The 60948-nt window shown below is 43.1% G+C and overlaps 2 protein-coding genes across 2 annotated transcripts; both read right to left on the bottom strand.

The window, feature by feature from the left end:
* Nucleotides 1-833: 833 nt before the first annotated feature.
* On the bottom strand, nucleotides 834-13589 carry SELENOO (selenoprotein O). The gene is made up of 3 exons (XM_033957670.1): nucleotides 13408-13589; nucleotides 7100-7256; nucleotides 834-2741 (listed from the first exon to the last, which is right to left on the bottom strand). Exons 1-3 carry the CDS (start codon nucleotides 13578-13580, stop codon nucleotides 2556-2558), a joined length of 516 nt encoding a protein of 171 aa, XP_033813561.1. The 5' UTR covers nucleotides 13581-13589; the 3' UTR covers nucleotides 834-2555.
* A 6803-nt stretch (nucleotides 13590-20392) lies between these two features.
* Nucleotides 20393-49826, bottom strand: TRABD (TraB domain containing). Its single transcript, XM_033957541.1, has 4 exons — nucleotides 49752-49826; nucleotides 38100-38145; nucleotides 21724-21802; nucleotides 20393-20625 (listed from the first exon to the last, which is right to left on the bottom strand). Exons 2-4 carry the CDS (start codon nucleotides 38118-38120, stop codon nucleotides 20408-20410), a joined length of 318 nt encoding a protein of 105 aa, XP_033813432.1. The 5' UTR covers nucleotides 38121-38145; nucleotides 49752-49826; the 3' UTR covers nucleotides 20393-20407.
* Nucleotides 49827-60948: the final 11122 nt, after the last annotated feature.

Below are 60948 nucleotides of genomic sequence, written 5' to 3'. Positions count from 1 at the left end.
TCCAGAGAGGACTGCACACTGTTCTGCTCACTAGTGGACCTGACCAGTGGAGTTCTGCCTTGTGCATAAGCCTTAAGTAGAATAAATGGGAACAAGTCTAGCAATTGTAAAATTCTACTGCAACAAAGACTTGTGTGTGAAAAGACATTAAGGTGCTTCACTGACTCTCAGATGCCTGCTCGGGTGAATCATCAAAGATTTCTTTCCCGAAATGCAGGAGAAGGTATCATTCATCGAGTACAGTGTAAGCAAAACTATGAACCAAATACAGTGCTCAAAATAACTCGAAAACTCAATATTAATAAAAGTGCCAGTAAAACTCAAAATATCACACTTATCTTAATAGAGTGGATTCATTGCAGCATGATATTAACCCTAAGGGGACCCGTTTCACCAATTACAATCTACAATGAAAAAATCAAAGAAAAAAGTGTGTTAAATCTATAAACGAACTATAATAATAAACACCTAAAAATGTCTTATAGTAAAAATAACAAACTCTCCATTGGAAAACTTACTGTGCCGGTTAGCTCAGGAGACAAAATGGCGCTGGCATTATTATAGTTCGTTTATAGATTTAACACACTTTTTTCTTTGATTTTTTTCATTGTAGATTTCGACCCCTGATGAAGCCTTAATTAGTGAAATGGGTCCCCATAGGGTTAATATCATGCTGCAATGAATCCACTCTATTAAGATAAGTGTGATATTTTGAGTTTTACTGGCACTTTTATTAATATTGAGTTTTCAAGTTATTTTGAGCACTGTATTTGGTTCGTAGTTTTGCTTACACTGTACTCGATGAATGATACCTTCTCCTGCATTTTGGGAAAGAAATCTTTGATGATTCACCCGAGCAGGCATCTGAGAGTCAGTGAAGCACCTTAATGTCTTTTCACACACAAGTCTTTGTTGCAGTAGAATTGTGCATAAGCCTGCCAGAGGAGATGAATAAACTCCAGGGTAAAGGCCTGAGTGGGCAACTCTCTTTTCCCCTTAGCATGGAGTAAGCACCTTTTCTTGGGCTGCAAAGTATCTGCACCCTTATGGTGTGCAGGACCGCTGTCCCAGGGTGCCTGAAGGTATTTCTTCCCCCATTTGCCATTCTACAACTCCTCTTCAGTTTTCAAGAGCTAAGCCCAAAGCTCCTGCTCCTCCATCCCATGCCACCTGGCATGTGGTGCAAGAGTGCTCTTTAGCCACCCATCCAATGCAAATAAGGCATGAAATAGGGGTATTAGTTGTGGACTGCTATCATGGTATTGTATAAGTGATATATAATATTTTATTTCCTTTTGGATATTGTTATGTTTCTTTATTAAAGAATTTCTTATGATGTAAAATAAAGGTAAATAAAGAAAAAGAAAAAAAAAAAAGAAATAGGGGTATTAGGGTCCGAGGACTTCATCCCTCTCAGTTTTGAGGCAAAACAAGGGTGTTTTTTGTTTTTTAGAAAAGTTGGAAAACTAAGAAAAAAAATCAGGACATCCAAGAGGGCCACCAAACAGTGTTTTAGTGTAAAAAAAATAGCTTCCAAATTCTTCAGGGCTAACCAAAAATTTAATAAATATGATTTTAGAGGAGTGCACTACAGATCTAACTGTAGAAACTGTCAAAACACATTTCAAGACCTCACCCTCACTCCAATTTTCCCTATAAGCTGCCACAGCATGAACTCAAAGACCAGATAATGGGGAAATAGTGCTGCAGCCTGCTTCAGCTTCCTTAAAGTGTAGCTAGATCTAAAGAGGTTCTCTGCCTCATGCTGCCAGTCAGCTTCTACGCCGAGCTCTTCGGGCTGCCAGTCAGACATTAGTCAGCCTTATCCTCCCCCCTCCTCAGACCATGATGCAGAAAAAACAGGGGGGGGGAGGCAAAGTTGCAGCTGGCAGCCTGAGTGCCCACCACTATTGATAACTAACAGCATGTGGTAAAACTCCTGACCAAGTCAAGGAAGAAAATGCTGAGGGCCTGGAACCCAGAGCTCCACAAATCTTTAGCAGGCTGGCTTACAGGTCCTCGAGGGCTACACCAGCTAGCTGCAAACTAAGGTGTCTGCTCCTCTCTGAAAAGAAAGAAGAGTTTTTTGAACTGGGATCTCCGATACTGCACAAAAAAATAAATTGCAGACAAACCAAAAAACAATAAAGAAACAGAGCAGATCAGAAAGACACCTTTATGATCGTCTGCACAAGAAATAACTGAAATGAGCAGAAGAGACCGTGGAGGAAGAGGAGTTGAAAAGCTATAATTTGACATCTTCTGCAGTATGCTTGTGAGAACAGATGAATAACCTTATGGTTCAGCATACCATCCCCATTGCACTGGAATATAACTTTAACATCTGGATGCACAATTAGCTACATGATATCCATTAAACAAACAAAAAAAATGGTTCAAGTTGTATAGAAAAGGCAATGCTAGAAGTTTCTAAACTGAATTGTGTTTCAAGGGCAACCAGATGAACTGTGCTTGGAACTAAATAGCACTTTGCTTATGCCTTGCCAGATTTTCCAGTTTCAACAGAAAAATCATTAACAAGGCAGCTAAGATGATCATGTAACACAAAGCTCAGCTGCCCAAAGTGGAGGTTTACTGCTATAGGAAAGTGTAATTCTGTTTTCTGAATTACAGGCAGCACCCACAGCTGATACTTCATCTGTAGGACCATCTTTCTGTAACTCATGGAAGCTCTCTTCTTCCTGGTAAGGCTTTTCCAGAAACTTCAACACCCGATTTACCTAATTAAAAACATTCAGACAATCGTAAAGTTACAATGAGGAAATCATAATAGAAGATTAAGTTCTTACCTGGATAATATTTCTGTTAATACACATAGGAGTCTGTACTGTAGGTGAATATCCTCTGTCATGAACTGCAGAAGGATGTCAATTATATCTTTCAGCTCCTCCTCCTTCACCAATGGAGTATAGAGCCCTCTTCAGTTTGTACCAAAGCAATTGATATCCACTACAACAGAAAAAAGCAAGAGAGGCATGGGGAATTTCCCAGAAACAATATAACTGTTCCCAGAAACAATATAACTGTTCTGTTCTATAACTTAAGAAAAAGAACAATAGCTGTTAGCATGAGCTAATAACATAGGTGTACCAATGAACCACCCTGCTGTGTGCAATAAATGCAAACACGTGGATTTCAGGCAGAAAGCAGGTGCATTGAAAACTGACATGGTGGGCTGTACAATCTCCTAAGTATATTAACAGAAAGATTATTCCATTCCCTTCTGTTACATAAACATAGAAATCTCTACTGTGGGTGATGTACCAAAGCAGTGGCAGATGCCTAGGATGGGACAGAAGAGCCTGTCCGCAAAACCAAGGACCTAAAAGTGGTGTCCTCCCGAGCCGCCATGCCCACTCTAGAAATCTTGTAAAGGTATGGAGACTAGACCATGAACTGCCACATTTCTAGTCAAATGATTTTGAGAGAAATAGGTGGTTGTTTGCCACAGGCAACCTACACTGATGAAACTTCCATATGAATCCATCTGGCAATAGACGCCTTGGAAACTGGTCTGCATTGTCTTCACTGACTGGTTAAGAACAAACAGATGGTCAGAAAGACGAAAGTCATTTGTCCATTTTAAATAGTGGAGTAAAACTCTCCGTACATCCAGCCTCTACAATGTCTTATATCTTAACTGACTGAACCAGTAGACAGACCTTTTAGTTGACGTGAAATGCTGAGACAACCTTCGGTAGAAAGAAAGGTACTGTGTGTAGGCCAATTCCTGCCTCCATAATCCTGAGATATGGCTCTCTGCATGAGAGTGCCTGCATTTCTGAGACCATTCTTGCTGAGACTATTGCCACCAAAAACACTGCCTTCACCTTGAGATCCAGCATAGACACCTCTTGAAGGGACTCTTATGGGGGCTTACAAAGTCCTATCAGTACGATGTTAAGATTCCACGTTGGAATGGGCTGGCATAACGGAGGCCGCTATCTGCTTGACCCCCTTCAAAAATCTGCTCACATCCGAATGAGACGACAGTGAAACCTTTCCCAATTGAGCTCAGAAGCACGAGAGGCTTGCCTCCTGTGCTATGAGAGATGCTACTGCCAGGCTTTTCTCTAGTCTGGCCTGGGGAAATGCAAGAATTACCAGTATTGGAGCCTTGAAGGACTCCACCTTATCCTTGGTGCATCAGAGCTGAAAAGCCCTCAGGACTTAGCGGAGGCCACAACATTTGAAGGCTTTTAAACAACTGCTGAAATTCCGGAACCATAGGGTAAAGCTTAGCCACAGTATTAGCTACCCTTAGAGATCCTTTTTGATACTCCCATTGCTCAGTGACTAATAAAGTGATGTCTGGGTGTGCAGGAAAAAAAGATTGTTTGAGCATTTGTACCACTCATGACCATGCACTGAGAGGTTGTTGCGGTTCCAGCTCCAATTCCCTGAGCACATCCATAACATCGTAAAGCATGGTAGCTGACTTAAAAAGCTGCTGCACTGAGAGTTCATCTTCCTAGTCAAGCAGGACTGTTGTCTCCTGACCTCTGGTCCCTGAAAGGGAACCGAGTCCTCCATGCAAGAAACTGCGCCCTGGGACAGTAAAGGCATGTAGTCCGATCTCCAATTCTCCTAGTCCTGATTTACCTGGTTACTCAGGCTAGGCATCTGGTTCCTTAGCAGTGGAGGGGTTTCCTGGAGTAGAATCTCTTCATGGTTCAAGGCCAGCATGCTCGCAGGTAGCACAGAGCATCCTAGCCCTGTCAAATTGGCTTTCCATGGGATATTAACAAAATCAAGGGTAAATTCCTGAATAGGAGGTCCCATGGACTACTGCAGAACCTCAGACTGGCTTCTCTTGGGCTCCTCTGCTATGCACTTGTGCTTTGTGGACTCGCTATTCGGAGGCTCCAGGATGGATTTCTTTGCTATCACCCAGACCCCCTGCAGTTCCCAAGCTCTAGAGGACTCAGAGGAAGCTAAGCCTGAGGCTCCCATGCCTTCATCATGTGCCCCATGGTATACGGACATTCCTTGGCTGACCATCCAGCTCAAAATTGGCATGATATGGGAGTAGAACAGCAGATGGAGACTTTAGAAAAAAAAAAATTGTTTAAAATCTAAGATAGCCACTACCAGCGAATTTGAACTAAAAATAGCCCACTGGGGATCCCCTGAAGTTTAAAAAACTCATGGAAAGGGGTTTTGGAGGTGGTGGATCCTAACTCTAGCTCCAGAAACTCTAGCTTCCCAAAATCAAATGTTTTGATCCCTTAATTTTCCCCATAGGGAATAATGGGCTGTTCTCACTGTGCTGTGTTGGTGCCTGCCTTGTCTGCTTTCCTGCAGCCTGACTGATAGAAGATTTTCTGTCTCAAATCCTTTCTAGAATGAACCCAAAACTTGAGTCAGGCTGCCAGTCAGACTGGACTGTCGAACTTCAACCTCCACAGATCCTCACGCTGCAACAGGGGACTTAAAAACAGCCTGAAGCCAGGCCCTACAGCCTCTGTTCAAGTCTCTGATAAATCAGGGGAACAGTCCCCAAGCTTTCAAACTGCACCAAACAGATTGACTCAACAGATAGCACCTGGGGGTTGCCCTGTGAGCAGCAGACCATCCATGTGGAATTTGTGTCCTCTCCAAGGCAGAGCTGTCCCAAACTGGGACCTCTAGGCACCAAAGCCTCTCAAAATGGATAAAAAATTACCCGAAAATAATAAAAACTAAATAAAGTAGATTAGAACACACCTTCTCAGATCGCTTACAGAAGGAAAAACTAAGAGGGCACTATGTATATCTATTGGTGAAGGAGGAAGAACTGAAAGATGTGATTGACATCCTTCTGCCAAAACAAAAATGGGACTGTGGAATTGATCTTTATAAAAGTTTATTGGTACATAAAATCCAACAAGTAAAAACATCTAGGCAATGCAGATAAGATGAAAAACAGTCTGTAAATGATGTGGACCACATCATTTGGGGGTTTTTTTCCTGTGGAATTGGGTGGGTGTTTTTTTATTATTGTTGGTTTTTTACATCCTTCTACAACAGTTCATGACCAGAAGATATTCACCTACAGTACAGACTCTTATGTTTATGTAATAAAGACAGATTCATACTGTTAATTCATAACTGTTTACTTCATATCAAAGAAACACTCTTGGTATAAAACACTTTTGCCAGTGATACAACATTCAACATAGGCAATTTTGGCAACCTGCTTCTTGAGATGCACTCATCACAGGAGTTTTTCTGGTGTGTTCCCTTTCAAGAAAGGTATAGTCTAGAAAGGAATTTTTGATACATGGAGGGAGAAGGCGTGAACTCATTTCTACTATCTATTGAAAAGAGGTAGATAAAGAGCTCAAGGTAAATTTGATTTGTTAGTGGGGGATTTCCTGCCAGTGATGCAAATGGACATAGGGTGGAGGTGGGAGTAACTTGTGGAAGAGTTCTGGATATCTGAGTTGTCTGAAGGGGGTGATCATAAAAACATATGGATATCTCAGATGAAAGGAATTTGAGAAATGTATGTTGGTGGTGGAACAGGATTTAGGAAAGCAGCTCTCCTGAAAAGCGTGGATGTGGATATTTGAGGAAGCAGGTAAATTTTCTGTAAGTACTTTGATAAATGAGAATGCTTATAAAATAGATGAGTACAGAGCTTGCAGGAATGGGGCAGGGACAGGAAAAGAACTCCGACGGGACGAGAAAATGAGTTCCTGCGGGAATGGGGAAAAATTTGTCCCGTGTCATTCTCTAATGTGGAAGAACACCTAAACATAGGCAGGAATATTCAGACATACCCAGAAAGCTTTCCAGACTTTTCTGTACTCTGGAAGACCTATTTACAGCTGATTGCTGCATTATTCCATGGACAAGCAGAATATAATCATGCTGCCTTCCCCCTTCCAAAGACTATTAGTTCATTGATGCCCTAACTCCCAACAACCCTAGACATACTAACCACAGTCCCTCTATACTGCCACAAGTGGTGTTACTGTTGACCTACAGGGCCACTATTTTAAGATCTGATGGGAGAAATACTATTGATAATAAAATTAAAATTTACATAAAACTAACCTATATTATTTCTGTGCAGAAAAAATTCATACTGTACCTCTGTAAAATCTCCATTTTCAGCTGCTTCTATGGCATTTTGTGCAATATAATTTCTCAAGATATATTTTGGGTTATTAGAATCCATCATCTTCATACGAGCAGAATTAAATGCTTCAAGACTAACAACATTTTCTCTCTCTTTTTGTAGGCGGACACTGAAAGTACATAAGAAATTATATCCACTTTATTACAAATCTAGATAAAGTTCTTAGAAAAACATTTTTAAGGTATTTCCAGTTTAAATTTATTTGTGCCATGTGGGTACTGCACTACAGTTTGGAGTTACTAAGTTTTATTTTCACATGCTTTGTCAACAGGGAGGGGAAAAAAAAGGCTTGAATTAGATCTTAAATAACCAAAAAAAAAAAGATGGGAAGGTATAGTGAAGATTCTTACCTGTAGCAAGTATCCTTTGAGGACAGCAGGCATATATTCTCACACATGGGTGATGTCTTTATTTACAGAACCTGGTAATGGATACTGCCAAATGCCCTGTCACTTTAAATCTTTACCAAAAGGTGAAGGGGAAGAACCTAACTAACACCAGAATCTAATATAATAAAACCCTAAGCGCGCATGCGCACTCTTACCAGCGTGTTCCGTTTTCCGTGCGTTGTAGGTCCCCGCAGGTAGGAGTGCGCATGCGCGCTTAGCTGTGGCAGTGGCCGATTGACAGATGCAGCAAACACGCTGCGACTCCCCCCTCCCGCCCTCACTCACCCACCACCAGAGAAACATCGCTATGGCTGACCGCATTGGACCGCGAGGAGGTCATTGGGAGTGCTGGTGGCGGACAAGTGCACAGAATTGGCGCTTGGGGGCAAGTAAAATGGGAGATGGGCCTTATTTGTAATCTTATACCTGGTGGACACAAGACAAATTGGAAACCGCTGGCCTCCCTGATCTCCACCTCGCGCAAATCTAAATCCAGGAAAAACAGCAGTACCGGTAGAAGTTTATTTTTAAGATTAAAGGTGCTGCGGCGGCTCCTCTCACGAGCCGCACCTGCATCGGAGAAGGCTTCCGACGCAGGCAGCGATCGTGAGAGGAGCCGTGGCGGCAACTTTAAACTTAAAAATAAACTTCTACCGGTACTGCCGTTTTTCCTGTTGTGCCTTCTCGATCTCCTTGACCACAGTGAGTGCGATGGTAGGCCAGACTGCGGGAAGCAAAGGGGGAGGGAGTTGGGGGAAATGCTGCTGACAGGGACCTGTAGGGGAAGGTAAATATCGCTGCTGCTGCTCAGAGAAGTGGACGGAGAGGGAAATACTGCTGCTGTTGCTGCACAGGGAAGTGAGGTCGGGGGAGGGAAATGCTGCTGCACAGGGAAATGAAGGGGGAGGGAATGTTACATATGGAGCAGGGAGAGAGTCAGATAGAAATAAAGACAGACAGACAGCGGGAGGGAGGGAGACAGAAAGAAAGGAAGAAAGACACAGGGGCAGGAAGAGGGACAGAAAGACAGACAGAGAAAGGGGATCAGGGAGAGAGAAATACAGCAGGAGGTAGAGAGACAGAAAGAAAGACAGACAGACATCTATTCTAGCACCCGTTAATGTAAAGGGCTTAAAGACTAGTGATATAATAATAGTGAAGCATGTCCTCAGTGTGAGGTTACAAGCTTGAGGAACCACAAAGTTCAAAATGAACTAACCACAAAGTTCAAAATGAACTACAACCACCATGATTGAACATGCTTGAACGTGCGCTGGTAGGGCTAGTCTCAGTTAGGGTGCTGATCTTTGACCAGTGAGTGGACTGCTGGGCATGAGGGACCACTGGTCTGACCCAGCAGCGGCAATTCTTATGTTCTTATGCTGGGCTTTTTCCAAGGTGAGATAAACTCACAATTTAGACCCACACTATCATAAGAACATACTGTGTGTGAATAACAATAGTGAATGAACTTATATAATGTAATTACTATCAATCTAATTCACAAAATAACAATAGAATTCCTACCCCTCACCTCCAGCCAAAGAGTTAAAGTAAACAATGGTTTTCTGTCAGAGCCAGTGACATTGTTGAGGAGTAACAGGCAGAGATGTCCCATATCCCCGTTACTATTTGCCATAGCAATGGAACTTCTGGCTTGCTTGATTCTTGCAAATCCTGATATACAGGGCTTATGGGTACATGATGTGTCCTATAAGATATTATTCTTTGCAGATAATGTACTATTGTTTATCAGTGATCTGACAAAATCTTTAACTGAGTTGACGCAGGTCTTATCGGCATATGGCCAGGCATCAGGTTTCCTTAATTTGACTTTTGGGGGTGCAGTAGGTTCAGGAGTTACAATGCAAATTCCCTTTTCGCTAGGTGCATAGATCCATCAAATATCTGGGGTCCAGTTGACATCAGATCTTGCGCTTTTATTTAGTGCTAATTCACCAGCTCTGCAAAAGCAGCTGTTTCAGGAACTGGATTGATGGGAGGGAATGACAATTGGATGGATGGGGAGAATTGCAGCTGTAAAAGGAGAAATTAGATTCTTCCCTGCTAATTTACTTTCTTTTAGCCTCTCCAGACCAGTATAGGTTAACCTTACAAGCGGGTTATATCTCATTATGACCAGCAGGTGGAAACTGAGGCAAAACTTTGGAATAGTACATATCAGATGTCTCCCCCCTAATTACCTCAGTCTGCTGAATATCCAAGCAGAACTAAGAACTTGAAATAGAAAAAAACAGGACTCCGAACAGCAGTATCAACTAATAAAAAAAACAGGAACACTGTTGGAAAATGCAAAGGAACAAATGAAAATAGCAAAGGTCCCCACAGCTCGCCAGCCTTGCCACAGCTGCTGTTCTTAGATCTCCCTGGTCCTAGAAAAATACTAGAACCTGCCGAAAAAGTAAAATCTGCACGCAAGAACAAGACGACAATAGACAGGGTGGGGTCCTATGCTAGTCTCGAGAGGCTATAAGAAAGTAAATTAGTAGGTAAGAACCTAATTTCTCCTTCTTTAGCATCTAGCAAGACTGGCATAGGTTAATCTTACAAGCAGGACACACCAAAGCAATCCCCATCATGGATGGGACCCCTGAAGGGCCGACACCAGAACACACTCACCAAACACCGCATCCCGACGCACCTGAACGTCCACACAGTAGAGTCTGACAAAGGAATGCAAGGAAGATCAAATAGCAGCCTTACAAATATCCACTGGAGGCACCAACTAAGACTCAGCCTAAGAAGCGGCCTGACCCCGAGTGGAATGAGCCTTGAGAAAGGCCAGAACAGGCTTCTTCTGAAGAAGGTAAGCGGAAGCAATAGTCTCCTTGATCCAGTGTGCAATGGTAGCCTTGGAAGTGCCATCCCCCTTACAAGGACCTGCTAGGATAAAAAGATGATCTGATTTCCTAATCTCCAGGATCCTCTGTAAGTACGCACGAAGGACCCGACCAACATCCAGTTTGCGCAACTGTTTCTGCACCGAAGAACCCTCACGACTACACAGCACCGGAAGGACCATGAACTGATTGACATGAAAAGGAGAAACTACCTTTGGCAGAAAGGAAGGAACAGGCCTCAACACGACCCGCTTCCTAGAAAACTCCAGGAAGGGAGATCTACAAGAGAGAGCCTGGAGCTCCAAAACACATCTAGCAGAAATAATAGCCACCAAGAAGACCGCCTTAAGAGTAAGGTCCTTCAATGAGCAGCAACCCAAAAGCTCAAAAGGGAGGGGGGGGCGCATCAGCCCAGACATGACCAGATTCAAATCCCAAGAGGGAATAGACGGTCGCACGGGAGGCTTGAACAATTTGGCCGCCCGCAAGAAGCGAACAACATCAGAAATGGAAGTCAGACGCTGACCCTATAATAACCCATGAAAGGCTGACAAGGCCCCAAGCTGAACCTAGAAGAGAAGACCAAACCAGGCCCTGTCCAGGCCATCCTGCAAGAATTCTAAAATGTTAGGCAGGGAAGCGTGAAGAGACCACTCCCTGCGCCATACACCACTCCTCAAATACACATAAGCCCGAGCAGTAGAAATTCTCCGGAACCCCAAGAGAGTGGAGATAAATTTATCTGAATACCCCTTCTTATCTAGGCGTTCCCTTTCAAGAGCCAAGCCGTAAGACAAAAGGAACCCGGATCGAACACCTGAGTCAGAAGATTGGGCGGAAGAGGATCCGACACCAGATGCCGCACCAGATCCGCATACCACGGCCATCTGGGTCAATCCGAAGCCACCAGACCTGGATGACAAACAATGCGAAGTAGAACTCTTCCCACTAATGGCCAGGGAGGGAACACATACAACACCCCCTCCATTGGTCATGGTTGAACCAGAGCATCTAGACCATTGGTCTAACTGTCTGCGACGACTGAAGAAATTGGGTGTTTTGGTGTTGACACCCGTTGCCATCAGGTCCATGAGGGGCTGACCCCAGGACTGCACTATCAACTGAAAGGCCACGTGGCTTAGACACCAGTCTCTGGGATCTAACACATGACTGAAAGGTCACTTGGACAAACACAAAGTCAGAGATGTGAAGAAAGTACAAGAGGTTTATTACAGCATACCGGACTCTAGTGCAGTTAACAGCCTGCCTACTAGAGTGTTAGAATCAGGACATGCACAGACTTTTATGCCCTTTTCACTAAGCATACGCAAACTAATATATGCAAAAACTACAATTTTCATTTGTTATTTCTATAACTTTTCTACAATTATTATTGGTTCTAAGCCAGCACTTATGATAGGTTCAGGGATACAACTTATAGTCCTATAGGAAACTAGCTCATTTCTCTGCTTATCTAAATTTTACAGGTCTAAATGTTACATGTACAGAAGGGCAGGGTACATCATGGCTCAAACTCTTATCTATTTAGCTTACAATGTGGTAAGGTAGGGACATACATTTTAGGCAGATGATGTCAGTAGATTGTACACTGTTTTCAGCTATGTAGGCCAGAGCAATATTTTAAACAGTTAACCATTTCATGACCCTACATGACAACTGAGGAAGTCTGCTTGAACATTCTCCACTCTGGCTATGTGGGAGGCCGAGATGTAACTCTGCCCAGACCATGAGCAGAGCTGCCTCTTGCGTCACATGAGTGCTCTTGGTGCCGCCGTGGCATTGTCTGACAGAACCCTGACTGACTTGCTCGTCAGGAAGGAACAGAAGGCTAACAGCACCAGACGGATGGCTCTAGTCTCCAGAACATTGACCGACCAGGATGCCTCTTTCGTGCACCAGGTGCCCTAAGCTAAGTGACCTAGACTACTGAGCTCCCCAACCGAGGAGACTGGCATCCGTGAGAAGCACCGTCCACTGTGGCTGAGCTAGACTCGTGCTTTGAACAAGATGGAGGTCTGGAGCCACTAACGAAGACTGCAGTGAGCCAAGCCCTGCAGAGAAACAGGGTGATCCAGATTGTACCTCTGGGGCAACCACCTCCGAAGCAAAGCCCGAGCCCACCTCACCACGTCGAGGGAAGCCACCATCAACCCCAAGACTTGGAGGAAATCCTGCACCTGAGGACACCGGGACACCATAAGCAGGCGAATCTGAGATTGTAATTTGCTTATTTGGGCCTCTGGGAGGAAGACCTTCCCCAAGGAGGTATCGAACACAACCCCAAGATACTCCAGGCACTGCGAGGGGACCAACCGGCTCTTAGCAGGGTTGATAACCCATCCCAGTGATTGCAGGAACTCCACAACCCAAGCCGTGACCCGGGTGCTCTCCTGGAATGACTTTGCGTGAATCAACCAGTCGTCCAGGTAGGGATGCACCAGAATGCTCTCTATTCGCAAGGCTGCCGCAACAACCGTCATAACTTTGGGGAACATCCATGGAGCCATGGCCAGACCAAAAGGAAGCGCACAGAACTGATAGTGCTGACCTAAGATCGCAAAACGAAGGAAGCGCTGATGGGAGGCTCGGATTGGAACATGCAAGCAAGCCTCCGTCAGGTCGAGAGAGGTTAGATACTCCCCTGGCTGAACCGCCAAAATCACAGATCACAGTGTCTCCATGCGAAAAGATAGAACTCTGAGAGTCCTGTTGATCCCCTTCAAATCTACGATGGGCCGAAAATTCCCTTGTTTCTTGGGCACACTAAGGTAATTGAGGGGGCAGATGCAAGCGGGGAGGGGAGAGGGGATGCCGGATCGCTGGGGGGGGGATGCCGGATCGCTGGGGGGGGGGATGCCGCTCGTACAGCGAGGCAAGCTCGGTTTACGAGGCACCAAGTTTGCAAATGTTTTGCTCGTCTTGCAAAACACTCGCAAATCGGTGCACTCGTAAACTAAGGTATCACTGTATTTGTATTCTGTCATTTTACCTGTATTTTTGCAGCCACTCTTTCCAGCGTTCTTTGTTCCTTTTCAGTAAATCATTGGCTGTTAATTCCTGCAGCTTGGTATACTCTTCTGTATGGTCTAGCTCCTTTTTTATATGTTCTCTTGACCCAATCATTGCAAACAACTGTGGATTTGACTCAGCCAACATGAGCATCAAGGAAAGCTGCCTAAAAAGAAATATTGAATATAAGATCAGTAACTACATAATGGATTTAATATTTTCAAGTACTACACATGTTGAGATATAACTAGTTAAGACTTACAGTGCAGTGCCTTGGCCTCAAAATTGCCTTTAATCTTCTCAAACTGCAGATCTTCAACTGATTTTCATTTTTAAACTTAATTAACCACCAGAAGTATAAAATTGATGCTGGATAAAAGTCCAGATAGTGCCTCTTACTTAGCAAGCAAAATTGTTCCCATGCATTGGGGAATTTTCTGGTCATGTTTAATGTAACCCCTTAATGGATTCCCTTTAGGACAGGGATCTTAAAGTCTCTCCTTGAGGGTCGCAATCCAGTCGGGTTTTCAGGATTTCCCCAATGAATATGCATGAGATCTATGTGCATGCACTGCTTTCAATGCATATTCATTGGGGAAATCCTGAAAACCCAACTGGATTGCGGCCCTCAAGGAGGGACTTTGAGATCCTTGCGTAGGAAGTGCTCTTCAGATAAAAGATGACACTTATGCAGGGCTGATAGTGGACCTAGTTCTTACAAAACGAGGGAAGTCTAGATGGGTAGCCACCACAAGTCATTAACAGACAGTATGGCTTAATAAAACAGCAATGGCAGAAAAAAGTTGCACAAAGGTGAAGCCCTGAACTTCAGATGTATTGACTCTTAACATGGCGGTATACTTTATGGCAGCATTGGAAAATCCTTATGTGGCAGAACAGTGGGCTCAACTATAAAAGAACACAACACTATAGTGAAAGCTACAAATATTTATGCTAGCAAAGCGATAAAAGACTCCTGAGGGAATTCTGTGCAGCAGTTGTAAACAATTTTGCATACAATACTTCATAATCTGACAACAGAAGCAACCCTACATAAATTGAAAACTAAAGCCTGTACAGAAATAGATTTCCTTTCTATATGCTGGTAACACTACTGTTACTACTAGTACTATTAAATATTTCTAGAGCACTATCAGACGAACGCTGATAGTGCTCTAGAGTCACAAAGGAGATTGTAAGCTCATTCGAACAGGGACTATCTAATCAATCAAGACAGACAAACATGATCCATGGGTAAGGGTTATACAGTAGCTAGAAAGGATGTTTAAATTGCTGGCTAGGGTAATGAACAGAGGGAAGCTGGGAGTAGAGTTATAAGTTGAAGGCACTAGAAAGGATGTTTAAATTGCTGGCTAGGGTAATGAACAGAGGGCAGCTGGGAATAGAGTTATAAGTTGAAGGCAATCTCGAAAAGGTGGATTTTCAGCCTATTTTTGAACAAGGTAAGAGAAGAAGCGTGAAATGCACTGAGAATTGTTCTTTTTAGACCAAAGTTAGGTGGAGAAAGTGTCATGTATGGATGGCAGTAGACAGGTGACAGGTTCCAAAGAATGGTTCCAGAAATCCATCTCTGTTTCCTCTATTTTGGATTATCTCCTTCATTTGTCTGATTCTAGACTCAAATCCACATCTATTAGAGTATATCTTAGTGCTACTGCTACTTTTCATCAGCCGGTGGGAAAGAAAACCTCTCAATGCTCATCCTTTGATCTCCAGATTCATGAAAGGACTTTTCAATGTCAAACCACCTCTCAAGCCACCTCCATTTGGTTCTTGCTAACTTGATGAAGCCTCCGTTTGAACTAATGTCTACGGCTCATCTCAAGTACCTTACTTGGAAAGTTGTCTTTCTCATCCCTCTCACTTCTGCCAGAAGAGTGAGTGAACTTCAAGCATTAGTGGTAGATCCACCATTTACTGTGTTCTACCATGACAATGTTGTGCTTCACACTCAACCAAAGTTCTTATCTAAGGTGGTCACTGAATTTCATCCAAGTCAATAGATTGTGCTTCCAGTATTTTTTCCCAAGCCTCATTCTCATCCTGGGAAACGACTCTTTATACTCTTATACTCTGGACTGCAAACGAGCATTGGCTTACTATTTTCAAAGAACTAAATCACATAGATCATCTCCCCAGCTTTTTGTCTCTTTTGATCCTAACAAGTAGGGGCATCCTGTTTCTAAGAGAACGATTTCCAATTGGTTGCTGCTTGCATCTCATTCTGTTATGTTCAGGCTGGGCTGCAACTGGAAAGTCAGGTCACATCCCATAAAATTCAAGCTATGGCAGCTTCAGTAGTTTTTCTATGCTCTACTCCTTTTTTTTTTTCTAGTGCAATCTTGTTATAAAATCTTTATTCATTTCAAATCTTAAATCAAGTACAATAATGATAATTATCAATTGAACTTTCAAATACACTTGAAATCTTACAATTAATCTTCGTATTATAAAATATTATCCCCCTCCCTTATTCATTTATGAAAATGATTTATTTTATTAATAATCAAAAATTCCCTCCCCCCCATCCTCCCTTAATGTCTTAAAATTTTTATTCAGGGAAGAATATTTTTAATCTTTACAATAATCTATCAATGGCCTCCACACATCTTGAAATTTGCTATATTTCCCTTTTTGGACAGCTAGTGTCCTTTCCATTTTATATATATGGCATACAGAATTCCACCAAAAACAGTAGTTAAGTCTATTCCAATTTTTCCAATTATAAGTGATCTGTTGAATGGCAACCCCTGTTAAAATTAGCAATAATTTGTTATTATTAGATGAGATTTGTTTCTTTGCCCTCATTTCTATTCCAAATAAATCTGTGTCATATGATAATGCCACATGATTTTCTAATAGGGAATTAATTTGATTCCAAATTGATTTCCAAAATTCTAATATATATGGACAATAGAATAACAAATGGTCTAAAGTCCCTGCTTCAAGATGACAGTGTCAGCATTTATCAGATTTAGAGCTATCTAATTTTTTTAAACGAACAGGGGTCCAGAAAGCTCTATGTCTATGCTCTACTCCTGTTGATGAAATCTGTAAAGCTGCTACTTGGTCCTCGGTTCATACCTTCACATCACATTATTGTCTGGAATATTTTTCCAGACTGGATGGGCACTTCGGCTAATCAGTATTACAAAATTTATTTTCCTAAAAGGCCAACACTCCCACCATCCCATTCTGATTAGCTTGGAGGTCACCCACATGTGAGAATATGCTGCCTGCTTGTCCTAGGATAAAGCATAATTACTTACTGTAACAAGTATTATCCAGGGACAGCAGACAGATATTCTCACAACCCACCCACCTTTCTTGGTTGGCTTCTTAGCTGGCTTACTGAACTGAGGAGCCGCACGCCTACGTCGGATGGGAAGGCACTCGTGCATGCGCGGTGCGGTCAGTCACAAACTTTCTAAAGTTCTTAAAGTGACAATGCACTTGGGACCTTCCGTAGACGATGTCACCCACATGTCCCTGGATAATACCAAAGCAGCCTTCTTTTCCTTTTAATTACTTGCCTCACACAAAGGTTTGTTGCCCTTATAGTAACTCCTTTCAGTTTTGCCCACTGCATTTCTACTCTTTCTAGACATTCCCATCCAGGCAACAATTCCTTGACATAATCCTCTATCTGAACAAAGTTTTTTTTTTAAAGTCTAGAACCTTTACTTTTGAATGAGTCCTCTCTGTATCCATCTTAAGAAGAAGCCAGGACATTAAACTCCTCTCTATGAGAGGGAGAATGATGAGACAACATTCCTCGATGTTTCTGGTACCTATCCAATGAGGATGAGGAAGATGATCAATGGGAAGGTCTCTTACCCTGAGAAACATGGGAATGATGTGATGCTGATCGATGGTATATAGATCTGGAGTGTCTAGTCGATGAAGAACGCTGATGTATTGAAGAAGAATGTCTAGGTCTCAATGCAGAATGATGGTGGAGATTGTTTATGTGAAGCTGAAGATCAATGTTGTGATGGTAAGCATCACTGTCTACTGGGAGATCAATGTGGAGTAGACCGACGCTTCGATGGAGATCTCGATTCAGTACCTTATGGCCTCGAGATGCTATGCTTTGGCTGGGCCGGTACCAAGGGAGTAGATGTTAACAGCGGTGTTGCATGAAACTTAAACATGTCACCGATCTCTCTCCTGAAGAACTAATTAATTTGCTCTTTGAAGATCTGCACCGGTACCCTTGGCTCAAAAGCCAGTACCATCAGTGCAGTCAGGTGTCTAGGGGTGGGTGACCTTGGTGAGGATGCATGCCCTTAAGGAGACATCTGCAGAGATGGAGAGCAGTGATGACGCTTCTTAGCCTGGATTGAGGGACTCGATGCTGTAGAGGCCTGCAACATTGGCTGGAAAGAGGATGGCTTCTTAAGACAGCTTCCACGATGCTGGGATGTCATCTGATGCTGATGTCGATGCTGGTACTGCTGGTACCATTGGCTCCGTATGTCTACTGGTGTTCATAGCTGAACCAAAGAGTTTTTCTTGCTGGATGTGGTGGGCTTTTAGTGAACGCTTCTGCAAGGTGGAATAGCACAAGCAAGAGTCCACATAATGTTCAGGGCCCAAACCCTGCAAACGCCAGCTATGTGGGTCGGTTATGAATATAGGCCACTGGCACCGATGGCCTTTCTTAAATTCCATCAATAGTTTCAACATGTACAGAAATATAGCATTGGCAAAATTAAATTCAATGATTGCTTTTTGAAAGAGGAAAACCCAACACTGCAAAAACTGTCAAAAAACAACTCACAACGGGAAACAAAAGGCACTCACAAGGGCAAGTGCTTAAGTGAGAGAAATGAAAATAATAAAACTTTTTTTTTAAGTAAACAAACTGGCGAAAAACACAACTAAGAAGAGTGGGTTGAAGGCACGCAAATGAAGTCCAGAACACAACTTCTTTGCTCTGTGGAGAATGAAGAACTGAGGTACTGCAAACCTATATCGGGCAGGCAGGCACTCAGGCACTCGTGTATGCACAGTGTGGGCAGTTGCGAAGTTTCTTAACACTTAAAATGACAGTTCACTTTCAATGCTGTCCGTACCGGGCTCCGTGGAGGACATCACCCACATGTAAGAATATGCTGCCTGCTTGTCCTAGGATAATACTTGTGCAGGCTGGCTAACAGATATCACCAGTGATCAGCCTGTTGGCTGCAAACCTCAGTCTGCTTCTTCTCTATGCAGGGAGAGCTGATACCAAGTTGAAAGCTCCAAGCACTGAAAACACTGCATAAAAGTTGAAAACTACGAATAAAATATAGATAAAAAGGAGAGCAGAACAGAAACACTCCTTCTGGCTCGCGTTGCATAAGGGAAAAACTGCAGGTGGCAGTAGAAACTCCCGGTGAAGTAGAAGGATCACAGAAAAAAACCAGAGGGATTCTTCTGCATAGGCTTGAGGCAATGGGGAGATAACCTGCTTGTCCAGAATGACACACCTGTTCCACAAAACTTAAATTTCCTCTATTCAGCTTAATAACTACACTGTGTTGATTCGGTTTGCTGAGATTCTGGTAGATTTGTTGAACTGATTTATAGGACTGGATTTATAGGACTGCAGAAGGCAAGTGTATCCTCGCAACCAGCATAGAAAAGGTAAGAACCTAAAGGCCAGTTTGCCTCACTTCAGTTTGCTGGGTAAATTAGCGGGAGGACTTTACAAAAGAACAGGATAGTGAAGCATCTTGAATCTATCAATAAGATCCATCTATAGATCTCATCTAGAACTGTGCATACAAATGATAATGACATGGTGGAGACAGCACAAAAAAAACCAAATAGATACAGGGTCTAACAAAAAGTCTATAGGACCTAAATATGTATATTCTACAAAAAGAAGAGATGGGGGATATGACATGCACTTTCAAATGCCTTAAAAGTGTTTAATAATGCTGTAAACTTATTTTTCAGCGGAAAAGCACAGTTACTTACCATAACAGGTGTTATTCCAGGGACAGCAGGCAGATATTCTTAACGCATGGGTGACGTCACGACGGAGCCCCGGTACGGACCTTTTTAACTAGAAAGTTCTAGTTGGCCACACCGCGCATGCGCGAGTGCTTCCCCGCCGACGGAGGAGAGCGTGGTCCCCAGTTAAGATAAGCCAGCTAAGAAGCTTAGATGACGTCACCCACATGTGAGAATATCATGCCTGCTTGTCCTGGGATAAAACGGCAGAGTGATGATACTGGCAAACTTTTCTTGGAAAGCGTGTGGTGCAGTGGTTAGAGCATCTTGAGGCTGTGGGTTCAAATCCCTCACTGCTCCTTGTGACGCTGGGGAAGTCACTTAATCCCCACATTGCCCCAGGTACACTAGATCGAGTCTGAGCTCACCAGGGACAGATAGGAATATGATAATGTAACTGAATGTAAACTACTTAGGATATAAGTGGTGTATAAATAATAAATATGTATTCCTGTTTAATTTTTATGAAAAATTGATCATATTCAGTAGTTGGAGACCTGGGGAGAAACTACTAGAGTAGGCCTCTACTAGTTTCAAGTTTCATGTTTATTAAAGGGTTTGATATACTGCTCAGGGCTGAAGCTGTAAGAACAGTTCACAAATACAAGTATGCCTTAGAGTAGGCAATTTATAGTGTCACCTCAGATCTGCTAGCACTCAGAATCAGAACAAGAAGTGACATTCATTGCTCTAAGGACGGCACTGAACATAACAGTTAACGCAAAAAAAAAAAAAAAAGACAAGACTATGAAATCTACTAATACAGTATGAGACATTACAAATAATCAGATGAGATCTAAAGGTGGATGAAGACAAACTGAAGCATATTCAGAAGAACAAAACTATAGGTACACAGTGCTAGGTTCCACATTATTGTGTTTGATAGACCTTTAGTTTGACCCAGTATGACAACTATGTTCATGTTATCTTAGGTCCATTTCTTCTCTTTCTAATTTCTAACGATGGTTATACTTGAAAAGGCCACGTGACCTACAGGGTACCCTTACCGTAGCCACATCTCTTTTACTGCTGTCACTGAAGTGGGCAGTGCCAACTACATACACCTTGCTTCCATCTTCAGTAACCAGCTTTGTCACAGTGTCTGGTAATGTGGGTTGCTTCTGCCTCTTTTTCATCTTCACCTCCCAGAGAATTTGAAATGCATCTGCATCAGCTATAAAGGAAGACAAAGAAATGTATATTCAGAAAAGAAACAAGCCACCAGCCATAGCACTTTCTGGGCTGGAATAATTTTTATTGAACCAACAAAAGCTTTGTGGAAAAGGGCTGCATGTGGTCTCAAAAGCTCATGTATTGCCTTATCTTTTCATAATTCATATAATGGGTCAACAGAACCCAATATTCAGGTGCCATCTATAAATGGGATGGGATATCTTCATGCCACTCAATACTTTAATCCTTTATGAGGTCATATAAATTGCAGGAATATTTAAAAACTACAATCTATTTCCTCATTTCATGGTAAAAACCATCAGCAAAACAGCAGGAAACACCACAAGGCATAGCACTAGTTTACATTGCATTTTAATATTAATTAGGTTATTTGCAAGGTCAGATCGTGGAATGAGCGATCGTGCAGAAAACCAAGCGGTGAGCCGTTTTCTGCATCAGGTCGGCAAAACAGGTTTAGCGACGATCACTGGCTTTAGTGCATCTGGGCCAAAGCCTTTTCAGTATCCTGGTATTTCAGTGGCTAAGTGTCCAATGTACAGCTCCAAGGGCAGTTCCATAAACTGGGTGCATATATGTACATGTACACAGGGGAGGAGCATGAGCAGGACATAGGCAGTGCTCCTATTTATGCAGGTAACTTATAGAATACTAAGTTATGCATGTCTAGCTCATTTAGGCATCCACACTAAAACCAGTCTATGGTTGGCATAAGTGTGGGTGCCTACAAGTTGAACGCACTGATAACATGTTACCCTTTGATTCTATAACAGATCCTAGGCACCTAGATTCTGTTATAGAATAGGCTCCTACTGCGTGGCATAAATGGAGGCATTCTTGTTATAGAATCCCACCACCATGTTCAGATCTTAAATTTTGTGTTTTGTTTTCTTGAGCAGAGGAATAAATTTTTATAATGTAAGCAAACAATTACAATGGAAGCAATTTTTTTTCTACAACATTTAAACTACTACTACTATTTATCATTTCTATAGCACTGAAAGGTGTATGCAGCACTGGACACTCAACATGCAACGGATGGACCCTACTCAGAAGAGTTTAAAGAGAACCAAGAGCATACAAATATTGTGCTGTACATCTGAAGCTTCGTTTGGGCCATCTTCTGATGTATCCGATGAAGGCATTGGTTCCGCAGCAGCCTACATGAGAAAAAAAACCAACACAAGCAGCGTTTCCATTATATCAAAGGTCCCATACTCTTGTTACACAGCCTCCACACTTCTATAGCTTACTATTTATTTACCATGAACTGACAATTAGCTGGGATAAAACCAGAAAGGTCACACAACTGTACTTTTCAATTAAGCTGCAATGTACACATGGAGCAGCACTCTAGAAAGGACATCTAATTCAGAATATGGATGTCCAGGACAGTACATCACTTATGGATGTCCATTTCTCACATATTTTAGAACAGGCAGTCTGTTCTAAAATACATGAGAAATTAACATCCAGCATGAACGTCCATTTTTCAAACAAACATCTAAGTTACCAATGGGAAAACAAAGGATACAAATGTCTTTGTGGCAGCATAGCAGCTTTGAAAGGAGTCCCCAAAAGTGATGCCCACTAAGTCCTCCAGCTAAAGAGTGCAACCAAATCCTCAATTACTCAGCTCAAGAATTTATATATATATACAGTATATATATCTGCCTTAAATATGGTTTTAGTGCACTCCTTTAAGTTTCCCCATCTGTAACCCTCTTACTTTTTTCTTATGAAAACTGAGTCTCCACTGTTGGAAGAACTAGGAATGAGGCCCGGATGCGTTTAGCGACAATCTAATTTGCCAACCCAATGTACACAGTGGCCCATTCTGCACGTTCGTACATTCTCCGACTCTGCCATGCAAATGACCTCATTAATATTACAACGAGGTCATTAATATTAAAACTAGCCCATCGACCAATGCCCTTCACCATGCACTAAATTTAGCTATTACTTCAAATGACACTAAAAAACTGAGAGGGGCTTAAGGTATTTGAACCAATCAGAGTCTTAGGCCCCTCCCAGTGCATCCTAGGATGCACCAGAAAGGGGGCCTAAGGTCCTGATTGGCCAAGATGCCTAAGGCCCCTCCTATGGGATGCACTGGGAAGGGGAAGGCCCGTCATTTTGAAGAAGCGAGCCTGCCAGCAGGAGGGAGTGGGCATCACTCTTGCTGGATTTCTACGAGGTACAGGAGGGGTTGGGTGTGTGTGTTTGAGCTGTGGGGGGGTTTCTGAGCCGACTCCCCCAGCCCACCAGCTTAGTTCAAGACCTCAGGCTACTCATATTGTCACAAGATGGGTAGTGCAAGTGAGCCTAAGACCCATATTTCTATAGATAGGGGTGAACCGGTAACCTATATGCCTCGCCAAGATGTCCCTAATGCTCCAGGAGCTCACAAAAGAGGAAGAACAATAGTAAGAAACAGCCTATAGGTAGGAAAAAGCCCCTGATTCAAACTGAGCCCCGGGTGGAAGTTTTTCAGAAGAGAGAAAAGAGAGGCACACATTTTCTCAGAGTAATTAGCAACTGTAAGAAACACATACTGACATGCTCCTTAGGAGAGAAAGTTTACCAGCAGGTTCCCCATCCCATATTGAGAGGGGAACATAAAAACCTAGGAAGGAGCTTTCAGAGGGGGGAGCTTAGAGAGGAGCCCCAGTTCCTCAGAGAGCTCGGTGGTGGAAATGCCAGATGCTGAGGAGGACTGGGAGGACCTGGCACCTGAAGGGGGTTTTTCCTCCGAGATAGAAATGGAATGAAGCAGTGCACCTGCCAGCCAAGGAAACAAGGAAGCTATGGACATTCTTTTGGGAACAGATCAGTAAAGTTAAAACAGAGTTGAAGTTAATAACCCAGCTATGAGAACTAGTTTTCATTTTTCTTTTGTTCCAAGTAGAGAATGACAAGGAGACTAATTTTTCTTCGTCCCCGCAGGAACTTAATTTTCCCGCCCTGTGAGTTTTGTCGCTGTCCTTGTCCCTGCCTCATTCCTGTAAGCACTGCCTTAACCGCACAAGATTTAAACACTTATGATTTTAAAGTGTTTGAGGCTTGTGCAGGTGAGGACAGAACTTGCAGGAATGGGGCAGGAACAGGAAAAGAATTTGACAGGACTAGAAAATGAGTTCCCACAGGGATGGAGAAAAATTTGTCCCCATCATGCTCAGACCCCATGGGTGAAAGGGTATAACTGAAGTTATTCAGTTTGGGTGGAAAGGAAGTAATCTGGGTTTATTACTCACCCCTCTTCCCCACCTGGGAACTGTTCAACCTACAGTGCCTTGGGTCTTTAGAGAAAGGCTGAGAGTGAAGAAACCTGGTTCAGGCAAGAAGCCAATTTTCCCGAGGGAGGGGACATTGTATCATAAACCACTGAGAAGATATGGTTTCTTTTTTTCCCTTTTGTTCAAAACCCGGAGTAGAATGGAGAGCTGGGGTTTTGGTGCCTAAATGAAGTGCAGGAGGCGCTTGGACACAGTTATATTAGGGGAACAGAATATAGCCAAGTGAGAATTGGTGGTGGGGGGGGGGTGGGTTGTACTTTGGAAATTTGCATTACTGAATGGCTGACTGGAACTCCTAGTCAGGGCTGGGGGGGGCCTTACCACCGCCATGCAAATATATTGAACGTTTCAACATGAATAAAAGAGAGCAGTTTAAAGAACTATTTGAGACCATGTTGACAATCATTTTTTGGCGTTTCTAACCATTATTGAACTGTTGGAGGATTTTGGTGATAATTACGTGCACAGCCAGCTATTTGGAAACCAGAGCCACAACTGCTGGCACAATATATAAAATTTCACGGAATTCTGAGATGGCTGACTAGGAACCACTAGACCACGTCACATGGAATGACCCAGTAGGTTTCCAGCATTAGGGGCAGTGTTCTTTTCTGTGCTGTTCTCGGAGCATGAGAGGGAATACCCGATGATTCTCTATCATCCGTTTGCATACATTTAGAAATAATTTGCATTAATATTTGGAAGGCAAGTTGCTTCTAGTGCTAGAGCCTTCTGAGCACTGTACACGGCTTAATGTCAGTACTAATCGCCTCTAGTGCTGGAGCTAGATTGAGTATTGATCTGTCAGATTCTTCAGGAGCTTTTGCAAGCTGCAAGGATTTGCTCCCTGTTCCCTTTGTAGCTGTCACTGCTGCCACTCTCTTCTCACTTAAAATGAGATAGAAACGGTAGGCCTTTTCCTTTCTTATTAACTAATCTATATATAAAATCGGAGGTATGTATGTATGTGTGTGTGTATGTGCCGCGATCACGCAAAAACGGCTTGACCGATTTGAACGAAACTTGGTATGCAGATCCCTCACTACCTGGGATGATATGTTCTGGGGGTCTCGCAGCCCACCTGCACACGTGGGCGGAGCTACAAACAGAAAATCTGATTTCACCCATTCATGTCAATGGAAAACATGTAAAAAGCTGCCTTTCTCCCTGTAATTCAAAAATGGCTTGACCGATTTGAACGAAACTTGGTATGCAGATCCCTCACTACCTGGGGTGATATGTTCTGGGGGTCTCGCGGCCCACCTGCACACATGGGCGGAGCTACAAACAGAAAATCAGATTTCACCCATTCATTGTTCTGCTGTTGAGGACAGAAAGTGCAGTGTTCTCCCCAGAAATTTTTTCCAGCCGGGTGGCATGAAAAAGTAGCCGGGTGGGGCAGGATGGGAAAATTTGGTGGTGGGGAAAATTAACCCCCTCTTTTACTAAGGTGCGCTATCATTTTTAGCGCGCGCAAACCCCTGCGCTATGTGGGAAAACTAGCGCCAACTCAATGCTGGCGTTTGCATCTAGCGCGCATGGCAATTCCTCCGCGCGCTAAGCGCACACTAAAACCACTATCGTAACTTAGTAAAAGGAGCCCTAAATGTATACCATTTTTATTAGTTAATTATTATTATTATTTTCCAATGCTCAATATGACTTCCTTTTTTAAGGTTTGACACTTGTGCCAGAATATTTTTACTAAATTTAAGAAGTATTTGCCCTCTTTCAAATGATATAGAGGTTTAAAAAAGGGAAAGGCATTAATGAAGTCATTAGGTTCAATCTAGCCATTTATTTCTGCATGAATTTAAACAACTAAAAAAAAAGATAAATATAGCTCATCCAGTCTTACAAGAAATGGCTCTACAACAAGGGTGCCCACACTTTTTGGGCTTGCGAGCTAATTTTAAAATGACCAAGTCAAAATGATCTACCAACAATAGAATTTTTTTAAAAACACAAAGCACACTGTACACAGAAAAAATGTTAATTATCATTTATATTCTGCGGGTTTTCAAAGAGGTCAAGGCAGACTAATCTATGCAATGTCACCTCAGGAACAACTATACAAAAATAGACAAATATACCCCCTCCCTTTTTACTAAATCGCAACACTGGTTTATAGATGCACTGAATGCTCTGCGCTGCTCTCGATGCTCATAGGCTCCCTGCGCTAAAAACCGCTATTACGGTTTAGTAAAAGGGGGCCATAATGCAAAATATAGACAGCAGATATAAATTCTTAAAACAGACACATTTTGATCACTAAACTGAAAATAAAATCATTTTTCCTACCTTTTTGTCTGGTGATTTCATGAGTCTCTGTTTGCACTTCCTTCTTCTGACTATAAATCCAATATTTTTTTCTTTCTGCCCCTCCACTTTTCTTTCTTTCTATCTCTCTTTCTTTCTCTCTCCCTCTGCCCCCCCCAAGCCATCGCGCCAATTTCTCCACTTCCCCGATTCTTTCCCTACCCCTTAAGCCACCATGCCGATTTCTCCCTGCTTCCACGAGCCAGACCAGGAATGTACAAGCGCCGGACTCACAAGACTTCACCTCTGATGTCAATTCTTACGTCGGAGAGGAAGTTACAGGCCAGCCAGGCAGCGATTGGCTGGCCCAGAACTTCCTCTGACGTCAGAATTGACGTCGGAGGTGAAGTCTTGTGAGTCCGGCGCATGTACGCCTGGCAGGAAGAAAAAGATTGCCAAGGCAACGCAATCGACTCACATTGCCTTTGCGATCTACTGGTTGATCGCGCTCGACCATTTGGGCACCCCTGCTGTTATGGTATCCTGTCCTGACCTGAGGAAAGGGGTTTAGTTCCCAAAAAACTGCCTTATTTCCATTTCCTATTTATAAACTTTAATCAATAGATACAATACTACTTGATTCTACGTAAAGCAACAAAAAAATTTTTTTCTACCTTTTGTCGTTTCTGCTTTAATCATCTTGTCTTCACTCTTCTTTCTAGCCAGCATCTGTCCACTCTGTCTTCCATGCAGCATCAGCCCCTTCCATCCACTCTCCGCCCTCTCCCCGTTCCATATGGCATCTTCCCTCTTTTTATGCTCCTTCAATAAACTCTATCCTGTGCCCTTCTTTTCTCCTTTGTACATGATTGATTTCAGCTCTGCCACCTCTCCAATTTTCTCTCTCTGTCAACACCCCGTCCCCTATGCTCTGGCAACTCTCTCTTCTCCTTTCTTTCTTTCTTTCTTTCCTTCATACCCCACAGTCTGGTATCTTCCCTTCCCTGATTCTCTGGCATCTCACTTCTTTCCTTTTCTTCCATCTCTCCCTCCCCCTCCATGCTCTGACATCTTCTCCTTCCTTTCCCCTTGGTCTGGCATACTTTCCTCCTTCCCTCCAATCCCTGGCATCTCGTTTCATTTCCTCCCTCATCTTCTTTCTCCCTCCAGTTAGGTGCAGCAAGTCTCTCCCTCTCTGCTCCCTTTCCTCCTTCTGTCACCCAAGGCCTGGCGTCATGAAGTTCTTTAGGCAGCAGCATTCACAATTCGCTGCTGTTGCCAGCTTCGGGCCTTCTTCTCTGTCGGGTCCTGCCTTCATAGAAACAGAAGTAGGCAGGACCTGGCAGAGAGGAAGGCTTGAAGCTGGCAACAGCAGTGAATTGTAAATGCTGTTGCAAGCCAAAGAAGTTCATGATGCCAGGCCAAGCACCTGGGGCAGACTGCTACTCTCCCCCCCCACGACCCTCCTATCTCTCCCTCCCTCCCATCATGAGACTCTAAACAGCACTGCTCTACTCTAAGCAGGCTGCTTCAGGGCTTTCTCCTGCCATGATTCCCTCTGGCATGTCACTGATGAGGGAAAGAGGGAGAGATAGGAGGGTCGGATCGGGTTTGGGGATCATCGGATGATGATGAGGCTGCTGGCAGCAAATCCAGCAAGGGTGAGGCCCCAAAGCACAGCACTGGCAGCCCCCCCTGACCATTTCAGGCCCTAGGCCTGTGCCTACTGGGCCTATCCTTTAATCCGGCTCTGCTTCCCCCCCCTCCCCCATTTGCCCTGACATCTCTCTCTTCCACTCCATGGTATGGTATCTCCTTTCCCTCCCTCCCATGGTCTTTGCATCTCTTTCCTCCTTTTCCTGATCTTCCTTCTCCCTCCTTTCCTCTCTCTCCCCAATTGGGTGCAGCAGCATTTCACTTCCCCTCCCCCCATTGGGTACAGCAGTATCATCAGCATTTCTCTTTCCTCCCCCAATTTGGCACAGCAGAAGCAGCATTTCTCTTCACCCTCCCTCCTAATTGGGTGCAGCAGCATGACTCTTCCCCCTCCCCCTATTGGGTACAGCATCATCATCAGCAGCAGCATTTCTCTTAACCCCCTCCCAATTGGGTACAGCAGAAGCACCAGCATTTCTCTTCCCCCTCCCCCTCCCTCTCTAATTGGGTACAGCAGCATTTCTCCTCCCATTCACCCCCCCCCGTCTCACACACCAGGCAGATTCGCTACAGACAAAGACAAGTTGCAAGTTTCCCTTCGTTGCTGACCTATCTCCCAAAGGTCAGCGACAGAGGGAAGCTTACAACTTGCTGCTCTTGCTTACTTCGGGCCTTTCTCGTTGCCGGGTCCTGCCTTCGCGGAAACAGAAAGTAGGCAGGACCTGGCAGCGAGAAAGGCCCGAAGTAAGCAAGAGCAAGTAAGCTTCCCTCCGTGGCTGGCCTATCTCCCGCATGCTCCGGTGCTCTAATGGTCCGTGCCGGCTTCTCTTCCCTACCCACCCACCCCCACCACCGATGTAACTTCCAGTTTCGGAGGGAAGCCGGGTTCGAGTCGCTTGCTGGGTTTTGTTTTGTTTAAAGTCCGGCGGGAGTCTTTCGGCGGCTCTTCAGGCTGCGCGTTAAGCAGTGGTGGCAGCAGGATTCGGCAGATGACAGCCGGGCGGTAATCTAAATTTGCTGGGCGGAGCACCCAGCTGAAAAGCGCTGGGGAGAACACTGAAGTGGATTTTCCTAGTAGCAATAAAAACATACTGTTACATTACACTAGTTCACAATCCACTTCAGTCTAGAACAGATTGTTCAGACAAGTAAGAAAGGTGGGTTACTGTCATCAAGATGCCAAACTGAAGTATTAAGAATCACAGTGTTAAGAACGCCTGACTAAAAATAATCCCTGATAAAACATTCTGAATCAACCACTAACCAATTCTCTACCCACAGGGCTTCAAATCACCAAAGCAACTACTGTAGATGTTGTTTAGTAAAAAGCTGTATTCAAAGACAGAATAAAAATACCTCTGCCTGCAATGTCTTTTGTGCAACCTTCATTGTAAGAAATCAGCAGTATTTTTTCTTTAACAAGGAGCAGCCAGTACAGCTAATCTGTGCAGCAGTGAAAAGAGACAAATCATTAGGGAGCTAAAGAAGCAAGGTGTGGATCAAAGAAGGTAGATAGAAATGGCACAAGGCTAATACTGCTGCTATAAAATGATATCGGTGCACCATTATGGGAGGAAGAGGGAAGAAAAAAAAAGAGCTTTGGTTCTTCCACTTTCAAAAGCCAAAACACTACCGAGGTTCAGTCATGCTTATCTGATACTCTTTTTCCTCAAGCCCTGCTAGTCTACTCCTGACAAATGGGTTATATTCTCACCAACTCCCCGCCAGCAGATGGAAAAAGAGCTAGGCCATTTGACCTCTGTATATCTGGTGCAGCCAGGAAATCAGTCAGTACTCTTATGCTACCAGGTGATGCGTGTCAAGCAGAAATCTTCAGCGAGTGCCTGAAAAAGTAAAATAGTTTCTACTTTATTTAAATACACCACAGTGATCTAGGCGGAGCTGCTTTACATTCTTACTATCCAGCACTTCCTGGGTGTCATAGCCTTTTAATATAGATATCTGGGCTGGTTTGTTAGGACTCAAAAGATAGACAATTAGATAAATATAATCAACTTTCCTCTTTGTCCTTGACAGACCAATTCAGATGAGATATACCAGTTTGATTATAAGCTGGGTGGGAGATGGCCACAAATGCCCTTTAAACCATTATGCTAGATGCAGTATCCTCCATAAGATACAAGTTCAGACAGCAATTTTAATAGAGTGCCAAAATAAACCTGTAGCCATTATAACTAGTCTGTGCAAAATGTGCTTTGTGGATCAGATATCTACAAGTTTGGCCACTTGTTTCACTGAGCACAGAAGTTGTCTGAATATTAGAAAGACGTTGGCTCCCATAGTGGTTTACTGTGTGGGGTGTGGCCATCAATTTTCTATGTTGAGGTGTATAATCATTGAGAAGATAACACATTTGCTGCGTCAAGGGTACTTTTTTCAGAAAGAACAGTGAATTTTCCATTTAACAGGATACATCCATGGGGTTTAAATACTGCAATAGAATGGCAACTTTTTAAAAAATAAGCCTTCCACAACGGATCACAGAACAAAGATGTCATATATAAGTGCCTTTAAATACCGGCTTCTTTTTTTTTTTTTTTAACAGCACCAGTCATTTTGTAGACCGCTGTGTACCACAGACACTGGGGCCAGACCAGAGCTACCAGGAAGACACATCCCAGGTGTATACTCTTCTCAGGACTCTACCTATCATGGGCCAGGGAGGGAATACATACAGGAGTTGGCCAAGGCTGCACTAGTGTGTCGATCCCTGCACTTCTGGGCTCATATCTGCAGCTGAAGAAGCAAACTGCTTTCTTGTTCTTTGCTGTTGCCATGAGGCTGAATGTTTGTCTGCCCCAGCAGTTGACAATGGTCTGAAATGCTTGAGGACAGAGAACCCAATCTCCTGTGTCCAGAGTATATCTGCTGAGGAAGTCCATCCATATGTTTTGTACTCCGGCGACATAGGCCACTGAAATGGCCAGAAGATGAGCTTCCACCCAACGGAAGAAGGCCATCGTCTCCATCTAGAACCCTACACTCCTGGTGCCTCCTTGCCTGTTGATGTAAGCCACTGCCAAGGCATTGTCCAAAAACACTAAGACCATCTTGTTTGTTAACTAGGGCTGACAATGCTTCACTGCTAAGTGGATGGCTCAGAGTTCCAGCCTGTTGATGGACCAATGGCACTGAGATGAAGACCACCGCCCCTGAACAGGACAGTCCTTGCAATGCACTCTCCAACTCAAAACCTCAACAACTGTGGATGTGGCCACCAGGTCATGCTGCAGAGGGCAGATGTCGCCAGGGTAGTAGAACATGCAGAGTCCTTCTGCGGGGACCAGCTAGACAGAAGAGAGTGTTGTAGGGGATGCATATGTGCTCTTGCCCAAGGCATTACTTCTAATGTGGCAGCCATCGAACCCAAAACTTGAAGATATTCCAAGGCCGACAGCCTCTGTTGTGCCAGGAAAGCCAAAATTTGGTCCCAAAGCTTCTGTTTGCATGTCTCTGGAAGTAACACTCAACCTTTCTCCATGTCGAATCAGACACCCAGGTACTCCAGTGACTGAACTGGCTGTGTGGTTCTTTTTCAAGTTGACAATCCAGCCCAGACTCTGAAGAGTCACCATGACAGGCTGGACCACTCTCTTCGCTTCCTCCCTTGAGGAGGCTCTGCAGGTGGACAAGCCAACCCTTTTTGCGGAGATGGGCTGCCATCACAATCATCACCTTGGTGAAGGTTCACAGCGCTGTGGCAAGACCAAAGAGCAGAGTCGTGAATTGAAAATGCTGTTCCAGGGCATGAGATCGCAGGAAATGCCTGTGATCTGCAAAGATGGGGATGTGTAGATATGCCTCAGTCAGGTCCAAAACTGCCAGGAACTCCCCTGGCTGTACAGAAGTAATGACCAACTGAAGCATCTCCATCTGAAAAAGGGTCACTTTGAGAGACACATTGACATACTTGAGGTCCAGGAACGGACTCCAATCCTCAGAGCCTTTCTTAGGCATGACAAAGTATATGGAGTATCTGCTGGAGCCCAAGTCTGCATCTGGCACCCATTCAATCGCCTGACTATCTAGCAATCCACTTAGGGTCACCTGGACCTGGGCATCTCTTTCTGGTTGGTCCGCTGGGGAGTCCATGAACAGGCAGAGAGGGGATAGGCAAACGGCCGTTGGATTTGTACAATACAGCAAAAGCTTGCTTCATCAGTTGGCCCTGAAGCGGTGGTTACGAATAACACTCCACGAAATGCTGGCCACGTTGGCAAGACTTGAAACATAGCGCTGATTGCAATGATACTATGATTAAGCTAAGTAAAACCTATTACAATTTAGATTGTTGAGATATAGTCTCGCAACGCTGAATTAGTGCATTCTATATAGTAAAAGGAAATAAGTATATTCAAAAAAATTTTTCTGTAGACAATGATTTTTTAGAATAAGTTATTGATAGACTAAAAGAAAAAAAGTGATAAATAATATACACATTAAGAATTAATATTTTATTGTCTGGAATACGGCCAATGATTGGAGCTAAGGAGCTGGAAAACTACGCGGATCTTTGTGGTCAGTCTGTGACTTGCGTAGGCTCCGTGACTGAGGCCTTTCTAGTAATAGTTATAGAGTGTATTTTATATGCACTTTTTCACTAAAGTGGGAAATTGTTGGTCTTTATTATTTATAGTATTTTTCCACTAAGGGAGTTTAGTGTAGTGTATTAACTATAATTATAGTCCTGAACACTAGCCATGAGATCATCCAACCCCTGGCCAAATAATATATTGCCCCTAAAAAGAAATATGCTGAGGGTGGCTTTGGACACAGAGTCCCCAGCCCAATGTCTGAACCACAATATCTGGCAGGCAGACACAGAATAAGCAGGGCTCTTGCCCACCACCATGAGAAGAACATTTAGAGCATCAGCCATACAATCCACTCCCATCAGCAACAGCTGGTAAGGGGACTGTGAAGATGCTCATCTGGGGTCACACAATTTAAAATGGCATATTCAAGCAACAAAGGAGGCTGCTGCAGCAGCCTTAACCACCAGAGTCAAAGCCTCAAACTGCCTTTTGAGCAACATGTCCAGCCCGCGATCCTGCTGATCCTTGAGCACCACTCCTCCTTCACTGGGTAGGGACCTGAGCCACCAAAAAGTCCACTTTAGGCATAGAAAACGTCTGCTGGAACTCTGGGTTCAAAGGATATAACTTGGACAATACTTTTTGCCACCTTAAGGGAGCCTTCATGGCTCTCCAAGTGCTCAGAGATCAGGACTTTCATATCTGGATGCCACGGAAAGGCGGTAGGCTAAGAGCGGATCCCACTAAGCAGAGAACATTCGGTTGTAAGCTGAGGAGGATCAATTTTGAGCTCCTTCAGAAACTCAATAAGGAGGTCCGTAAAGGCAGTAGACTTGAACAGTTTGTGAACAAAGGGATCCTCACACTGGTCCACAGCAGTACTCACTGCCTGGTCCATTTCACTGCGAACCGCATCATCCTTAACTGAGGTTTCACTCTGGGGAAAAAGGCAAAGCATCCAAATCATCCTCCTGACAACAGATTAAGATCAGGAGCTTTATATCAGCCCAGGCTCCGTTTCCCTTGTGGTTTTTTGTTTTTCCCCTCCCTAATGTCCTTCTCCCTATATGTTTTCTTTACTATTCATAATTTGTATTTCTTATCCTTCTTCCCTCCTACTGTCCTGTCTTGTAAGTCATATTTATAAAATTTTGTCTGCCTTTGATTATGTAACTCAATATTTTTATTTTCTGTACATCGCTTAGAAATTAATATAAGCAATTAATCAAATATGCAATAAACTTGAAACTTAAACTTGAACCCCCTTCAAGAGGAGGGTTAAAGCTAAAATTGTTCCCCAACCGTTCCAACAATCTCTTAGCAGCCTTAATGAGATGGTCGGAGGTTGAATCCGAGGTTCCTTCCTCACCATCTTGCGGAACATGTGGTGCAAGGGAACTCCTCCGGTGCCTAATCATAGCAAACTATGCATGTAATTATGATATTGGAGCCTGGGACTCCATCTCTGGTGGGTTAGAATAAAAAATGAGGCATTTTGAGGAAATTTGAGAACTTAGAATTCAAATTGGGAAAATCCAAGATGGTGATCGCCAGGATTTCCCACTTAAAAAACAGCTGTAACTCCACCAAAGGACAGCCAAAACCAGCAATTAAGACTTTTGGGGTGGGGAAACAAGGCTACATCAAAATATCACAAAAACCACAAATTCAGATCCACCCCACATACTGCCCTGTGGACTGTTGACAGCCCTATTCACTGACCAGACGCTGGGAAAGGAATGTTGCAGCCTGTCTCAGCAACTCTAAGGGTAGCTGGAAATCAGAGAGGACCTCTGCCACCAGGAAGCTGCAAGTCGGGCTACTGCCAGACTGAGTCTTAACCCCCAAGACCAGGATCCAAACACTACGAGGAGGGGGGAGGAAAATGCAGCCAACACCGTGAGCACTCCAAAGAAATGCATTTGGTGTCTAAACAGCCTGCACTAATACTCCTGATCAAAGTCAAGGAGTAAGTAAACAGAAGTGCAAAAACCCTGGGCTCCACAGTTCAAGCAGGCTGGTTGAGCAGGTCCCCATAAGATGCAATTGTCAGCTGCAGACCAAAATCTGCTCCTCTCGTGCAGGCTAGGAAATCACCAGAGCTGTGCTGGAACACGAAATTTGGGGAAAGAAATGTAAAAAAACTCACAAAAAAGAAGACCGAGCAGATCAAAGTTGCTCCTGAAGGCTCACTTATAGAAGAAATAACTGACTGGGGGGCAGCAGAGAGCAAGGAGAAGGAGGAGATGCTGAAAACTGTGATCGGTATCGGCTGCAATGGACTCACATAAGCAGGTCGGAGACCCCTGGTTCAGTATACCATCTCTATTGCACTGAAAAGGGAGAACTGTTGAGCATGGGTGTCTGAGTGAGAGGGAAAGAGAGATTGTGCACATAGGGAAATGAAGAAAGAGGAGAATTGTTGGGCATAGGGAGTGAAAAAGAATTGTTGGACATGGTGGTGAGAGAGGAGTGAGGCAGAGATGCAAGGGGAAGTGTGAGATAATGAGAAATGTTTGATGTGGCGATGGAGAGGGATGCAAGAGGGGCTCAATGAGGTGGAGAAGGTGGGAAGAATATTAGGATCTGACTTTGGGAGGGAAAAAGAAAGGTTTTCCACTATTCTATGCTCAGAGGCAAAGCTTCCAGGTCAGCCACGGACAGCGTGTAGGAAACGCTGCCTGCGGCTTTGTGAAGAGAAACAAGTACGGCTGGAAGGAATGAGGGGGGAGCTGGCCAGAACAGGTAAACACCCATAGGAAGGAGGCACAAACTTGTGTCATAGAACAGAGAGGCACTTTCCATCCCCACAGCAGCAGAGCCCAATGTCTATCCCTTCCATTTAAACTACAGTGCTTTAATAGTAGAGGGAAGGCGGGTTTCCGGGAGGGGGGGGGGGTCCTTAAATTAGAAAAGGATTGTCTTGTTCAAGGTGTTTGTTCAGTAGATCACCAGATATGGCAGAAATTGTACTTTGCCTGTGGCATTCTGGAAACTGAATAAAGATTCTTGCAAAAATAAACCAACAAGGGCTACTGGGAAAATGCTTTGTATGGTCTATAAAACTTTGGTGCTCAACAAACAAAACTGTAGCATGAGAAAGCAGGAGCAAACACTACATTTTTGAAATGGAATGCTTTCTTTTATATTCTCTTGGTCAATAAAATTACGGGCCATAATTATGCCATATAGCCATCATTCCAAGCCTAAAAGAATGATGTGGTCTAACACATAAAAGCAATCTGTCTGTTGCTTCTGCAACACTTATTACCAAACAAGCAGCTGGTGATTCTTTACAATAGATTAAAGTCAATACTTTTACAACTAGCTTTTAAGTGTTACACACAGGTATATTAACATGGCAACCTCAATACTTTGCTCTCCCAGAAAAATAAAAGGCTTATTCATGTCATTATTTACTTTAAATTTTGCAGTGTTTGCTGTTCAAAAGCAGCTATCCTCAGATCCATCCATTCCTTTCACAAGCAAAGTGGCAGCAAACTATGTATTTTCTCCTAATTCTAGGAAAAACAGGCAGGTTCTTATTGAGCAGGAAGAATATAAGACCAGGAGTATGCTTTATGCATGTTGGACTACAAGCATCTATTAAATCATATAACAGTTGTTTAAATTTTGTATACCAACATATCAAAGTCTAGCTGTTCAGTATCTCATCTACTTCCTACTGTGTCTTCATCATTAGTACTTTACTTTAACAGGTAAATTTCTCTCTCAAAATATTTTTGTATGGACCTTCAGGTAGCAATCAGGCAAACAGAGCCAGTTGCTTAAACTCTACATCAATCCAATCTTTATTCATAATTTATTAAATCTGTGTATGTCTTTTTCTTTTTTCTTTTTCATATTAATATAAATTAAAAGGAACCTCACTTAACTTATAATTTATATTAATATGAAAAAGAAAAAGACATACACAGATTTATTTAATAAATTATGAATAAAGATTGGACTGATGTAGAGTTTAAGCAACTGGCTCTGTTTGCCTGATTGCTACCTGAAGGTCCATACAAAAATATGAAAAAGAAATTTACCTGTTAAAGTAAAGTACTAATGATGAAGACACAGTAGGAAGTAGATGAGATACTGAACAGCTAGCCTTTGATATGTTGGTGTACAAAATTTAAACAACTGTTATATGATTTAATTGATGGCACAGCAGTGACATCCGTTTTTGGCATTTAGTGTTGGGACTACAAGCATGACAGCCTTTATTGGTCCAACACAAGATTAAGGGCTCCTTTTACGAAGGTGCGCTAGCGGTTTTATCGTACGCACCGGATTAGTGCGCGCTAGCCAAAAATCTACCGCCTGCTCAAAAGGAGGCGGTAGCGTCTAGCAAACGCGGCAATTTAGCGTGTGCTATTCCATGCGTTAAGGCCCTAGCACACCTTCGTAAAAGGAGCCCTAAGAGATGCTAAATTATGTCATACTTTCACAACCACATCTAATTCCTTCTTCTAAGGTCACAGTAGAAGGTATTTACTTAACATCGTGTACCTGGACTTTAGCAAAGCATTCGATAGCGTACCACACCGCAGGTTACTGAGCAAGATGAGTTCTATAGGATTAGGTAACACATTGACGAAATGGGTTGGGAGCTGGCTTGGAGGTAGGCTCCAAAGGGTGGTGGTGAACGGCACCCCCTCCGAAATGACGGAGGTGATTAGTGGAGTACCACAGGGCTCAGTCTTGGGCCCAATCCTATTCAACATCTTTATAAGAGACTTGGCAGAAGGGCTTCGAGGTAAAATAACATTATTCGCCGATGACGCCAAACTGAGTAATGTAGTGGGAAAATGCACAACAGACGAAGATTCAGTGCCCGACAACATGATGCATGACCTACTCCTACTGGAGCGATGGTCTAGGACATGGCAACTCAACTTCAATGCCAAAAAATGCAAAGTTATGCAACTGGGCAGCCAGAATCCATGCAAGTCTTATACCCTTAATGGCGAGATCCTAGCAAAAACGGTAGCAGAACGAGACTTGGGGGTAATCGTCAGTGAGGACATGAAGTCTGCCAATCAAGTGGAGCAGGCTTCGTCCAAGGCAAGACAAATCATGGGCTGCATACGAAGGGGTTTCGTGAGTCGTAAGGCGGAATTCATTATGCCATTGTATAGATCCATGGTGAGGCCCCACCTGGAATACTGTGTGCAATTCTGGAGGCCGCATTATCGCAAGGATGTGCTGAGACTGGAGTCGGTGCAAAGAATGGCCACCCGGATGGTCTCGGGACTCAAGGATCTACCATACGAAAAACGGCTTGACAAATTACAGCTATACTCGCTCGAGGAGCGCAGAGAGAGGGGGGACATGATCGAGACGTTCAAGTATCTTACGGGCCGCATCGAGGCGGAGGAAGATATCTTCTTTTTCAAGGGTCCCACGACAACAAGAGGGCATCCGTTGAAAATCAGGGGCGGGAAACTACGAGGTGACACCAGGAAATTCTTTTTCACTGAAAGAGTGGTTGATCGCTGGAATAGTCTTCCACTACAGGTGATTGAGGCCAGCAGCGTGCCTGATTTTAAGGCCAAATGGGATCGGCACATGGGATCTATTCACAGGGCAAAGGTAGGGGAGGGACATTAAGGTGGGCAGACTAGATGGGCCGTGGGCCCTTATCTGCCGTCTATTTCTATGTTTCTATGTTTCTAACCTACCTGCTGTTGCTCCTCCTGCATCACTACAGGGCAGTGTAGGTTTAGTCTGTGGGTAGAAAAGAGAAAACCAATAAACCAACTACAATTTCAGAAGATGAAGCACAAGAAAGCCTCGAAAGCTGTCCATCCCAGAAAGACTTCAGTTTATCAAGTTTATCAGTGTCATCCCCCACATCTGCCATAATATTCTGAGAGATTTACACTGATAGCATTTAAAAAAAAAAAAAGCAAACACAAGACCATACTTGCAAGATATGCATTGTCATAGATAAACAATATTGGACTTATAATTGAATATGCACAATCAAGGAAGTATTACAGTAGTATCTCGGTTAACCAGGTCTCAGTTAACCGGGACTCTCACACAACCGACAAAAAAATAAAAAAATCGCCGGTGGGAAAAAAATGTCCCCTAAAGCACCAGCAGCAGCCTGAGCCGCAAATCCTTCTTCCCTCAAGTCCTGAAGCACTAGCATGGCAGCAGTACTGAGCCACAAAGCCCTTCTCCCTCCCTCAAGCCCTGAAGTGGCAGAAGCAAGCGGTGGGTCCTGAGCTACAAACTCTCTCCTCCTTACCCGAGCGCAGCCAGTTAGCAGGAGGCAGCCTCGAAACAGGCTGCTCGCAGCCAGCCCTGGGAAGATCTTTCCTCTGATGCATCAGAAGTGACACGTCAGAGGAAAGGCACATGTTTTGAGGCTGCCTCCTTCTAACCGGATGCACTCCGGTAAGAAAGGGAGATGGAGGGAGGGAGCAAGGGAGTTTATGGCTCAGGACCGCCACCTGCTTCTGCCACTTCAAGGCTTGAGGGAGGGAGGAGGGCTTTGCGGCTCTCAACTGTTGCCACGTTGGTGCTTTGAGGCAGGAGGGGGGAAGGCGGAAATTGACAGCATGTTAGACAAGATTTCTAACACTCTCAATTAACCAGACAAACAGTTGATTAACTGAGATTCTACTGTACTTGAAATCAATCTATAACGAAGGAATGTTTATTTCAGTTCTAGTTTCTGGGATCCGAAAACTTTTAGGGTTGATAAAAAATGGGTAAACATTCTTGCAAAGGGTAATGGCCAAGCTTTCCTCAATACTTTATAAATGCATGGCTTAAATTTTAAATTAAATGCACTTCTCATTGGTAACCAGTATAGAGGCCCTTTTACATAGGTATGTAATGGGCATTGTAGCTAATTTTTAGTAAAAGGGCACCATAATGGGATTAGCACAGGGGTAATACATGCATTATATGGTGTTCCTGAAATCATCCAAGCAGCATAGCTCTGAATCAACTCTGTGAACACCAAACTACAGTAATACTGATACTGTGTGGAAATCATCCACTGTAAGAAATCATCCAAGCAGCATAGCTCTGAATCAACTCTGTGAACACCAAACTACAGTAATACTGATACTGTGTGGAAATCATCCACTGTAAGAAAGACAATCTATTTAAGTCTTAATTTAAAGAAAAGCAGCCTTTGTCATTTGTTTCATGTGATCTAAGTGTCAACTTATCCAATACTACAACTACTACTAGAGCTTTCTTTTTTTTTTTTGGGGGGGGGGGTTAGTAAGAAATTTAATTTTGAACCATTCAATTGAAAGCATTTATTTACAAAAGCTATGAGGGAACTTAGCATAGTACATACAGTATGTTTTAACCCTTCCCCCCTTAAGATGATATAGTTGACCCACACATTTGCCAAATATGTCTGCACATTTCTTGTTCTCTTTTTATGGCGGTGTATTTTGAGAATGTTCTACTGTGATCCACCTTGTGAAAGGCAGGATATAAATAAATGATAAACTATTTTCAATCAATGTAAGCAATGTTGGATGGCTCCAGATATAACTCCTATCAATCTCTGTTGTACAGGGAAATTAAATCGTAGTCTTGTCAACATTATATATAAAAAACAAAACCCAGTTTTGACAATGCAATACTTCACAGGAAAATCATAGGTATAAATTAAACAATGGGATAGACAATGATGATCCTTGTGGTATAACTCTAATGACTGAGAACCATCCTGATTGATGACCACCATGTTTCATTTATAGCTGTCACTTAAATAGGATTTTAAATATATCAACATGTCTTCCTTAATCCCAAAAGCTTCCAACTCTTGACGCAAGATCTGACTAATTACCACTATTGAACACTGAGGGAATATCTAAAAATACTGCTATGTCTGCATCTAATGAAAATAACTAATTATGAATGGCAGTAATTTAAAAAGTTTGTGAATTATAGTATAGAACTCAAAGACATTTATGCAAAATTCCTTATTGCTCAAGGTAGTCCAATTGGTAAACATTATTTTTGATAACCTTCCAACAGTTTATTTGACATACTCCCCTAACTCCTGGGTCTGAGTACTTTGCAACAATAGAGTGTGTGTCATTTCACAGATAAAAACATACTCCCAGATTCTTTAACTGGTGTCGAAGTCGGCGGCTGCCTTAAAAGCAGTCACCGATTGCGTGTCACTGTCAATCACACAACAGCGACTGTTAGAGAATTGAACCACAAAAATCGAAATGGTCCAGAACTTGCAATCAGCTGATCCAGTCTCATTTCCTCTTTCCTTCCCTCCCACCAATCCCCCCTCCAAAGAGAGCCCGACACCCCAGCCCCCCTGACACCCCTCACCTCCTCAAACATCCCCCCCCCCCCGGTACCTTTCGATGAAATATCAGCAGGAGGGTTGGTCTACTCCCTCCTGCAGATAGGACCGCCTCTTCAACTTGGTGGATCTTCCCCCTCCCTGGGATTCACTGGGAAGGGTCTAAGGCCCTAAGCCAATCAGGAATTCTATGAGTGTCGGGAGCAGTGCGGAGCATTCAGCGCGGCTCCCTGCACTAAAAACCACTATTACGATTTAGTAAAATCAATCCAGACTTCTTACCAGTAACAAGATTATTGTAAAATTGCCAGAAGTTATATATTTGAAATACAATGAACGCTAGTTATTTCCCCTCCTCTATCACCAACCCGACCATGAGCAGTTAAACACATTTCTTCTCCTGATTCTTCAGCTGATCCAGCTTGCACATTATACACTAATATGAGGGGTGCTGAAAAGTTCTCAGCCCAACTGACTTCCTAAATTCTGAGCGTTATTTTGCCACTGTAGCTGAAAAGAATGTTATTTGCAAATGGCCAATTTGCAGAATCATGCTGCTATGCTTTAACATTGTTTCAGATCATTGATTGAACCATGTCAACAAAAAAGTGTGGAATTTTCAAGTGCAGAACTCCGAGCCATCATGAAGTTCCTATTACTGCAGAAGAAAACTGCAAAGGAAATCCACGAACATTTGATGCAAACACCACTGAGTGACAAAATGCCCATCACATTCCACAGTGAAGAAGGGGTGTGCAAACTTTCAGCATGGAGATTGAGATTGAAGATGCAGCAAGGGCTGGGAGGCCTCAAACAGTGTCAAGTTGTGAAATTGCTGACCATATCCATGACTTGATTTGGGCAGATCGGCGAATATTGGCTAAAACAATTGCCGAGACACTACAGATATCCAGGGAATGTGTTGGGTGTATAATCCACAAACAGCTGGGTATGCAGAAGCTGTCAGCCAAGTGGGTGTCCAAATGTTTGAATGCTTACAAGAAACAACATAAAATGGACACTTCCAAGTTGATTTTGCAGCATTTTCAGCGAACTGGTGCCAACTCTTTGGAACAACTAGTTACTGTTGATGAAACATGGTTATACCACTATGATCCTGAGACAAAACAACAGTTCATGCAATGACAGCACTCAGGTTCTCCAAGGCCAAGGAAATTCAAGACCCAAAAGTCAGAAGGAAAGGTCAAGGCCACAGTGTTTTGGGATCAGTAAGGTATTGTAAGGACTATCTTTCAAGGGATCAAACAATTAGGGTCCGATTCTGTATAGGATGCCAGTATTGGCAGCTGCCTAAGAAGCGGCCACCGATTACATGTCAATCACGCAGAATCATGTCTACATACCCCGACAAATGCCTTAAACATAGGCCAACATTTTAGGCATCTGTCTCCTGATGCTTAAACCCACCCAAGGCCACTTCTGGGCGAAACCATGCCCACATCCCGCCTTGGACATGCTTAAGCATACCTGCGCATCTCCGCAGACACATCAGATGCCTTCCTCGGCAGCATTTTTTCTAAAAACATACATCCCAATTAGCTGCCAAATGGTAGTAGGACTCCTACCACTGCCTAAAATCGGGATGCATAGTTCGAGAATCAGCCCCTTAATGCAGAATACTACTGTAACTTATTGTGCCAATTAAAGGAGGCAATGAAAAAAAAAGAAATGGAAGCTGTAGAAAGTTCTCTTTTTCACCTGCACCTGCTCACAAGGCCGGCAAAATGATGGATATTCTGACACAGTTGTGGTTTCAGTGCCTAGACCATTCACCTACTCACTAGATCTTGCTTCATCTGACTATTTTCCGATTCCAAACCTTACAGAGTTTGAAAGGGTAACAATTTTCAAGTGATTTAGAGGTGATTGCAGCAGCGAAGCAGTATTTCAGTGACTAGATATTAGTCTTTTTTGGAAGGGTTACAGAAACTTCAGAGGTGTGTTGAACTTAGGAGTGAACATGAGGAATCACTTGTAAATTTCATGGCTCCACGGAATTCCCGTCTTGGTTGGGCCGAGAACTTTTCAGCATCCCCCTTGTATTTCTGTAACGTCACATTGGGATTCTACTCTCTTGAAAAGGTGATATACAATATTAAAATTTCTGGTATACTATTTTAAGAAGGCAAAGCTCTATTTATGCAAGAGTCACTTTCCAACAGAAGAAAAAAAAACAACTGATAAGCAACAATTTGAATCAGGTCAATCTTCACTTGATACAAAGTCAAGTAAGTTTATACTAATGCAGCCCTGAGGAGGTTAAAAGCATTAAATAAGTCTTGTATCATCTTGCATCAGGGAAAGGGATTTGTATACCATCTTTTTGTAGTTTTACAACCATACTCAAAGCCGTTTACATACAGGTACTTCAAGCATTTCCCCTGTCTTTCCTGGTGAGCTCACAATCATCTTGTACCTGGGACAGTGGAGGTGAGCTCACAATCATTTAATGTACCTGGGGGCAGTGCAGGATTAAGTGCCCAGGGCCACAGGGAGCAGTGTGGGGTCTGAGGCTGTAGCTCTAACCACTGCACCACACTCTTCCTGTTCAGTAAATGGGAGGTCCCAAAGGTCAGATATATGCAAAAATTATATGGAAAAGAGAGAAGCACCAGTAAAAAAAATAAGGTTATCTACAGGTTCTATTTTATCAAAATGAGCCTTCCCAATTCTGGTTTTATCCCCACTACACACATGGACTTGCACTGCTTCATGAAATCAGACCTACAGGACTGCAAATCTATATGTGCCATGGAACAAAGCTAGAACTGGATCATTCTGTCCTGAAAAATATGGAGAGAACTAGCAACTCCATTTCCTGTCAACTTTTCTGGGCAACAGAGCATGGATAACACACTGTAAGGAGTTTAAATACCATTTAGGGACAAGCCTGTTAGGCACTTGCAGGCAATCCTCCCAATGGAAGGAGAATGTTTTCCCCTTTTCTTCAGATGTCATTAGGTTTAGGAAACAACTTGCCAAAAGAAAAAAAAAAAGCTTTAAATAGCAAATATAAACCAGTAAAGAAAATATCACCTGTAAGAGGTCCCAGGTCCCATTATTCCATGCATAATTATATTATTCAATGTGTTTACATTTTAAGATTCACCAAAATAAATTGGGGAGGGGGGAGCGGAGAATAATCTTGTGGAAACTGAAAACATGTTTATTTATACCATGAAAATGGGCAAAAGTGACTAATAAAGGGGCTTTCCCGATTTCAACTTCTGCTCATTGCAGATATTTATACTGAATTTCTGGCAATGATAGATTAGGTTGTTACGTCGATAATCTGGAGAAGCTGTTCTGTGGGCCAGGACATCTAGCACTGTGGTTTCCTGCTCAGCACTTCAACTGTAGAAGCGGACTGCTTTCCCATTCTTGGCTGTAGCTATGAGATCCATGTCTGGTTTGTCCCAAGTCTGAACTATGAAAGTAAAAGCCTTCCGAGACAAGAGACCACTCTCTGGGATCCAGAGTCTGCCTGGACATTCTCTACTTCTGCCATGTGGGCTGCTGAGAGGGTCTGCAAATGAAGTTCTGCGCACTGGAACAACATCCAGGCTTCTAAGCGAAGGGAAACACTTCTGGTGCCACCCTGTTTACATAAGACACCGCGGTGGCATTACCCAAAAAACACCCTGACTGCTTTTCCTGTCAGGAAAGACTGCAACAGTAGCAAAGTCAACCAAAAGGCTCTCAGTTCCAGACGACTGATGGACCATTTGCTCTCTGAAGGGGACCTCTTGACTTGAAGAGGGTGATCGCAGCAGAGGGCCCCCCAGCTGCTGTCACCCTTGAGTCGATTCCGAGAGGCATGCCTCTCGCCAAGTTCTACCCTTGGAGCCACCAATGCAGGCTGCACTTTGCCTCTGCCATTCAGGAGCATATCATCTGCAGGGAGTGACATTGTGGAGACCATCTAGACCAGGGGTGGGCAACTCTGGTCCTTGAGAGCTGGAATCCAGTTGGGTTTTCAGGATTTCCCAATGAATATGCATTGAAAGCAGTGCATGCAAATAGATCTCATGTATATTTATTGAGGAAATCCTGAAAACCCAACTGGATTCCAGCCCTCAAGGACCAGAGTTGCCCACCCCTGATCTAGGCAGAAAAGAGTACTGGAGGGGGAGCATAAGAGCCCTCTTCCAGGGCACCACTTCCAAGGAGGCTGCCATTGAGCCCAGCACTTGCAGATACTGCCAGGCCGCGGGGCTTGGATGGGTCAAGATTTCTAGGATTGGCTTCCTGAGCTTATGTTTGCATGGCTCGGGAAGAAAGATGTGGCCCTGTGCTGTGTCAAAGCAGATTCCCAGATAATCCAAGAACTGGGACAGCTGAAAATGACTTTTTTGGAAGCCGACTATCCAGCTCAGGTCCTGTAAGAGGGTCACCACTTACTGAGCTGCACACTTGCAGTCCTCCAGAGAGGGGGGCCCTGATCAGCCAATTGTCCAGGTAAGGATGCACCTGGACATCCATCTGGTGAAGGTGGTCTACTACAACCAACATCACCTTGGTAAAGGTATAGCTGCTGTGGCCAAACTGAAGGGGAGCAACACAACTGGAAGTGGCGCTGGATTACATGAAATCTCAGGTATTTCCTGGAAGCTGGAAAAATGGGAATGTGCAGATATACCTCTGTCAAATCCAGAGATGCAAGGAACTCTCCCGGAGCTACAGCCGCTATGACAGAGCAGACCATCTCCATACAAAAGCAGAGGACCTTTAGGGCCTCACTTAAGACTTCAAATCCAGAATGGGCCTCCAATCTTCTGTGCCTTTCTTTGGCACTTTGAAGTATAAAGAATATCTGCCTGATTCCGATGTGTCTTTGGGAACTGTTTCTATGGCAGGAATGTCTAAGAGTTGTTGCACTGTCACTTGGACTTTGACCTCCTTTTCTGACCATACAACTGGAGAGTCAAGAAACAGATCTGGAGGGGGGTTGAGAAAATTCAATACTGTGCCCCTCCCTGATAATGTCCAGCACCCAACGTTCGGACAACGTTCCCATTTGTCCCAGAATGCTGACAGCTGCCTTCCGATTTGAGGGGCTGCCACCTGTAACTGCCAAATATTTGTCTGGACCCCTGAAAGGACTTCAGTGAAGAGTAGCCAGGGGCAAATTGGTGTGATCTTCTAGAGGAAAGAAAATTGCCTCTACTAGCCTGCTCACTGTCTGATCCTGAGCATTCAACAGGCAGAAAATGGAGTAAGCCAAAACCTTACTCAGGACTCTGATGACATTGTAAAGAGCATCGGCCATGTAATCCACACCCTCCTTGAACATGTGGGGACAGGAGTCCCCAAGCTCCGAAGGAGAAGTCCGCAGTCTGGTATGTCAGGTTCACACGACAAAGGAGGCAGCCACTTCAGCTTTGATACTCAAAGCCAGCACATCAAACTGTCTTTTCAGGATCGCATCCACTCTATGATCCTCTGCATCCTTCAGCATCACTTCACCTTCATTAGGAAGGGAGGTGCGCTTGATCACCTGCAAACCAGCAATGATCAATATAGAATGAGAAACAAAAGCATATGGACTGTCTTTACAGGACATGGCCACTCAAGTATTAGCTGCTGAAAATTAGAAAGTGTTCTAGGAATGGCAACTTGAAGTTCCCAATGTATGCAACCCTTTCCAGACTCCAAGGGGAGTTCAAGAACACAGAACTACTACAGCATTAAGAATGACTAAGGCTCGTCTGGATTCTGTGACAGCTGATGCTGTCATCAAGATACTATGCTGGAATTCAGAATGCCTGAAAGGGGTACCCAAAGGGAAATTCCATGTTCTAGTTCAAAGACCTCACAATCATGTGAAATACAGGGCCATGAAAATTCTGAACTTCTCCCTAAAAGAGTGGATAGTGTGCAGGCTCTTTGCAAAATAACCCTAATACACCCTACAATTAAAAGAAAACACAACTGACCATAAGACTCACCCTAGATTTAGAGGATGAAAACAAGAAAAAAACAAACAAACCCCATTCCGAACCAAATTCTCCTTGCCAGGCTCTGCACCCAACCCCACACTCCTTGCCAAGCTCTGCACCCTGTTTCCCCTCCCTGCCAGGCTCTATACCAAGTCCCCTCTCTGGTGGTCTAGTGGAAAGCTGGGACAAGAGGGATCCATCCCAGCCAACTAATAATTTTTTACACCCCCAGTACCTTTTAAAATTATCCCCCCATACAACTGGTCCAGCAATGATCTTAGCTCTCACACGTTAGCTATTTTATTCTTTTGCTAATGTGGTCCCTGCTAAACAAAATTGGGAAGATCATTACTTTAATTAGTGAGAGAAGAAGCTCGTAGGGTGTCAGAGTACCTTCAAATAAGTATGACCCACTCCTAAAGAAAGAAGCAGCATCTCTCAGAACAAAGTTTAAATTTCGCTAGGACTTCAAATGCTCTTGTATCGTCCCTAATAGAATGAGTTCATTAAAGGCCATCACCAGAATTTGTGCAAAGAACATAAAGAAAGTCCATGATTTTATTTACCCATTCTTGTGTAGCCTACCCTTAGGTAATAACATTTGTGAGTTATCTCACACCGAGCAGAATTAACGAATACGACTATACAATAACCCCAATCCCAACCACCTTGCAGCAAGAAAACAGCAAAGGATCACTGAGGTTGACTAAAACTATAGTGCCTACCCCGCACTCTCCTGTGGTACCTCCAGTTCCTCTCCAAACACACAGATACGCAGGTGAGGATACAGTGTGCCAATTGGCTACAAGATGATTCACTGATTGGTTACAGTAGAAGACTGGTTTTCGCTCATTGGCTGGAGGCAGGTTTTGGAAAAGTCACCAGGGCTCAGTAGTATTACTTCTGGCAACATGGAACCTTACTTCCGAGGTATGTCATAGCGCTCAGTGGCAAGTGATGCATTGTACGCAACAATGCATGAGTCTGGGAGAACGAGTTGGAGGCGGGACGAGGGCAATGATGTCATATTAGCGCCAAAAACTTTGTGCAACAAAAAGGTCGCGGGGGGGGGGGGGTTCGTTGTCAAGAAGTTGAGAGTTATCGCAGCAGGATGACAACTGTGTTGGTTGCGAAAGGTAAAAAAGTCTTTGGTCTGCAAGTATGTGACCCAAATTTTTGCTGCTGTGGGAAGGACTCCCGGGTGTCACGTTAATGCTGTGTGCCTGTTCCCTTTCCCAGTGTCACGGGTCCAAGCGGGAGTGCTCCTGACCTCCATGCTTCTGACCTGTGCGCCGCTAGTGAGGGAAGGATACACATTGGACCACCAGGTATTACGACAGGGGGGGGGGGGGGGTTTAAAATTTGTATCTTCGTTCCATAAGACGCACCAAGATTTCCACCCACTTTTGGATGGAAAAAAAAGTGCGTCTTATGGAGCGAAAAATACAGTATTTCACCCACCTTTTAAGTACAGGAACTGAACTGTTGTGTTTACTGCCATAGAACAGGAAGCATGACAATAACAAAAACAGATCTAACAGCTGACGCATGAAACAGCTGTTTTGAGATTGCAACAAATATTGGAGAAAATGCTCATTCACCTGGAGTACTGTTTGGGGGGCAATGGTAGGAATTATTAAAAAGAAAATAATGTGTATTACTCTATCAACTGAACCTTCCTGTTCAGTTAATGTAAATAATAGAAGGTATTTTCATTCTGTAGAAAAAATAAAGAGACACAATCACTACACAAGACTCCCCACAAAATAAGTTGAACTCCTGGCGTATAGCATTATAATATGATACCATCCATAAGAAAATGAAAGAAAAAGCCTCTGGTAAGGAAAAAAAAACATTCAACCATCCATACATCATAGGCAGAAAAAACTTTTGTTGCCACTACTGTATCAAATAGAATGCTTAGGAAAAATGTGAGAGATAAATAACAATTCAATTGTGCAAATAGATACTGCAAATTAAAAAAAAAAAAACTCTCTCTTTGCACAATTGAATTGTTATTTCTCTCTCACGTTTTTCCTAAACATTCTATTTGATACAGTAGTGGCAACAAAAGTTTTTCTGCCTATGATATATGGATGGTTGAATGTTTTTTTTCCTTACCAGAGGCTTTTTCTTTTGTTTGCTTACGGATGGTATCATATTATAATGCTATATGCCAGGAGTTCAACTTCTTTTGTGCTATATTACCCCATTCCTCTTTCCAAATTTTGTTTTATGAAAAAGAGTTAATTGAAACATATTTTTGTTTAGCTCCAGTAAAAAATATATCCAAAGAAAGTGTGTTTAAGCTTTCAGGAGCACAAGAGACATCCAAAGAAACAACCTGTGTGGTTTTAATAGCAAGAGCAGTTCATTATATTTGCATTTTTTTTACAAAATTTTATTTCTGATCTCCAACTAGACTCTTTTAGAATTTTGCATATGGCGTTATTGCACCATGCTGTGAGTAATAAGTATTTTGGGAGTAATAGGTTAAAATAATCGAAATGGGTGGTAGAACAAGCATTACATTTTGTTGGTGAATAAAGAAAAATCTATCACAATCTGCACAGAATCTGGTCGTATTAAATAAAACGTATGATATAAATGATAAATTGCCGACAAAATAATAGAACAAAGGAAACTGAGCCGAAGGCCACGGGTGAACGGGTACACCTTTCTACCAACGACTTCTGCAACCAGCTGTTGGTCAGCTCATCTCCTGAAAGGGTCTTGTCCCAGGTTCGACTTCACCTCCTGAAACAAAGAGGATTCCTATCGCAGCCAAACTCTCAGCGATGGGACAAGTGGATTAGGGAGTAAACTCTCCAGACGAAAGTAGAATCCTTTCGCTCCCACCAAGAAATAATAATGATGATTTTAAAAAAAACAAAAAAACCACCCCTCTATTCCCCTCACAGAAATGAGTCTTAAATCAAAGGCTTTGGGAAAGTGGTTCAAATTTACAGCGACACACAGAAAACTGCACAGCCCCACTTCTCTCCCCCGACAGCAAATCTACCAGTGAACTGGGCCAAACAAAAAACTAGCACCAAACAATTAAACAGAACCTAGGCCCGGCCAGCCTTAGTCTCCTCCCGGCCTGCTGCGAGTTTCCCAAAACCGGCAGCTCCAGCAGCAGCCAGCGCCTGTTCAACACTTACCCTGTCCAGAGAGACCCACGGTGACTAGCCCCGCACCAGCCCGGGACCTGCAGCTGTTAGTCATGACTAGAGTGAGCGCTCTGCACGCCGGGAATTGTATTTCTTCCGCGAAGTCCCGATAACTGCCGCTCCTGTCAGCCTAGAGATTAAAAACACAAAAAGCAACGTGCCAAACAACTCCACCTCCCAGGGCGCAATACTAAACGGAGCGTATGCGTCCTGACCTTACGTATCACCATCTCATTGCATCACGTTGTCGCTGGCCCGTCTAAACCTGTTACTTTGAAAACAAGACACGTCAGATCTAGATACGTAAATCACACCCCCTAGCAGGAAGTAAAAGACGTGAAATGATGAAGTCATCATTAAGTGCCAGACTGTGAAGTTTTCATTAGCCATATTTGATTTGGGCAACGGTGATGGCTGCCGATGGTTTATATTACTATCTAGGGCAGTGGTTTCAAACTCAAACCCTTTGCAGGGCCACATTTTGGATTTGTTGGTACTTGGAGGGTCTCAGAAAAAAATAGTTAATATCTTATTAAAGAAATGACAATTTTGCATGAGGTAAAACTCTTTATAGTTTCTAAATCTTTCCTTTTGGCTAAGTCTTAATAATAATAATACAGTACTCCCCCCGATATTTGCGGGGGTTCCGTTCTAGGAACCCTCGCAAATACGGTTTTTAGCGGGGGAGATAGGAGAGTGCAGCTGGAGCACTAGCGAGTGAAGGAAATCACTGGTGGTATGCTTAATGTGACCATTTATTTTTTTCATCAAAATGAGGCATCTATTAATATTCAGTCCCGCCCCCAACCCTGCCCTAGCCACACCCCAACCCCACCCTAGCCCCGCCCCAGCTTCGCCCCAATTTCTTCCATTCATTTTTCATGTATACATAATATCTTATTAATTCATAATGGTAACCATAAAATTTTTTTAAAACCACAAAGCATACTATACGCAGAGAAAATAATATAATAATAATAATTTTATTTTTCTATACCGCCATAGTCAGTCGACTTCTAGGCGGTTCACATCTAAAGAGGGCTGGACATTCAGCGAATTACAAATGCATGAGGGGAATGTTACAGAAGAAAAGGGTTGTAGGGGAGAGAATGTAAGGGGGGGGGTAAAAGGTGGGGGGGGGGAAGAAGTGAAAGGGGTAGGAATTGCCTGAAGATTGCTTAGGGTTTGTAAGGGGAAAAAGCGTAGAGAGCGCGGATTGGTCTGTTTAGGTGATGAATTTGTCAAACAGAGTGGTTTTGATAGATTTTCAGAATGCGTTGTAGGTCTGTCTGGTTTTATTTATGTAATTTCCCAGCCAGGATTGTTGTCTGTTAGCTTGGAACATGAAGGTTCTGTCATTTATATTTGGGTGGTTTACAAAAATGTCAAGGCAGATGACTTTAAAATATGCAATGTCACCTCAATAACTATAGAAAAATAGACAAATATAGCACAGATATAAATTCTCAAAACAGACACATTTTGATAACTAAATTGAAAATAAAATCATTTTTCCTACCTTTGCTGTCTGGTGATATCATGAGTCTCTTGTGTTTCCTTCTGACTGTGCATCCTTTCTTTCTGCACTCAGACCCAACAATTGTCCCTTTCTATTCCCTCCCTCCTTCCTTCCTATGTCCTCAGTGCCTCCTTTCTATGTCCTTAGTGCCCCTTCCTATATCCTTAGTGTCCTCAGTTTCTCCTTCCTATGTTCCCCTCACTGCCTTCCAGCCTTTGTCTCCACCCCCTCCCCTATGCTCTGGCATCTCTCTCTTCTCCTTTCCTTCCTTCCCACTCCACCCCATGGTCTGGCATCTCTATCTCCTTCCCATCTCGCTCCTCTCCTTCCATCTCCCTCTCCCACTCCATTATCTGGCATCTCTTCTTCGTTTCTCTCCTTCCTTCCTCCTGGTCTGGCATTTGTCTCCCTCCCTCTCTCCCCCCTCTATGGTCTGGTAGCTCCTTTCCTTTCCCTCCCTCCCATGGTCTTGGCATCTCTATCCTATCCTCTCCCTTCCCTGGTCTTCTTTTCCCCTCTCTCTCCCCAATTGGGTGCAGCAGCAGCACTTCTCTTCCCCTATCCCCCTCCCCAATTGGGTGCAGCAGCAGCACTTCTCTTCCCCTATTCCCTCCCCAATTGGGAGCAGTAGCAGCTTTTCTCTTCCCCTCTCCACCCCTTTGGTGCAGCAGCAGCAGCAGCAGATTTTCTCTTCCCCCCTCGGGTGCAGCAGCTTTTCTCTTCCCCCTTTGGGTGCAGCAGCAGCTTTTCTATTTCCTCCTCCCCAATTGGGTATAGCAGCAGCAGCTTTTCTCTTCCCCTCTCTCCCCCTTGGGTGCAGCAGCAGCTTTTCTCTTCCCCTCCTCCCCACCTTGGGTGCAGCAGCATCATTTCTCTTCCCATCCCTCCCATTGGCAGAGTCGCAAGCTTTCCTCCATCAATGACCTATCTTCCATAGGTCAGCGACGGAGGGAAGCTTATAACTTGCTGCTCTTCCTTGCTTCAGGCCTTCCTCGTTGCCGGGTCCTGCCTTCGCGGAAACAAAAAGTAGGCAGCAGTCAGACCCGGCAGCGAGGAAGGCACGAAGCAAGTTGCAAGCTTCTTTACGTGTCTCCCTTAGCTTCCCTCCGTTGCTGCCCGTAGTGAATTCCTGCTCCGAGGCTCTAAAGTGTGCGTGCCGGCTTCCCTTCTCTTCTCCTCCCCTTGGGACATAACTACCGGTTTCAGAGGGAAGAGAAGGGAAGCCGGCACGCACACTTTAGAGCCCCAGAGCGTGGATTCAATTTGAATGCTGGAATCAGCCCGGGAAGGAACATCGACGGCAGCAGCAGGATTAGGGCGCAGAGAACACTGTGGGGGTTTGGCGCTGGACCAACCGTCCCCTTGTCCCCGCGCACAGCTTCAGGACGCTGTCCCTGAAAATGGGACATTTCGGCATCCTGAAGCGGTGGCTCGGGACAATGGGACGGTCGGTCCAATAACGGGACTGTCCCATTGAAAACGGGACGTATGGCCACCTTAGGTATGCTCCGACCCCTCTTCCTGCACTAAAGTCGAGCCTCACCAATCAGGAGCTGCTTTGACACACAGCTCCTGATTGGTGAGGCCCGACTTTAATGCAGGAAGAGGCGGTTGGAGCATACCGCGAGTGATTTCCTTCACTCGCCAGCGCTCCAGCTGCCCTCTCCTACCCAGTCATTTGCGGTCGGAAAATCTATGAATAACCAGGAATGCGAACCGCGAATGACCGGGGGAACACTGTATTGTCATTTATAGCTAAAGAGACATATGATCAAGAAACTGTTTATTTTACTTTTGTGATTATGATAAACATGCCGAAGGACTCAAAATAGTACCTGGTGGCGAGTTTGAGACCACTGATCTAGGGTTACCATATGGCTGCAGCAAAAGGAGGACGGATTAAGACATCCAGGTTTTGCTTCCATTGAAAGCAATGGAAGTAAGGATGGCAGATTGACTGGGTTTTATTTCCCTTGCTTTCAAAGGAATTAAAACCAGAATGTCGGTGACAGGATAACTGCACGCGAGACACCAGCGTGCCGACAATCCAGCACTTACAATTCAGCGCAAGACAGAAGCGCGCCGCCGAAAAACTTATTTTTTAAGAGCTCCCATGGGGGGTGTGGCCCCCCACTTTAGTGTTCGCGCTGCCGTTGGGGAGGTGTGGGGGGTGCAACCCCCCACATTATAGACACAACGGAACTTTTCCTGAAAAAAATCAGAAACTAGTAGGGTTACCACATAGCTCCAGAAAAAGGAGGACGGATTGAGACATCCGAGTTTTACTTCCATTACTTTAAATAGAAGTAGGGCTATCATTTGATCTAATATACACATCTTCTCTCTTTTGATTCATTAACTGACAGGGTTTTTACCCAACCTGGCTTTACACATCCCTGAGATCAACTCACTCCCTGCCAAAATCCCTCCTCCCAGCTCTGTGGAGCGGTACCTTTAAAGGTTTATATAGTCCCATTCATACATTCTGATTCAGTAGGGCTTTCAATTCATCTAATATACACATCTTGTTTCTTTTGATTCATTGACGGACAGGATTTTCACCCAACCCGGCTTAAACATCCCTGCGATCAACTCATTTCCTGCCAAAATCACTAATCCCAGCTCAGTGGAGCAGTACCTTTAAAGGTTTAGGCAGCCCCATTCATTCATTCTGTTCAGTACAGCTTTCAATTCATATATATACACATCTTGTCTCTTTTGATTCATTAACTGAGAGGATTTTCACCCAACCCGGCTTTACACATCCCTGCGATCAACTCACTCCCTGCCAAAATCCCTGAGCCCAGCTTAGTGAAGCACTACCTTTAAAGGTTTCTAGAACCCCGTTCATTTATTCTGTTTCAGTAGGGCTATCATTTGATCTAATGTACACATCTTGTCTCTTTTGATTCATTAACGGACAGGATTTTCACCCAACCCGGCTTAAACATCCCTGCGATCAACTCACTTCCTGCCAAAATCCCTCTTCCCAGCTCAGTGGAGTGGTACCTTTAAAGATTTATATAGCCCCATTCATCCATTCTGTTTCAGTAGGGCTTTCAATTCTATATACACATCTTGTCTCTTTTTTGGTAATATACTCTGTCTCCTTGAAAACCATCTCAATACCCTGCCACCCACAGCATTCAACTTAGTCAACATCAAATGATGATCTATTGAATCAAAAGCTGCAGATATATCGAATTGGAGCAGCCAAGCCCACATCCCACAGCTCAATATTTTCCTAATCTCTATAAGAATCAACAATAAGTGTTATGGAAGGGGCAAAAACCATGTGGGTAATATGTTTTCGTGCATTTTCTGTTTTAAGCCCAGAACACACATTGTTGCAATCTGTATGATTCAGCTTTCTACAATTTGTGTTGCTATAATCTCCACCTTCCCCTAAAAGAGTAAAGACAGACTGACAACCTTGCCAGGAGTTAGGCCACTGGCACCTATATAACAGAGCAAGCTGGGAGAAAGGGTAGTTTTGTACTTAGATTTGCGCTTTTAGATTCAGATTAGTATAACCGGGTCTACAACAATTGGTAGGAAGACAATTGATAGGAAGATAATTGGTAGGAAGACAATTCGTAGGATATGACAATTCATAGGAAGATCCTACCACTGTTGCTTTACCAATTGTCCTACCTCTTACATCTATCAATTATCAGAAATAGGAAGCTGATTCTTGCCCTCCTCCCCCCCCCCCCGCCCCATGGAAGGCAACAGAAGCAGCTTGGCAGCAACTCCTCTGATTGACCCACTCAACCCCTTGGAAGAAGAAGAAGCTTACCCCCCTCCTCCTGCACAATTGTTCAGAAAGTCACAGGCAGCGGCTGACCCAGAAGCCTTCTCTCTGACATCAGAGGGTCCCTGTGACATCCAGAAGGAAGGCTAAGCCAATTAGGCCTTAGGCCCCTTCCAAGATGAACTGGGAAGGGGAAGGTCCCTGTGATGTCAGAGGAAAGGCTAAGCCAATTAGGGCCTTAGGCCCCACCCAGTGCATTCCAAGATGCACTGGGAGGGGGAAAGGGACTATCCTTGAAGGGGGCTGGGGGGATCAGTGCAGATATTGGGGGTGTGGAGGTGTGTCAGGTTTCTGCAGGAGTCAACCTGCAGCAAATAATTGGCCTACACAGACTGTCCATGATAGGGGCCCCCCAAATGTCTGAGATTGTGGAGATGTGTCAGGTTTCTACAGGAGGTAGCTTGTGGCAAGGAGTCAGCTTACACGGACTGCCCGTGAGCGGGCCTCCTTTTCTGTTCCGATGCCATTTCAACAATGTTCGAATGCTGGCCAGAGGTACACAGTTACACACCGAACAATTGGTAGCAGTAGAACAATTGGGTATGACAATTGGTAGGACGACAGTTGGTAGGAAGAGCCTACCAATTGTCATCCTACCAATTGCCAAATTCTATGAATTGTCTTCCTACCAATTGTCGGGATCCCAGTATGACCACCTAGAACTAGCACATAACCAGCTCATTTGAAAACTTTCTGGGAATTTCTTAGTAAAAGACTTAGATGCTGATCCCCTGTAAATGTTTTAATGTGATATATATTTCGAACTGTGAGGTGGCATTGAAAAGCTAGGTATTTCTTCTTCTTTTCATTGAACATGAATGTAACGTTCAATTTTTGAATGTATGTTTTAATGTAAACCGTGTAGGTATCATGCGGTATATACATTTTTAAAATAAATAATCCAGATCTATAGATTTGAAACTGCTATTATGGCTAACTTTGCTCCCTTGCTGGTATCCAGTGCTATCTTAAATTGTTACTCACCTGTGGGTGCAAAATAAACTTTAAAATGATTTATCTTATATCTAAAGGTGACATATAATCATGGGGCTCCCTGCTCTTTACCTTTTTCATAGAGTTATCCTTATTACACACATCCCCTCTAACAGATGCAAAGGGTGTTTTCACACAGTTTGGGAAGAACTATTCCAGACATGTGCTTCTTCTGCTAAATCATAAAGGTATATGATACTATAAACACACATGAGAGTATTATAGCTAAGCCAGCTCTTTAGTTAACCGCTAGCTGTCAATGTGAACACACTGTCACACATATGCATCAGAAGCATCTTTATGTCAGAGATGGCAGAAATATTCCAGGAGACCACTCCTTTGCCTAGCCATACTGTCAAACTACTATTTGAGACAGACCACCAATGTGCCTGACGTGTGATAACATTTCTCCAAAACCAGCATTGCATTCACTATAAGTGACAGAATACATTATCGCATCGGGCATAGGACAGCTTCTTAGGGTTCAGTTCTGCTACAAGTTGTGATGAATGTGAAAGAACATTTATCCAAGTGGCAGATGAAATTTAATGTGTACAAATTCAAAGTGATGCACATTGGGAAGAATAACCCAAATCACAGTTACCAGATGCTAGGGTCCACCTTGGAGATTAGCGCCCAAGAAAAGGATCTGGGTGTCATTGGCGGCGAAAAAAGCAAACAGGATGCTAGAAATTATTTAAAAAGAGATGGTTAACAAGACTAAGAATGTTATAATGCCCCTGTATTGCTCCATGGTGCGACGTCACCTGGAGTATTGAGTTCAGTTCTGGTCTCCTTATCTCAAGAAAGATATAGCGGTGCTAGAAAAGGTTCAAAGAAGAGCGACCAAGATGATAAAGGGGATGGAACTCCTCTTGTATGAAGAAAGACTTCATACAAGAGGAGTTCCATCCCCTTTATCATCTTGGTCGCTCTTCTTTGAACCTTTTCTAGCACCGCTATATCTTTCTTGAGATAAGGAGACCAGAACTGAACTCTTTTCAGCTTGGAAAAGAGACAGCTGAGGGGAGATATGATTGAAGTCTACAAAATCCTGAATGGAGTAGAATGGGTACACTCCATCAAAAATTACAAAGACTTTATTATCTCCCCACAAGAGTTAAATCTCAAAATCCTAAATCAGCAGAACTTGTCTGCTGATAGTTTGGATTTGACACAGTTTCTGGAGAGGTCGGTTACCGAGGTCCAGGTTTCCGCTACATTGATAATACAGTTTGCTATTGACTCTGATACGGAATGGATGCTCAAGATGTTTGTCAAATATAGGGCTCCTTTTACAAAGCCGCACTAGCAGTTTTATCACACGCACTGGATTAGCACGCGATAGTCGTAAATCTACCGCCTGCTCAAAAGGAGGCGGTAGCGGCTAGTGCATGCGGAAATTTAGCGCGCGCTATTACACGCATTAAGGCCCTAGCGTGACTTTGTAAAAGGAGCCCATAAAGATGTTCCCTTTTTGACAAATTTTATAAGAATGTATCCCGATGTGTGTCATCCCACCCAGAGGAGAAGAAAACAGTTTCTTATTTTGAGACCTAAGGATGTACAGTTAGGAGCAACCTTTGTCCTGATATACCCCTATAAGTGTGTTTTGACATTCAGAGGTAATAGATACATGTTTTATGAACCGCAGCAAGATACCTCAGAAAAGAAATGTTCAAGAGTAGTCAGGCCGCCTGATACTTAATTCTTTGATGTTATATATCAGTTTTCTTCAGCTACGTCTCTGATAATTGAGGACTAACTATACGCTGTAATAAGGAGATACTTTTTATTTTATTTTTTTTTAATCTTTATTCATTTTTAAACTTATAATAAGTGTGATAACATATCCATACAAATAACCATAAATATATCAATTAATAATCAACAATGATACATATAATATTCTCTTCTCTACCCCCCCCCCACCCTTATCTATCGTACAATCAATATTTATACAACATGTAACAATAAAAATACCCTCCCTCCCACCCCATAATTGAACTTGTAAATTTAAGGGAAACAAGATTTTTCTAATCATTACAATACTTTGTTAATGGCTCCCAAATATCTTGAAATTTCCTGAAACAACCCTGTTGTATTGCAATAAGTCTCTCTATTTTATAAATATGACATAAGGAGTTCCACCAAAAATCTTGTTATAAAAGATGCTGGTTATATTTATGCTCATTTGATAAGAAGAAGATTTTTAAATAGTCACAATTAGACTTAAAGTGAAAGTAAATCACAAAAGCGTAACTTCAAGAAAAAATAGCTTCACAGCTTAATGAATGAACTTAGCTTGAATGTTCAACCCGTGATGGTTCAGCTGGGTTCTGACGTGTTTCGCCGTTGTGGCTTCATCAGAGAACCCGCCAAGCTAAAGATGGTCACAGGAAATTGAAAATCATTGTTTCAGCACAGGACTGGCTTTGAATCTTTGTTCATCTTTAGCTTGGCGGGTTCTCTGATGAAGCCACAACGGCGAAACGCGTCAGAACCCAGCTGAACCATCGCGGGTTGAACATTCAAGCTAAGTTCATTCATTAAGCTGTGAAGCTATTTTTTCTTGAAGTTACGTTGGATAATCAATTTCAATTTATGGACGTATTATAAGTTATGAACATTCTTTACAAGCACTTTACAGTACCTTTATACCGTACACTGGTGCAATGATAGATATCATAAGAACCTCTCTAGGGGGTTTTCCCCAGTTTTGAGTTCTTACATTCCACCTTGGTTTCTGAGCACCACTTTAGGTTAATAAGGTATCTGAAGTACTATTTTTGTTCCTTTACTTGTCGTATTCAGTATCTATAAATCTGTGCCAAGATTTTATTCTGTCACTAAAAGGAGATGACATTATCCATTCATTTTCAAAGTAATTCATAAAGAGGCAAGCTATAGACGGGGCAAAGGTGGAACCCATCGCAGCCCCTGATAATTGAATGTAAAACTTGTCCAAAAATGAAAAATAATTTTCCTGCATTGCTATTCTTGACAATTGAACTAAAAAATCTGTAGGTACAAATTGAGGATGTGGTCTGGAATCCAAAATTCGCCTAATGACTTCAATTGCTTCTGATTGAGGAATTGAAGTATAAAGAGCATTAATATCAAGAGTAACCATCAAATATGTTTCTTGATCTAGTACACAATCAGTCAGATTTTTTAAGATATTCAAAAAATGTGTTGTATCCTTTATATAAGAGAAGTGATTTTCCACATGTTCCCTTAAAAATTTATCAACGTATGATGACAATGCTTCCAATAAGGAACCCTTGGCAGAGATGATAGGCCTGCCTGGTGGTTTTTCTAGATTCTTGTGGACTTTAGGTAATAGGTACAGCACTGGAATGGTTGGAAAAGCCACATTGAGAAATTTATGTTCACGTTTGGTTAAAAAACCTTTGTTCAATCCTATTTTGGTAATTTTAGAAATCGTAGACTTCAATCTAATAGTTGGATCGAGATGTATTTCTTTGTATATAGAAGAGTTTCCTAATTGTGAAAAAGCTTCTGTAACATAGTCTGACCTATTCATTATGACTATTGCGCCACCTTTATCTGCATTTTTTATCACTATCTGATTGTTATTGCGTAAATTTTCTAATGCATTTCGCTTGACTTTTGTCAAATTGTTGTTCTTAAAAGTAAAATTAATTTGATCTATTTCATTCAAAACCATTTGTTTAAATACAACCAAAGTGGGATCAATAGGTCCAGGTGGAGACCAATGAGACTTGTTGTATACAATAGAGCGATCATACGATTCATTACCTTCAAAATAGATCTTTAGATGAAGTGAACGTATAAATTTCTCAAAATCTACATGGAATTGAAAAGAATTGTAATGATGAGTGGGAACAAAAGATAAACCCAGAGATAAAACATGCTCTTCAATAGAAGTGAGAATATGTGAAGATAAATTGACTACTGTTGATATTGGTTTCTGTACTGGCGACCTCTTCGGTTGTTCCTTCCCCCTCTTTGTCTTCGGTAATTTTGTTTTCTTGTGGATAAAAAATCACCCGAAGAATCACTGTTTCCTGATGAACTTTGTGATGAGGAAGTGCCAGTACAATTAACTGTAGTGTTATTATCAATTTTACGATACATCCATGGATAAACATGGCCTGTATCATAATCCTTTTGATCTCTTATTAATTTTCTCATTTTCTGTTTTTTAACCGATTCCTTGTGTTTATCAACTTGATTAATAATGTCTTTATATTTAATGTCAAATTCTTGTTCTCCCAATTTTGATTTTAAATTGACAAAATCTGTATCAAGAGAAGCTTTTTGTGTGTTGATTACCCTTTTGCTCCGTTCAATGACCAGTAACATGATATCTAGTGAGCATTTGTTTAAGATCTTGTTCCAACAATTGATAAAATCAACATCATCTTTAAACATCTGTGGTTCTAGGTGTACTCTTAATCCACGTGGAATCTGTTCTTTCTTGCAATATTCAACCAAAGCTGAACCGTTCAATTCTAGTCTTGCAATACGTTTATATTTATTGATGATATCACTGATGTCTGAAATTTCATTTGTACAAACAGTAGTGCTTAATGTTTCAAACTCATTCATTAATGAATTAGCTTTGTCATAGGTAAAGCTTAAACCTGAAGTCCATGACTTATCCATGTTTTCCATATTAGATACACAATGTGAATTGAAAAAATATAATGGAAAAATTCTATTCAAGTGACCAAATAAAGTAAAAACTGACAAAAAATATAGGAACACTTGTGGTATATAAT

The sequence above is a fragment of the Geotrypetes seraphini genome, chromosome 9 (genome assembly GCF_902459505.1).
Source record: "Geotrypetes seraphini chromosome 9, aGeoSer1.1, whole genome shotgun sequence".
Classification (NCBI taxonomy): domain Eukaryota; kingdom Metazoa; phylum Chordata; class Amphibia; order Gymnophiona; family Dermophiidae; genus Geotrypetes; species Geotrypetes seraphini.
This window is presented reverse-complemented; position numbering and strand designations above follow the sequence as displayed.

Bases quoted from the DNA above. Each gene is read 5' to 3' on its own strand.
- SELENOO (XM_033957670.1), bottom strand. From the start codon at position 13,580: ATGCTCATGTTGGCTGAGTCAAATCCACAGTTGTTTGCAATGATTGGG. The intron at 7,257-13,407 runs GTAAAATGACAG...ATGTACTTTCAG, and splicing joins GAGTGGCTGCAAAAATACAG to TGTCCGCCTACAAAAAGAGA. The intron at 2,742-7,099 runs GTACAGTATGAA...GTTTTTAATTAG, and splicing joins AAAATGGAGATTTTACAGAG to GTAAATCGGGTGTTGAAGTT.
- TRABD (XM_033957541.1), bottom strand. From the start codon at position 38,120: ATGCAGGAGGAGCAACAGCAG. The intron at 21,803-38,099 runs GTAGGTTAGAAA...TTTCTCATGTAG, and splicing joins TGCAGGAGGAGCAACAGCAG to GCTGCTGCGGAACCAATGCC. The intron at 20,626-21,723 runs GTATGCTCTTGG...CTTCCTTTATAG, and splicing joins AGATGTACAGCACAATATTT to CTGATGCAGATGCATTTCAA.